The sequence below is a fragment of the Canis lupus genome, chromosome 7, assembly GCF_048164855.1.
Source record: "Canis lupus baileyi chromosome 7, mCanLup2.hap1, whole genome shotgun sequence".
NCBI lineage: Eukaryota > Metazoa > Chordata > Mammalia > Carnivora > Canidae > Canis > Canis lupus.
Genome location: NC_132844.1, coordinates 51,882,051 through 51,942,998, shown reverse-complemented (window position 1 = coordinate 51,942,998; position 60,948 = coordinate 51,882,051). Strand labels below are relative to the sequence as shown.

Here is a 60,948-nt window from a genome sequence, read left to right as displayed (position 1 = left end):
CAAAATTGTCTTGAGGAGGAGACTGGGAATCAAATTTTGTATTATGTGTATTTGTTATCCTTCAAATAGAAAGGAAAATGATGAACTTTGGAAAATATTTGTTTATCACACAGTTCTTTCCAGATTTTATGTCTAGGCTCACATTTTATTGTCAAGTACTTTAACAAAGAAGAAGTGGCATCCAAGTATGGCTGGCCAACCACGGCCAGGTTAATTACAAGGACTTTTCTGAGCTAACATTTCTCAAGCACCTATGAGGAACTTGGCACGGAGTTGGGCACGGTAAAACTGTAAAAACAAAGGTAAATGGGACAAAATCTAAGCCTTCATGGAAGAGGAAGGCAGTAAGGAAGAGTGAGAAGAAGAGCAGGAGGCCATTTGGCACCATGGGGATTTTTCTTCCTGCAGCCATTTAGTCTTGCTCTTTGTCTTAGATGGAATCAGGTCATATTCCTTGTCTTGACAAGTCTTAGAAATCAACCAGAAAACACAAAGTTCAGGAACGAATCCCACATGTTTAATATTAGACAAAGCATTAAATACCTCAGTGGTAGAATCTTCATCTTTCTACACCTCAGAAGCTCTTTTACCCTTTATCCCTGTTGCTTCAGCTTCACCTTTCCAGAAGGCAGAGGCGAGATCTAGGGAAGTGGGCCTTTCACATCTCTGCTGTTTGATAGGATTTAAGGACAATGGAACAGATAATGCAGCGGAGGTGCCAAGCACCAAATAACGTGGAGGGGAGAAAAAAGCAGAACACATTTCCCACCACAGAGCAGACAAGTTTCTGTACCTCACTAAGGATGGGAGAACCGGAATGGAGGATGACCCCAATTACTTGTATGAGGAAGGAAGTCTTGCCTTCTGCTTATCGCCATGATTCCGATTTACCTGTGGTTATGTTTTGAAAACTCTTTCCCAAAGAAATTCTTTCGGCCATTTCCTAAGACAGTTCTTTTTGAATAGTTGTAAAAAATCTGGGTCGTCTTTTTTTTTTCTTCCAGTTTTATTGATATAATTAACATATAACATTGTAGAAGTTTAAGATGTACAACATAATGACCCGATATATGTATATACTACCAAATTTTTACCACAATAAGTTAATACCCATCGCTTCACCTAGTTACAATTTTTTCCCCTTGTCATAAGAACATTTAAGACCTACTCTCTTAGCAACTTTCAAATATACAATACAATATTGTTAACCAGAGTCATCATGTTGTACATTACATCTCCAGGACTTAATTTATCTTAAAACTGGAAGTTTGTAGCTTTTGTTCGCCTTCACCAAATTCTCTCCCCACCCCCCACCCCCCCCACATCTGGCAACCACCAATCTGATCTGTTTCTATGAATTTGGGTTTCTTAAGATTCCATATGTAAGTTGAGATCACACAGTATTTGTCTTTTTCTGTCTGACTCATCTCACTTAGCATAACGCCCTCAAGGTCCATCCATGTTGTCGCAAATGGTAGGAGTTCCTCGCTTTTGTGTGGCTGAATAATAGTCCATTGTATATGTATATATGTATATACACACACACACCCCATATTTTCTTTATCCATTCATCTGTTGATGGACACTTAGGTAGTTTCCATACTTTGGCTATTGTGAATGATGCTGCAATGAACATGGGAGTGCAGGTAGTCCTATTTTTAATTTTCTAAGGAACCTCTATACTATTTTCCATAGTGTCTGCACTAAATTACATTTCTGCTAATAGTGTACAAGGATTTAGATTTGGATCATCTTAAAGGACAGAGGTTTAGAAGCATTTCATTGTTGTAGTGATCCAAACCCATGCCCCTCATTTCTTCATCAAAATCCCACTTGCTGCTCTTGCCTGTCAATGAATATTGATGGTGGGGATGGGAGGTATAGGTAAAGAGAAAGGGGTCTTCCTGAGGTGAATGGCATGTGGTGGAAGGGTAGCAGCTGCTAAAATCCACATGCACCTTCTCTTCATAAAGATCGCCCCCTGGATTTGGCCATAATGGACGATAGCTACTTTCAGCTGCAGGTGGTTCCACTGGAATCTGCTCGGTAAAGGGTTCTGAAGAGTTCTGAGAAGGGGGGAAGTCATAAGGCCAGCTGGTCAGAGGAAAAGGATAATTGGGACAACAGTTGTCATTAAGAGAATTTCTCCCCAAAGCAGTGTTTTTATTCCACGTTTGCCGATCATCGTAGTCAGAGAAGACTCCAGAAACAGGATGAAGCAGGTCCCCACTATTATAGATCCAACTACTGGACAGTTTGCATTTCTCATAGAGCTTAGTGGGGCCCAAGGTGGAAGTGGGGTCTGCCAAATCAGTAGTTCCCCCCAAACAGTAAGTCTTGGAGAAGAATAAGCAATCATTCAGTGACTTCTGCTGGGGAGGCTTAGCTATTAAACGTCCACTGTAACTACCAGGCAATTGGACGCCTTCCTGGAAAGACCAAGTTAAAGGTAAACTTCCCCAACTTTGAGTTTCACCTGAAAGAGACTAGAAAGGAAAGCGAAAAGCTCACATTAATAAGTTAAGCAAATTGACACAACTACCACAGGCACCCAGAGTTACTCTGTACAAATAAGCACGCCGTCCGATTTTCCTCATTCCTTACATACTTGAAGCACAAGTGCATGGGGCAGTTTTTACCACAAGCACTGAGAGAAGCAAAGTTTGCCTCCATTTCCACTCTAAAGCCTATTGACCAGTAAGAGCTGAATTATTCTTACTTCTTTGGCTCTGAGCAGAGTGAGTGGGCTTAAAATGTTTCATCCTCAAACACAAATCTAGTATTGTAACTGCCTTTGTGAGGAACTTGTAAGAGACTAAGAAAATCAAACTACGGCTTCATAGGTTTGTATCACACTCGGTATAACTCTCAGGGGATCTCACACACTCTTTCTCGCTAGCTCACTCAATCTCTCTCATACACACATGCATGTCATTTCCTTCCTTGACTTTCTATTTTTTAGTGCTCTTTGCAATCCGAGAGCCTAGGCTTGTTGTTTTTTTCAAGAGATTCTTCTCTGTGTTTATGGGGATTCTCCTGAATCATAGATAGGAGGACCTCTAGAATATGAAGTAGTAAGTTTGTTTCTATAAATAAAGTGTACTACTTTCCAGTTAATCATAGGAAAAGAAGCTGGTTGAAAATTAAGTTATCTGCTTACTTATGTAACTAGAGGGTGGAGGTAGAGAGATGATGACCAGGTGGAGTGAGTGGGAGAATATGCCCTTCAATTTGTCCCATGACTGGGAGAAGGGATGAGGAACCAGTCATTTGGGTTTCAGGGACTCACGTTTCCCTATAACTGACCCAAATGACAAATTTTTTTTTCTATGTAAGACACAGTTAGAACCCCTAGGGAAGGACTGGCTCCATCTCTCTTCTCATGAAAAGAAATGTGGAGCACTGAGCAGTAGTAAAATATAAGAATTAGTATCACTGTCAAGCAGGCAAACCCACAAACCTATAGTATGATGCCCATAAAGCCATAGATTTCAAATCACAGTTTGGCTTCCCAACCCCCAACCCTCCAGATGGCCAATATTTTCAGAAACGTCCTGGTTATTTCATCTTGATAGAGTGTGCTCATCTATTTAGGGGAAGAATGGAAATTTTGGGAAAAAAATTTAAAACATAAGGCTAATATTTTGTGGTTCATTTCTGAACCAAAACAAAGTGCCAAATATAGGTTAAGAACTAATCCCAGTCTCTCCTTATAATTCTAGTAGGGAAGATGATTCTAAAGTTATATGGAATTTAAGAGCATTTGAGAGCATACTACAAAGATGGTAGAAATTAAGAGGAAAACTCCAGATTCCATTTCTTTTCTCTGGTGGATGCTGCCTTGTAGCTGAGCCAGAAGGTATCATTTTGACTTCATTCGTAGGTAGGAAGGGACCAGGGATATGTATTGCCCCCACCATAGGGGCAGTGAGTTGCCGTATGTTTTGAACACACACAGGAAACAGGTTACCTTTGTCTCTGGGCTCCCCTTCAGCTTTAAGGAGACAGAGGAAGATGCTGTGTGTGCTTTCTTCATTGTCCTTCTTGCCTCGGCTTCCAATTTAGTTTCTGGTTTTGGATGATCGTGCTCTCCTTTTGACTTACAGGAGACAAGGAGGTAAAATAAATAGCAAGATTGTACTTCATAGTATGTAAAGTTTTTCCCTGGGCCCTGCCATCTGACTAGGTGTTTCTGCTGTTGGTGACTGTCACAAGACTACATAAATGTCTCGGGTCCATTATGTGCTTTCCTGCCTGCCTTTGTTCATGGCTCCCCTCGCCCACCTGGCAAAGCCATATTCACAATAACAAGGGACACTTCTGAAGTGCTTCCCATGGAATATGCAAGGGGCTGCATCAAACACATGACCTCACTGAATCTTCAGCACAGCCATCAGTAGTGCTACCATTACTGCTCCCAGCTTACAGAGCAGGAAATCGAAGCATGGAGAGACTCCGTCAGCCAGGCAACCTCCTTCCCCTGCCCCCAGAGCCCACAATTCAAAGCATATTGGAGCTGGCCAAGCTGAGAGCCAGCTCTAGGACATTCAGGAATTCTGTGAGCTGCCTGGTAACTGGAAATGAGCCATAGTGGGAACTGTCATCAACACAGATGCTGGCCCACCCTGGGAATCAGCACATTTTCTTCTTGTATGGCTGGTAGACCAGCATGCCATCGATCTAGGTAGGCCCAGGCAGGCTGACATCAGAGATCACCCTTTATCCTGTTTATACCACCACCCCCTTATGCACTTCTTAATATTCACATTTTATGTTAAACTGGGACTTAGGGGAGTAAAGTAACATGTTTAGGTTTACAGAGTTGGTGAGAGGCCAGAGCTGGTATTCAGCCTCGGGTTTGAGGAAGCTGACCACAGGCCGCAGCGCTGTGCTAGCCTGAGTGTGATCAGATTAGGGACAGCTGACTCCCACAAGGAGCCTGAGGCAGAGCCAGCCAGCTCCTCTCCTGGGACTCCAGTACCCTGTGCCTCTGTTCAAGGGTGGGTACAGACATGTGCTTGCCCAGAGTGTGCCTCAGGGTTGGTGCAGGCTCTGATTCACCTGTCCATCTCCTGGATGAAACTTCCCCTGTGCTCTGTACACATTTCTTGAATTAAAGAGAAGTGGCATCTCATAACTCTAACTCAAATCCAACCTGGAAGAATATGAAGCGTCCATCGTGCCTCCAGAAGTTGGTGACCGGGAAGCCCCCATGGCCTCGGCAAGGAATCAGCTTCAGAGGCCCATCACAATTAGGACAGCGTTTCCCTGAAAGAAAGCACAGGAAGGTGACCATGCCAGCTGACTCCTGAGTCTGTGCAGCCCTGGCACTTTGAGCTTGCCTCCAGCATGGCAGAGAATATACCTGGGCACAGCTTTATGGGCTTCCTTCCACTGGGCATTGCCTCTGACTCTGGGAGGCTTGGACATTTAAGTGTCTCAGACCAGTCTCACACAGGGGTAGAGGAAGTGGTTTCTTTCGGAGTAGGATATTTCACAGGTCAAGGGAGAGCTCTTCTGAGCAGAAAATCCCTCCCTACTTAGTCATTTATACTTGAAATTCTTTGCAGGGAAGAGGACAGAATTCTTTTCCTTCACAATAAGAATTAAGGGGCAAGGAGCAAAGTCACATGAGAAAAAGAGCGCAGATCCTAAATTTTCATTCAAGTGTAAATGACTGATACCAGATACTTTCCCAAAGAGCAAGTTTTAAAGACATATTACAAGGGAAGAACATGAAGTAACTTGAGGTCTAAAATGGGCAAGGCACAGGGAATGCTGAAGGTATTGGTTTCACAATCCAATGAACATGATAAAGAGAAACAAAATGAACGTGATCATGGCATGGACCTAAATGGTGTGGAATGGGGTCGAATCTCAAACTTTGTCCCACGTTCCCACTCCAGATCAAAGCCTTCACTGAGCTCATGGGAGGGATCCATTCCCCAAGATGTCAAGTGGCAAGTGTGATCAACAGCTTTCTCCTAGACTCTATGTGGGTACACTGATGAACTAATGTGAGTCCCCTAAGTGACACACCTGCTTTTGAACAGAAGCTTTGAGTCAGATGCCTTCACCCAAGGGAGCAGTTTTATTGGTGGGTGCCCTGGGCATGGTAGATCCACAGGGCAGATCCTGGGGGGTGAGGAGGCTTGCTGGCTCTATATAAGGTGTTCTGAATAAAAACAGCCTTGGTCTCTACCACACTCCACACCCCTCAGGATGTGCTGGGATGAAGCAACCTTTGGGGAGGAGCCTCTAAGTGCAGCCAGCTTCCTCACTGTACCAGCAACCCTACTCACTCTGCTGCTTCTGCCGGGCTTTGTCACAGATGGCAGGTCTCAGGTAAATCTTGCGGCCCTCCTCGGCGGAGCAGTCGCGGCTGCACACCACCACACCCAGGCAGGACTTCTTGAGGATGCGGGAGTTGTGGTTGTTGGTGTTGCGCATGGCCCAGCTGCTCAGATGCCGTTGTGCATTCCTGTCCTCAGAGCTGTAGATGTGCTTCTCATAAGAATCTGGCCATTCCTGGAACCAGTCGGTCTTTTTGACATTCTAAGAGAAACACAAAGAATCATGCTATATTGGAAGCGAGAAAACACAACTGTTCATAGATGTGAGGCTGTTTGGGCACCCAAGAGCCGTTGAGACCTTTGGCAAAGACCATCCAGGGTTTCATTCTGACAGCGGGATCTGAGCATGGTGCAGCAGCAGCAACGGGACTGCTATGTCTAGGAAACATTTGCTTCCCAGATCAAAATGAGTTGTAATTCAGTGCCCCTGCATCCCCTGAGTTCTACCCCATTGATGTTTCTCTAGCCCTTGATGGTAAAACTTATTGACCCTTTCTCACTAAGAATTTTTGAGGGTGAAGTAATATTATTACGCTCTTACACAATCACAGTGGAAAACATTGTGGCGGGGTAGTGAGATAATGTCTCATACCACACTGTAGTTACCTTATTGGGAATGCAAAGAGGGTTTATGCGGTCACCAGAGATAAGCAATGGGAAAACTGGAGAGCCCAGGCTTGGGAAGGTTCTGACAGCCGCCTTCTCCCCTGGGGAGATTTTCTTCCTTTTTCTCTACTTCTAGATCCATGGGCCTCCAACAAGGCAGAGGAGTAGGGAAGAGTTTACTTTGGCTATGCTGTAGCCCAGCACTGGCACTATATTCCCCATGTGTGAACATCTAAGCTCTCCTTAAAAAGATCAGGGACACAGTATATTCAATCCTTCTGGCAATCTTTGGGCTTTCTATACTTGTTTCTTCATCCGTAGAAAAGGGATTATGAGACCTGCCTACCGCAAGTGTGGTTTGGAGAATATGCTAATATATAAAAAATCCTCAACACAGCACCTAGCATAGGATAAGCTCTAAATAAATGTTAGTAACTGATGTTGAAGCACACATTCCTTAGGCCCTTTGGTGTATAGATCCTGCACTTGACAGATCCCGCCTAATTCTCAAGAATGACAATCATTAAACAGTCTCTGTGCTCAAACTTAGGTTGTGTCCATCCTCATAGCCTCCAGAGGCCGCGGCATGATAGAAGAACATTTTTCATCAAGAAGATTCTAGAAGGTCAGAGAGAAGATTCTGTAAGGTCCAGAAGGAGAGATCAGGGTGTGCCTCTCTTTTGATTCCACAACAAGAAAGCACAGCATAGAATATGAGAAAAAAATGACATTTTAGAAGGAAAAGAGAAAAAACATTAACTTCAGGATGGGGAAGTTGGTGTTTATTGAGTTAGATTTCAAGTTTAGAATGTGCCAAAGAACTTTGTAATGTGAGACTCTGGCAAATGACTATCTCTGAAGCCTCATTTTGCTCTTTTCCAAAATGGACATAGTGATAAAGTATTCTTCAAAAAAGTACCGTGAAGAGCAGATGTGTTATAAACCGTAAATCTGATATGATGATAGTTGCAATTTGAATGGAATGTCACAGGAACTCAGTGAATCTGAGGAAACAAATGGAAGTTTTCATGTACATGGAGAAGTAGTGTTCGTAAACAATTAAGAGCTGGTCTGCAATCCAGGGCCTTTGGGTCAAATCCAGCCCACTGCCTTGTTTTATACATAAATGAAGTTTTATTAGAACACGGCCACGCTCATTCATTAGTGTGGTCTATACATACTTTACACTACCATGGCTGTCTAGTAGTTGTAGCAGAGACTGCAAGGCCCACAAAACCTAAAATTTTGACTGGCCTTTACAGAAAGTTTCCTGACTCCTGGTTAAGAGCAAGGCCTGTGGGACGCCTAAGTGGCTCAGCAGTTAAGCATCTGCCTTTGGCTCAGAGTGTGATCCTGGGGTCTGGGGATTGAGTCCCGCATCACACTCCCTGCGAGGAGACTGCTTCTGTCTCTGCCTCTCTCTCTGTGTCTCTCATGAATAAATAAATAAAATCTTAAAAAAAAAGAAAAAGAACAAGGCCTGTGAGGTAAGTCCTTTTTTTTTTTTTTTTTAGATTTTATTTATTTATTCATGACAGAGAGAGAGAGAGAGAGAGAGAGAGGGAGAGACACAGGCAGAGGGAGAAGCAGGCTCCATGCAGGGAGCCCGACGTGGGACTTGATCCTGGGTCTCCAGGATCACACCCTGGGCTGAAGGCAAGGCTAAACCGCTAGGCCACCCGGGCTGCCCTGTGAGGTAAGTCTTAACAAAGTTCCTTGCCCTCTGTGTGCCTCCACTTCCTGCTCCCCTGGACATGTTAGGAAGACTGAACAAGTTGACATACACAGAGCATTTAAAACAGCGCCTGGAGCACCAGATCCAGGGCCGCAAGCAGCCAATGTGGTTGTAAGAGCCACTGGCTTTCAGGAGGGAGAAGACCCGTGGAGAGGTCACTGCATGCTTTAAGCCAAGACAAACACAAGATGGGAGTCTGAGCCCCAAATAAGCAAAAAGTTTATTATTGGTGCAACTTATTCCACGGCTTTCTTTCTCAGAGCAACGGTGCAAGCAAACCCTTCCTGTGCTGGACTGTGAGAAAGGGAAGCTGCCCCAGGGGGACAGAGGAAGGAGTGTGGCGTCTGGTGAAGTCCCCTCTGGCCCATCAGGCAGCTACAGCAGAGCTTCTGGGAAACAGGCATGACCAGGCCAAGATGCTGAAAGGACTGTCTGTTTTTTCCAGGTCTTTCCCCTCTCTGTCTCAATTCCCTGGTAATTCTGAGCTGAGGAAGATTCACCTCAGGCAGCCCCTTCCTGCTTCCTCCCCTGGCCTTCTTTTCTCTTCCTTCTGACCTCAGGCTCTAAACAATGTTCTCTTGTTTTCTGTGGTCACAGAAATGCCATAGAAAGCATAATATTTTATCTACTGAAATAAGAAGAATGCAGGCTGAAACACTAAAATATGGACGTTTGACTATAAAAATCTACGAGTGCGTTTAAATTATTCAAACACAAAGCCCAGCTGTCAGGGTAGCACAGACAAGGGCAACGCAGACTAAAGAAAAACGGAGATTTTCATTTTCAAAGGTGAGTGGCCCCTACAGGCTAGTCAGAGCCTGAAATCCCATGAACCAGGAGGAGGGGAAGGTATATGTGTCTCAGGTGTTCAGAGGAAGAAATGATCTCCACTGTCTTTGTTTCCCCGTTTTCTCTCAGTTTAATGTATATTTTGATCTTCTTTTTTTATAATGAAAAAATCTATAATTAGATTCATAGCCAGCTGGACTCAGTTTAGATGATCCCAATTTGGTTGGCAACATCCAAAGCATTATAGTCAGGAGCCAGTCAAACATATGCTTTCTTCTCTCCATCAGGCCTGATCAAGGCATTGACCTTGGCTACATCAAGTCATACAGCTTCTTCACTGCCTGTTTGATCTGCTGCTTATTGGCCTTGACATCCACAATGAACATAGGAGTGTTGTTGTCTTCTATTTTCTTCATGGCTGACTCAGTAGTCAGGGAGGACTTGATCAAACTTGTTTCTCCTGGGGGCGCTCTTTCGAGGATATTTGGGCTGCCTTCCAAGACTTGGGTCATCAGAACGTAGGTGATGTGCAGATCTTCTTTTTTTCTTTTTTTCTTTTTCTTTTTTCTTTTTTTTTTTTTTGTGACTGTGCACGTCTTTCAGCACAGCTTTCTTAGCTTTCAAAGCCTTTGCTTTGGCTTCAACTTTGGGAGGGGCAGGGGCTTCCTTCTTTGCCTCGGTGCCATCTTCGTGAAAGGGCTTGATCTTCCTCTTTGAAGCTTCCTCTTTGGCTTGTGGATTATTTACAAACATGTTTCATTTCCATGTATTTGCAGATCTAATAGCCTTTTGCTATTAATTTCTAGTTTGGTTCCACTGTAGTTGGAGAATGCTGTGTGTTTTCAATTATTTTAACATTGTTGGGGTTTGTTTTAGGGCTTACAGTATTTTCTATCCTTTTTAAAAGAATATTTTACTTATTTACTTTTAAGTAGGCTCCACACCCAATGTGGGACTTGAATTTATAACCCTGAGATTAAGAGTCACATTCTCAACCTACTAAGCCAGCCAGGTGCCCCAGGGCTTATAGTATTTTCTATATTTGACGATCTTTTAAAAGTTTTTAAAGTTTGTTTTTAGTAGCCTCTATACCCAGTGTGGGGCTTGAACCTGCAATCCCCAGATCGAGAGTCACATACTTTTCTGACTGAGCCTGCCAGGTACCAGTACATTTGTCCATCTTTTAAACTTTTTTTCTTTTTTCCCCCAGCAGCCTCTCCACTGGCAGCCTACTTTGCCAGTCCCATCAGTAACATACCGATAATTCTGACAACATATTGACTTGAGAAAATCACTAGGAGTAAATATGTTCATATCAAGCTCTTCCCTATGCTCAATTTTTAGACTTGGATGCTTAAGGGAATCTTTGACATTTTTTGACATTGAAATTAAAACATAACCAAATTCCTATAATGCAAAGGAACACAGGTTTCAAATGACTGATAGGGATTTCTGAAAGCCTTGTAAATTTGAGGCTCCAGAAAGGTAAAATTTAAAAAGAAAGAACAATCATTTCTTAATCTTGTTTAGCAGATCTCCATAAAATATTTTCTTCTTTTCTGATCTTGTGTTTAATTTCTAACTTTTCATGAGTAACTCTTTGTTTTTCCTCTCGGTTAAGACGTTTATAATTTAAAGGGAATATTCTTAAGGCCTCCAACATGTAAATCTAATGAATTTATATTTTATAATCTCTTTGGGTAACATCACTGGCAGTTTAATCAAACATTTCTCTGACTTCTGTAATTTTTTTTACTAAGAGACCCAATCTTCTAGCTCACTTAAAATCTTTGCAACTCCATGGAATCCTAGAGCACCCATCCCTCCTTATTCTGCTTTGCCTAACTACTTAGAGCTCCAATAGGGTCCTTTAAGAATTAAATATACACTATTATATAAAACTAATAAAATGAAAATGAAAATTTTGAAATAAGCTATCAAAAACAACTACCTCACCGTATTATTATATTAAAATTGATTTCACATAGACTATAATCCACTTTCATATAAAGCAATTATCTGCAGGTTTTCTTTAGTGCTATGAATAGCTTAATTCTTCATAAATAGATGTTACCAAATAAAACAGGGAAAGCAAATAGAAACACATTTAAGCAAATCAGATAGAGGGGAAAAATGTAACTTATGGAACACAGAAAAAACAATTCAACCAGAATTTTGGTTTCTATAGAAATTTTCAGGAACTTATCTCTTTTGGGCCAACTGGAAACCAAACTTCAAGTGTTATCAAAGGAAAAAATTTAACTCAACAAAATGCTTGTTAACTCAAGAATGACTCCTTAGGCTAATGCTGGAATTTCTGGCCTTTGCTGAAGGGTCAAAATTCAAAACAAAAATGTCCTTATTTGCTCAGACCACACTAAGGTGAGCTGGAGTACTCCAGTTTTCAAACTCTCCATCACTTGCCTCTCTCTGCTCTTCTTCCTTCCCTTTCTCACTCTACCCAGCTAAGCAAGGGCACTTCCAGCAGACACCCAGAAGCATTTCTCCTACTATAGAAGCAGTAAGGTCCCCATCCCCATCACATCGGGAGCTTACTTATGGAGTGGCAGAGTAATTCTGGCTCCAGTAGTGGGGATTCAATGACCAAGGGAGCCCAATATAGGTGGAGCTGTCCAGGAAAGTTGAAACGAACTTGAAATCAAGGGGAATGTCAGCAAGGAGGACATAGCCATGAGCTCACCTATCTGACTAACAGCAATATGACCTGATCATGCAGGCAAATGATAATTGACAAGAAATTGAGAATCTGGTTTACCTGTTAATTCTTTAGCACCAAGACACATCTGATTACTCTTACTGGCTCATTGTGATTACATTTAGCCACATGAACTCACTGAAAGAGCTCAGATTTCCCTTCCCTTAAAAGTTTAAGGCAAATGTAACCTTGCCGGCTAAAATCACGGTCCAGGAATTAACTAATTGGAGACATGGCTTCTTCTTTGTGGTTGACTCACCAGGTTTTAGATTGGCCTGTATTTATGTTTAGACTATGTATATTTTTAGATTTTTTCTCTATGAAGACTGTACTCAAACCTTGGGATTTTGTGAGTTAAATTCTGTTTTTTTTTTTTTGGAAGTAAGCTCTATGCCGAACATTGGGCTTGAACTTCTATGATCCTGAGATCAAGAGTTACATGCTCTACCGATTAAGCCAGCCAGCAGCCAGGCACCTCTGTACACAGGTTTAATCTGAAAACTACTCATGCTTAGGAATAAAATCAGGGTTTCTCTGCTGTTGTGCTATTGGAACACCCTGTACTTGTACTCAGAGAAAACTGGCTGGTGTCAGGAACAGAGCAGGTGCTCTCACCACACTGCTAAAGTGAGTATTAGGAAAAAAAAAGAAGTGATTCTGCTCCCAATTTTTGACCAAGAAAAACAAAGAAAACACTTTCTTAGGTATTCAAGGCTGTCAAGAGTTACAGTCAATATTCATGAGATTGTGAGCCTTTTCAGGAACTCACAATAAACATTTTTAATGTAGGTAAGGCTAAACCAACATCAGACATTTGCCGCTTGGACCAAGTGAATCCTAAAGCAATTATATTTGAACCTTTAAAATGAAAATGTAATTTGAGGGAAATAAAATGGAAAAGCAAAACTGGTGTACCACATTAGCCTGGAATAGAGATTTTTAGCAATGATGGGTTTGAGTGAATTGAGTACCTGTAGTAGTTCAGGGCAGGCTCCCTTGGGGCTGGATTATGGAGAAATGGTGTCAAAATAAACACAAGTTAGAGGAGTGACCAGAAGCAAGTGAAATGAAGATTTATAAAGATATAACAAACAGCTGAAAGGAGGACAAAGCACTCATGAAACAAATATAGGGGAGCGATGAATTAGCAAGGGCAAGTGGACTTTGAGCCCTAGATCTGATCATGATGTTGTCCAGGCCCAAAAGCCTAAGGGCTGCCCACTTCCTAGAAAAACAACTGAAAGAAAAAAAAAAAAAAAGGAAGAAGAAAAAATAAATAAAAAAAGGAAAAAAAGAAAAAGAGAGAAAAAAATAAGAAAAACAACTGAATCTTCTTATGATAGTTTGTTTCCAAACTATGTTTCCAGCCAGTAGCCTATCGAGTCTCCTTGGTGAATGCCTGTGCACAAGCTCCCTCAAATGTAGAAGCTTAATAGACTCTGGTGCTCTGCTCTGCCTTGATGGTCTTGTTTGTTTCCTTCCCCTGCCTTAATCCTTTTACATTTTACAATGCACTTCTCCAGAGAAAGCCCTTTGCAAGAATCTCTGCCCTGCTTCCCATGTCCAAGACATGCTGAATTACATACTTCCTCTTTCAAGTACTTCCAGCATTTTTCTGCATGACATAGGTTCTCTGTTCAGGCATGGATCTTGTTCCATTTGCCCAGAAGACCATGAGCCCTTCCAAGAAAGTTAACATAGCTTAATGGCCCCTGTATCCCCAGAGCCTGCTGTAGTGTCTGGCACATTCTAGTTACTCAGAAATGTTTGGTGTCCTTTAAAAAAAAAATTAATTTATTTTAGAGAGAGAGGGAGGGAGGGAGGGAGAGAGAACACACAAGGGAGAGAGAGAATCCCAAAGCATGCTCCATGCTCGGCATGGAGAGGGGCTCGAGCTCACAACCCCGAGATCATGACTGGAGCCAACATCAAGAGTTGGACATTTAGGGGGGTGGGAGTGAATGGGTGACGGGCACTGGGGGTTATTCTGTATGTTAGTAAGTTGAACACCAATAAAAAATAAATTAAAAAAAAAAGAGTTGGACATTTAACCGACTGAGCCACCCAGGTACCCCATGAAACATTTGACGAAGACATCAGCTTTCACTGTTGCCAAAAATTAGCCCATAAAGCTTGACATGTCTGAGGTGTATAAGGGGATGTGGAATTTCAGGGAATGGAACAAGTCATTAGCATTCAGGTGATCCTCTTGAAACTTGAAGCATGTGAGTGGATGAGCAGGAAAGAATTTGGTCTATAAGTTGCAGGAATGTGCCTACACATTGCAGAAATAATCATCCTGGCAAGAACTTAAAATTATGAAAAACAAACTCTTAGTTCCTTATATGAAATTTACAACAATAACAAGTGATTGCATTTGATCCTTTAAACCACATTGTTTTTGGTGCCCAAACAGGTGGTCTGAGGAACATTAATCACCTGAGGGGCTCCATCCACAAAGAAGGCTCCAGGGTCAAAAACCAGTCAGGGCCACAGTGCCTAACACAGCTTCCTCCTGGGAGCACCGCCAATACCACACTGATGGGAGTCTCTAAGTCTGCAGCAAAGAAGTCTGTTTAACTTTGTTGAACCTAGTATTTCTGTTTTTCTTCCTTACAATACCCACAAAAATACCTTGTCACTTGCACTCTACAGAACGTACTTTGGGAAACACTATTCCAAACAGCTTGTATAAGGAATTACTGTTTTTCTTTTACTGAGGTGGTATCTGAGACTTAAGATCATTTTATGTAAAGTCACACAATTCTAAGCAGTGGAGCCATTCACTAATGAATTCCACGTTTGTCAATTGCTGTTAATACACCCCAGGTATTGTGTTAGCACTGGGCTGACAGTTCTAGAAAGCAGGCTGCCTTCCTAATCTCAGGTCACAGAATCCTAGACGGGTGAGTGCAACCAACTCATTTACAGAAGAGAGTCTCAGTAAAGGTAAACACCTCCCTAAGGCTTTACAGATTAAAGAGGCAGAACTGGAATTCCAAGACAGGGCTTTGTCTCCATACCCTGGCTTCCACAGTGCAACTGCTCAGCCTCAATATACTCACAACCACATCTATTCACAAAATATACAACCTAATCTTGGAAATCTTTTCAAGACCTTTTTATTTTTCACCTCAACTGGTTCTTTTTTTTTTTTTTTTAAGATTTTATTTATTTATTCATGAGACAAAGAGAGAGGCAGAGACCTAGGCAGAGGGAGAAGCAGGCTCCCTGCAAGGGGCCCGATGTGGGACTCAATCCCGGACCCCGGGGATCACACCCTGAGATGAAATCTGAGCCACCCAGGCGTCCCTCAACTGGTTCTTGCTATGAGTCCAGAGCCAGCATAAACCCAGATCAGGATGGTGTTGTCTTTACTTAGAAAATATTAAGGGGGGCAGCCTGGCTAGCTCAGCGGTTTAGCGCCGCCTTCATTCAGCCCAGGGCATGATCCTGGAGAGCTGGGATCGAGTCCCACGTCAGGCTCCCTGCATGGAGCCTGCTTCTCCCTCTGCCTGTGTCTCTGCCTGTGTCTCTGCCTCTCTCTCTCTCTCTCTCTCTCTGAGTCTCTCATGAATAAATAAATAAAATCTTTAAAAAAAAAGAAAATATTAAGGGACACTGACTTTTTTTTTTTTTTTTTAATTTGAGAGAGAGTACGCATAAGCAGATAAGCAGGCAGAGTGGAGCAGACAGAGAATCTTAAGCAGGCTCCACACCCAGTGCAGTCCAACGCGGGGCTTGATCTCACAGCTGAGATCACGACCCCAGCCCAAACCAAGAGTTGGACACTTCACTGACGGGGCCACCCAAGAGCCCAAGGGACACTGGACTTCTAATCATTTTTTTGACATATTTACAAGGGCACTTGTTGACGAGTTATTTCCTGGGACACCTGGGTGGCTCAGTGGTTGAGCATTTGCCTTCCTCTTTGGGCACAATCCCGGAATCTGGGATTGAGTTCCATATCGGGCTCTTCGCAGGGATCCTGCTTCTTCCTCTGCTATGTCTCTCATGAATAAATATATTAAAAAATTTTTAAAAAGTTATTTCCTTGAGAAATCAAACTTTTTGATTAACTATAAATGATACATTTTCAAAATTTCATTGTGTATTTTTGTTGTAAATTTCCGAATTTAGTGTCTTGGGTAGCTGAGAATACTTTTGTTCTTGGAAATTCTCATTGGAAAATGAACTTTTATAAACTCTGAGAAGTGGTGATTCCTTTCTTTTATCTCCAGATCTGAAGAATGATACGGATCCTCTGTCCCAGGAAAAAAATGCAAGTTAGTCACAGTGTTACCCACCATTTCAAAGAGTTCTCATACCCCATTAAAACCCCTGCTCTGGGATGCAACATTGCATTGTGAATCTTCCACATACCTGCTTACTTCTACCTTTGATGTTTAGGAGACCCAGCTGCTACTTGGGAGCTGCAATCATGAAATTAGGAATAGGCAGCAATATAGGTCCCTGAGCCAGGTATAACTAAAATGTACCTTAAAGTTAGCCCTAAAACAGCTACAACAATCACAAACCAATTAAGAGCAACTATAAAGGGGTGCCTGAGTGGCTCAGGTAGATGGTTAAGTATCTGTCTTCAGCTCAGGTCACAATCTCCAGGTCCTGGGACTGAGCCCCGCATCTGGCTTCCTGCTCAGTGGGGAATCTGCTTCTCCTTCTTCTGCCACTCCCCACTGCTTGTGCTCTCTCTCTCTCTCTCTCTCAAATAAGTGAATAAAATCTTAAAAAAAAAAAGCAGCTATAAGGACAAATCCCTACAATAGATATTTTTATGATTCAGCTGTGATTTATTTAACCATCCTTAAATGAGTGAAAAGCAGTGTATTCTTTGTGTCTTCATCACAACCAAGACCTACTGAGAGGTAACATAGGGGAGAATTTAAGAGAAAACATAGAAAATCTTCATTAGACTGGAATTTGGAATGGTTATAAATTGAGGCTGTGGAATCTCTTTTCTTCTGCTCTGCTTGGGTAAATCCAAATTTTTTGTTCCCCAGAATCAGGCAGACTAGCTTGAACTTTTCATTACATGTTCCTGGTGATCTCCAGTCAGCCTTCCCAATGCCCTTTCCAACAACTTCCAATGAAAACATCCTTTGAATGCCAAAAAGGGAGTCAAGGGAGGCCAGTTTTAGACAATATTTTCCACCAAATTAAGAGTTAAAAAGTCAAATGCCAAAAATGAAGTTAAAGAAAATATGAAAGTCTCCCTGTAGCTGAAAAATAGCCCATTGTGTATATACCAGGTATCACTTACAAAAGTTCTAGAAAAGCACTGTCCCATAAGAGCACTATCATTTGGATATTCCAGGTATAGATTTAATTTAAAACCATTACTATAGCAAATAAGGCTGTATGGGAATTTGTGTACCGTGCAGAGTCCATCTATACACAAATACCTTATCATGAACTTTATTCCACTACCTAGCTAGAGTGGGTATGACATGAGCCAAACCAAACTTTGAAAGAGAAGGGAAGTAGCATTTTCTTTGTTTCAGTCTATAACTGTTGTGGGTTGGGGGCTTGTGGGGCAGTGTCTGATTCATGAAGATACATTCAAATTCTAGGTCATGGCATCTTGTCTTAAAATTCTTCAGTTGGATGCCCAGCTAAAGCTCTAAAGGAGAGAAATTTACCCAACTTGGACTCTCACCAATTTCCTTCCAGATTTTATCAAGTTAAGGCTTCATAGTCAAATGCTAAAGGCGATTCTTATAATAAGTACATACCTGTGGCAGTTTCATATCATTAATATCCCAGCTTAACATCTCTTTGTCCTCAGAATCAAAGTCTTCAGGCTCCATGACAATCAGCTTACCCACAGGTTTCCGTCTATTCAACTTCTAGCAGAAGTGGTGGAGAATTTTCCTTTCAAAGGCCTTTCATACAGTGGGATCAATCCACTCTTGAGCAGCTTAGACCTGGAGACTGTTTTCTGACACTAAAAAATAAGTGATAGTAATACTGACCGTTAAAGAGATAAAAATCAGTACTTGCCTGCCAGAAAAACCTGTTTCATTGACATTTTTTGCAAGCACCAACATACAAAATAAAAATACACTCTAGAAGTCATTAGAGATCTTGTTGCAATAAAGCTTGACCGTGGGGAATCAGAAGCACCAGGATCATTGCTTTCACCTCAGGTTTGGGCTGCCTTTCTCACTCCTAGACCCAGGTTGGGAAAGCCTGAGTAGAGACCATTGTCACCTATAGGCAGTGGTTTTCCCCTAATACTTTGGGGCAGGAAGGAGAGGTGGCTTGCAGTTCTTTTCATGGATATACCTTTGTACACTAGCTAACGTGTGGTTCAAGTTCAGTGAGAAACATCACAACCAAATGTATCTAGAAATGTTTTGTAAACCTAAATTGCCACAGAGATTAATTTTTATCTCCTTAGTAAATCCAGTGTGTACTTTATATCTTCAAATATTGTCAATGGATGTCCTCAAATCATATTCCCTCTAAAACCTTGGCATTATTGACATTTTGGACCTGGTAATATTTTGCTGTGGGAGGTTATCTTGTGCACTATAGAATGTTTAGCATCATCCTTGGTTTATGACCATTGAGTGTCAGTAGCAACACATCCCTTTGTTGTGACAACCAAAAATGTCTCCAGACATGGCCAAATGTCCCCTGGGTGGGGGTGGGGGGGCAAACTGTTTGAGAATGACTGCTTTAAATTAGTGTTTCTTGACTTTAACTCAAAGCACTTCAAAACTTCTTTCTTCAAGACTTTTTAAAAAATTTTATTTATTTATTAGAGAGAGCACAAGTAGGCAGAGTGGCGGGCAGAGGGAGAGGGAGAAGCAGACTCCCCACTGAGCAGGGAGCCCAATGTGGAGCTCAATCCCAGGACCCCCGGGATCCTGACCTGAGCCGAAGGCAGATGCTTAACCAACTGAGCTACCAGGTGCCCCCTTTAAGACTTTCTAATAGAATCTCCCTCTTCCTTGCCCCCTCCCAAAAATTCTATCTCAATCTCACTTTACTTTGATTAAATTGTATTATGTAAGTGATAGAGATTAAAAAATGTTTGTGCAAATTGCATTTCTTCCTCTGAGAGGAATACCAACTCTGGTTTCTAATTGTAATTGGTTAAAGGAGATTTAACCCCCCAAAAAAGGAAGAGAAAAAGAAGGAAGGAAGGAAGGAAGGAAGGAAGGAAGGAAGGAAGGAAGGAAGGAAAGAAAAAAGAAAGAAAGAAAGAAAGAACGAAGAAGGAAAGAAATGTTCTACACTGGGGAAAAAAACTAGTCATTTTGCAGATGAAATGTGTTTATTAATAGAACACAAAGTGAAATATGTTTACATGTGTGACATCTCCATTTGCTTATTAAAACAAGGATGTAATGATGTGACATAAAACAACTTAATAGTAAACTTGCACTATGATTACTTTAGTAGTCTCCAGCCAACGAAGTCTCATGGGCTTTCTTCCTTAGTTATTTAACTGTATATAACCCTAATACTTTTCAGTCACTGAGATATGCTGAGGGCAAGAATATGAATACAGAAATATGTGACCATTATATAACAAGCTAATAAGGGTCTCTTCACCCTCCCACCACATTCACCTACAACCTAGTGGTCAAAGAACATGAAGTCCATTACCCTTGTTTCAAACACTGCCATGCAAGGTTAAATCCCCAAGAGTTTTAAGTCAAATTCTATTTGGGAAATAAGCATTGAATTGCTGAAGAAATGCTGCCATAAACTCACTTGAAATCAGATTTCAATTACAAGTTTATGAGACACAAAGATCGAGTGTCAACATGATGGCAGCAGTTTTATGTACTTACCTCTTTGAACGTTAACAATAGTAACTCAGACGGTCTAAAACTTGTTATAGCTAATCGGAACAGATTGATCTTTTTAAAAAAATACCTCGAATAACAAGATTCACATCTCAAAAATTCAAAAGCGTTTGAAGCAACGCAGACATAATTCTTCTGTTTTTAAATTAAGGGGAGGGGAGTAAAAATTCTTGCTGCACAGAAGTTACATTGCTCTTTTGATTTTCTCAGATATGAATTGTTGCCAAATGAACAAACGTTAATTTAATATTCCCCCTGAAAGTTAAGAACACTTGATCTTAGCCAAAAGGCCAAGAAGCGATGAAAGTTAAGAACAAAACAGGAAAAAAAATGTTTGCAGCCCTTCGAAAAATAAACAACTAACTCAGTTTTCTTCCAGAATTAAAAAACTAATTTTGTAAAGACTTCCTTTTTTTTTTTTTTTAAGCAACTTGTACCAAAGTATATTCAAATTTCATCATTTCTACAGAGAACCAAGTACAACAACGAAACCCTGGAGGAATAGGGTGACAGAATATTCCTTACATTGGCCTCTCCTCAGGATTTCTGGCTTCCTTACCTTCTGACTTCTTATGGAAATGCAGACAATACAGTGTCATAAAAATCTCATCTCTGGTTCAGGTCCCAGCAGGTTCTGATCATTTTCTACGCAGAAGCTGTAGTTCCCTAATCCAGGTCAAGGTACACTATGCTAATGAGCTCTGGCAAAAGTCCAATCAAAATTTAGATGCTCTCAGCTTGGGATAGGTGAAAGAGCTTGGGATAGGCAAGAGTGATCCAGCCCAATTGGCCCCAGAATGCCAGTAATATGATGGATATTTCAAAGTTTCACCTCTGAACTTTCTCCTCCTTTAGTTTAAGAGGGGATTTTAACTGAAATGGACATTGAAAAAAGAACCTCATGAGGAAGTACAGGTGTTTTTCTGCTCATCATTTCATAGGTTGGGCTCATAACAGACTGATTTAATAGTAGATTCTAATTCTCCTACCACTTACCCCTGCCTCTGTATGAGAGAGAACAGAGAGACAGACAGAGGTAGAGAAATACCATGCTGATGGAACCTACTGGAATAGATATTGGATGGCCAACATTCCTAAACCAGAAATACTAAAATGCTATTTATTCTACACCTACCAATTATGCCCCCACTAATTCTGAGTGTTCCGATCTCAAATAATATCATTCTCCCAAGTCAGTTCAGTCCACATGCTGTGTTCCAGGCTGTCTGCTAGGCTCTGGAGATCTAAGGGAAAATTAAAACATTGAATTTCATAGTAGAAAAGACAAACAAAGACACTAAATAAGCCTAAGATAACTTAATGCATGGAACAGAGGCATTCTAGAAGGAATGTGGAAGGAGAAGTTATGAAGTTGAAGGGAAGCTAATCTGGGGAAACTTCTTCCACCACCATGATGCCCGATTAGCCTTTTGAAGGACAGATGGATATTTGTTAAGGCATCAAAGAATGGAAGGTGTTTCAGGTAACGGTGATATTATGAGCAAAGAGAAAGTCATGGGAAAAGTTAGTGTCCTCAACATTAGAAGTAGGCGACTGTCAGGAAGGCCCTGACCATGGAAGACAGGATGTGGACAAAGGGATGAGCAGGCCAGAGGGCAAAATCCTCGGGAAGACTCAAAATCCTGTATTGTGTAGTTGCTAAGAGATCATTGGCAGTGTTGAGATTTCTCACTAGTGTTTTAGTTCATGAATGAATTTCTCTTCTGCCTAGAGGTTGAGACACTGAAGAATTTTCTGGTGCTTTATCACACTAATCTTGATCTGCTCCTTGTAGTCCCTTCTTGGTCAGGGGGTTCTTTCAACATCTCCAGACACGCTGTAGCAGGACAAAGCCAAGGGCTCTGCCAACTGGCAAGAGAGAGAGCTCTACATGGTGCTGCTCCAGAAGCTCAAAGTAGAAAGCTCCAGAAGCACAAACAATGGATTTTAGACTTGAGAGGAAATAAATTGGTAACTGGCACACCCGTCATGATTATCCATTCATTTCGGTCTCCTCTATTCTTGCCAGTTACCAATTTATTCGTAATCTTTAAAAAAAAAATTGTGTTCTTATCTCCTAGAGGTTCCCATTGTTAACATTTTGGTCATGTCCTTTCAGGCATTTGTTTCCCCCTACACACATCCCCGAACAAAGATATTACTTTGCATAATTGTAAGAGTAAATGTACATACTATTACTTTAACTATTCATGAGTGCTAGTCCTGGGTCCCCAGCTAAGCTACTGGTTCCTTTACGGAGGAGTTGGTATCTCTCACCTCCCTTCTCCTCACACAATGATCAGCTGCAGGCCAGCTGTAACATCACATCCATCTTCATCCACCAACCAACCCTACTCTGACACAGGAAGAAACTGAGGAGCTCTCTCCACACTCAGATTGGGCTGTGACCTCATGTTGTAGACTGGTTAACGGCACTTGTACTTTCGCAAGGCCAGAATCCTACCTTCTTACCCAAATTCTCCTAATTGGATCTCGATCATTGTTTTTAGTGACAACAATAATCATGGCCACTTCCATTGATCGAACACTTGCTAAAGAATCCATCCTTAGAGCACTCTTATGTGGTAGATGCTATCCTTATTATACCCTCTCTTCAGCGGTGTTCATCGAGGCTTTCAGAAATAGTGACTTGCAAGCATGTAGGTGGCAGCGCTGAGGCAGAAACCAGAGCGTGCTGGCCAAGGTGCTGCATGAACTGCCCAGGGTTGTTCAGGGTCTGGAGTCTTGTCTTTCTTCCTATGTACTCAGAGCTCCACTCTGCTTTTTTGAGTCTCTGTCTCCTTTCCGAAGACAGGAATCCTGCCCTAAAAGCCAGGTGCTCAGGGGCACCCGGGTGGCTCAGTTGGTGTTCAAGTCTTCATTTTGGCTCATTTCATGATCTCAGGGCATTGGGCTCCCTGCTCAGTGGGGAGCCTGCTTCACCCTCTTCTTCTGCCCCTACCCCTGGCTTGCACATGCGTGTGGGCGCGCGCACACACACACTTTCTCTCAAATAAACAAACAAATAAATAAAATATATATAAATTTAAAAAGCTGGGTGCTAAGAGGCCCTATTGCTTGGTGACTGACCTCAACCACGGAAGCTTGGATTTCTCAGTATCTCTGCTCTTGTGTTCCCCATCCCTCTGGGGCCTACTTACTGAGATCATGATGGATTCTCACATCATTGGGGGTGCTTTAGGCATTTTAGGAAGGATAGTTCTGTGTAGGACTGTCCCATGAACATACTGTTTCCCCAGGCCCTAAAGGCCAGCAACACATCCAAGTCACAACACCAACCCTAGCTTCCTACACCTGTACTTCCAAATGTTTAGAGAGGGCCAGGAGAGTGTCATTGTATGGCCTCTGCTTCAGGACAAGTATGCCAGAGGTGCTTGCCTAGATAGGCTACCACTGTTGTCTCCAGTTTATGGCCTTCAGACTTCTTGCAATACAAGATGAATGAGCTTTTCCAGCATTTACAAGTCTTGTCTATCCTCCCGGTTCAATAGATGTGCCAGGCCCTAGCTTCACCCATTGTCTGGTCCCTCCACTGTGAACTAAGCCATTTATTTAACTCTTACCATATGTCAGGTACTGTTCTAAACACTTAATCCTCACAACTACCTTACGAAATAACATTATTATTAAGTTATATTAGTACGAGAAACTGAGGCACAGAGTGGTTAAATAACTCAATCTTTATGAGGTCACGAAGGAACCAATCTCTTGGCATCCATAATCTGATCTTGGTCAAAGGAGAAATATCAGCTAGATAACAGTGATTTCCTCTATGATAGAGGAAATCTATCTGACACATCAGCCCTTTCTGGTAACAACTTCCCCCTGCCTCCTCACCTCACCATTTTTAAGGAAACTGCTATTGCCACCCCCCTCACTCCCCCTACAAGGCTATCCATCAGAATTTTCTGTCCCTTCTAGCACCAGACTCAGTCTGATCTATACAGTCCTCTTCTGGAATTTCCCAAGTCAGAGGTGAAGAGGTTGCTCTTTCCTTTCAGCTGCCAAATTGTAAGCTGGCCTCTGAGCTACTATGGCCATAGCTCTGCTGTTGCAGGACAGAATCTGACCATGAAACCAAAGGGAGCAAAAAGCATAGGGAGAGAGATAAGCAAAGGGAGAGCAAAGAGATTTGGATTCAGGCAAGTCTGTGGCCCACTCCAGTCCTCTCATTTGGAATCATGCGACCCACAAAGACCATTTACACTTTCACTCCTTGGAATTGAGTCCTTCAACTTGCACCTGTTAAAGATCTATTAACACATCTCCAATCTAGGTAAGCCTAAATTTTGCCCAGATTTCAAAACGAACCACTCTCCTTTTTATTTATCCTTCTAATAAAGGTGGGCACCCAGAGGAACTTGTCTGACACCCCTTAAAATCAGAAAGGCTTCATAATATCTCACTTGAGTCAATGTGCAGGACACAGAATCTTCATCATCTCAGTTAAACCCTGAACCAACACAAGCAGTCCTTAAAGCAGGTAATCATTCATAAAAAGTTCATAAAACTGAACTTTGGATTTTTCCTCTAGGGTGTCTCAAATTTTAAGCCATTTGTGATTCTCACATGGAGAACTCTTCAAGGTCTGTATAGGATACTTTAGTTCTAAAGACCACCCTGCATCATCTTAAATTGGATTCTGAGCTGCATCTGTTCTGAGAAATAAGAGGCTTAGTGTACTCTATAAATATCTGGGCAGACAAGACAGACATGGTTGACTGTTGCCTAATTGGTGGTTCAGGTGGGGAAGCCTCTGGATGTCATGGTGTTCTCTGGAAAATACTATGAAATTTAGAAATACTTTCTTTAAGGGGTGCCTAGATGGCTCAGTTGGTAGAGAAGACAACTGTTGATCTCAGGGTAGTGTATTTGAGCCCCATGTTGAGCATAAAGCTTACTTTAAAACATATACATACTTTAAGACTTGAGAACAGTTTTACTTACAGAAACTATGACTGATAGATATATGTGTAATATAAAAATCACAACTATGAACCCAGGGTCAACCCCCCAAAAGGGGAAAAAAACCCGAAACAAAGAACTTCTCACATTCATAAAAGTGGATTTTTTCCAGTTTCCTATAAAAAGTTTGCTGCTCTTTTGTTTTGTACCAAAAGGCAAGAAATGGGATGTCCTGCTGGTTGATAACAATGTGAGTAAAGTCAGAACTGAGAAAACAATTTTGTTTCTTAAATAATTTTGCAAATTAGGAAATTGACACCAACTTTTTAAAATTTAGGAATCAGATTTTTAAAAAGTCACAGAACAATCAAAGCAGGAATATGATCTACATTAAAATGGAATAAGCTGTTGCTGCTATTTTAGAAGAATTAATAAATATTTCAAGCTATTTTGTTCTGATTTCCAATATGGTAAACATTGGTAGATATTACCACATAATCAAAAGCTGTTGGAGGTTCTTACTAATTTTGAATAGTGAAAATAGAAGATTTTCAGAAGATTGACAACTGCTGTCATCACGTAGTAAGTCCTGAAGTAGTGAACCCGTCATGGGGTGGGGTGGAGCTGTTGCTAGTGATAGTCACACTCAGAGTGTGAACTGCCCCATCTTCAGCTCTCCATGGGCTCCTATCTCAGGACTTGAAAGGTGGCAGGAATGGAGGGGGTAACACGATAAGGAGAAAGAGATGCTGTCAGTAAAACAGCACCACCAATGTCCACAGGATGAAATGCTGCTGGAGGAGGGAGGTCCTGCCCTCAGCCGAGGCTCTATGGCACCCAAGACTGGTTCCAGCAGACCCAGCACCCACCACTTCTGCTGCCTGTGAGCTTCTGATCACCGGCATTTGAGGTTCTAGCAGCTAGCGTCCCCATAGAGGGCAGAGCAGGAGAGGGAGAAAGTGGTGGACAAATGCAGTAACTGAAGACTCAGCGATGAACACACATGAGATATCCCTTGAAGAAAACACAGAGAGAACTGTGCAGAGCTGAGATCCTGAAGGTAGAGCCAAAGGCCAGCACCTGACAGCCTAGACTGGTGCCACCCAAACTCTGAAGCCTGGCGGAATCACAGGTTAAATATTTGTAATCAAAGGATTGCACACCTGAAGCTAATATAACATTGTGTTAATGATCCCTCAATTAAACAAATTTAAAAATAAAAGAATGCTGAGAAAAAATGCAACAAAAATGGTAACCACTGTTCTTTGTATTATGGGATTGTTGATCATACTATTTCCTTTTTTATATTTATTTGTAATTTTCTAAATTTCCCATAAGAAAGGTGCATCGTTTTTTAGCATGACATTCCTTTTTAAGTCAGCGATATAAAGTAAAAATAATTACCATTTGTACAGTGCTTTATAGCAACAGTTCTCAAACATTTTTATACTCTTAAGAAATAAGGAGACTCTTGGGGGACCTGGCTGTCTCAGTTGGAAGAGCATGTGACTCTTGATCTTAGGGTCATGAGTTTGAGCCCCATGTGGGGTGTAGAGATTACTAAAAAAATCAAAAATATGAAAATCTCAAAAAGCTTTTGTTTATGTAGTTATATCTGTCAATCTTTACCATATTAGAAATTAGAACTGAAAACTTTTTTGAATATTTATTTTTTAAAAGATTTTATTTATTTATTTGAGAGAGAATGAGAGCATAAGCAGGTGGAGGGGCAGAGAGAGAAGCAGACTCCTCACTGAGCAGGGAGCCCAATGCAGGGCTGGATCCTAGGACCCTGAAATCATGACCTGAGCCAAAGATAAATGCTTAGCCCACTACCACTAAGTGACTCAGGCACCCCTGAAATATTTATTAATTGATGTAAAATAATAGTAATAACCCATTTCATTTTAATATAAATATCACTTAAAAAAAACTATGTTCAAAACAAAAATTCATGGGATGAGTCACAGTAACATTTTTTGCAAATCTAATATCTAACGCAATAGAAAGCAGCAGGACATCTCATATCTGCTTCTGGATTCAATCTGTTATAGTACATGCGGATGTCATGTAGGCTCTGGGAACTACACTGCATGTGTGAGAGATTTATAGTGAGATTATTTTGAAGTGAAGAATATATCTTAATATATTCATGAAAATAGTTTTAATTTTGTAAACCTCCTGTAAGGGTCTAGGGTACCTGCAAGATTCATTGGACCATACTTTAAAAACCATTTTCTTTTCTTTCTTTTTCTTTTTCTTTTTTTTTTAAGATTTATTTATTTGAAAGAGAAAGGGAGCTAGGCAGGGGTAGGGGGAAGGAGAAGGGCAGAGGAAGAGAAAGAGTCTCAAGCCGACTCCCCACTGAGCACAGAGCCTTGGTGGGGCTCCATCTCATGAACCTGAGATCATGAACTGAGCCAAAATCAAGGGTCGGACACTCAACCGACTGAGCCACCCAGGTGCCCCTAAAAACCATTTTCTTTATACTATACAAAATATCTTTACAAACAAATCTCATCTGACTCACAAAAACACCTTGAATCAGGCATGTTTTTAAACATATGAGGAATTTGGGAGTCAAAGAGGTCAACCAATTCATCAACCATCACATGAATTCCTGTCTTTTAGAGTCTGAATCTGAGACTCAATTCCAGATATCTATCATATCAACCCTGAAAAGCTTTTTAACTGCCCGCCTTTTCCCAGGGCAATAGCTGGGACACTTAAAGATTTTATACACAATAATTAGGATTAATACATTAATTCTAGAATGTGATAAATAAAAACAGATCTAGAGGAGTTAGAGAAGACAAAGCATGACATAGCAGAAATAAGCACAGGTCCTGGCAGGCAGGAGCCCTGAGTTCTGGACGCCATTCCTTCACTTATTGTGTGACTTGAGCTGAGTTTCTCTACCTCTCTGGTCACCAGGATTGCCTCATCTGTAAAATGGGATGATGATATCTTACCTGCCTGAAGGCATGGTCTGGACCAGATGATTGCTCAACATCCCTGCTAGTGGAAGACTGGTCATCTACCAAAAATTCCAGTCACTTGAAAAGTAGGAATACAACTCAGCTGAAATGGACTCTCGTTTGATAATTCCTATAATTCTTCCTTTTTCTTTAGAGTAATATTTGGGACTTGGTATTTATTGAAATTTATTTCAGTCATCTTTCTTGTAATTTCTTCAAACTTTATCCAGAAAACCTAACCTTGAGAAAATTCATTAAAATCACCTGGGTGACTCAGTCAGTTGAATGTCCAACTCTTAATTTTGGCTCAAGTCGTGATCTCAGGGTCCTGAGATTGAGCCCCCATGTCTCTCTCTCTCTCTCAAATAAATAAAATCTTAAAAAAAAAAGAGAGAAAGAAATCACTTAAAAACTTTGGTGAGTAGAAACCCAATGCAATTCAACAAGCCCCACAAGTGTACTGAACACCCACTATTGTGCTGGAGACATGTTATGATTCTAGAGAAGCAGGCACACCTGATTTTATTTCTGGGCATGCTACTGGATTTACACATCTATCATGCACTTAAGCTGGTTTGTTTTTCCAATTTTTTATTGTGGCTAAATATACATAACATAAAATGTACTATTTTAACCATTTTTAAGTATAGTTCAGTGGCAGTAAATATATTCATTGTTGTTCAACTATCACCACCATCCATCTTCAAAACTCTTTATATCTTGCAAACCTGAAAATACAGCCATTTTAAAAAAAGATTTTACATATTTATTCATGAGAGACACAGAAAGAGAGAGGCAGAGACACAGGCAGAAGGAGAAGCAGGCTCCCTGCGGGTACCCCTATGCGGGACTCGATCCCAGAACTCCAGGATCAGGCCCTGAGCCAAAGGCAGATGTTTAACCACTGAGCCACCCAGGTGTCCTGAAAATACATCCATTAAGTAATAACTCCCTTTCCCTTCCTGCTCTGGCAACCACTATTCTACTTTCTACCTCTATGAATTTAACTACTCTTAGTACCTTATATAAGTGGAATCATGCAGCATTTGTCTTTTTGTGACTGGCTTATTTCACTTGGCATCGTGTCCTCTGGGTTTGTGTTGTAGCAGGTGTCAGAATTTCCTTCCTCTGTAAGGCTGAATCCTATTCTATTGTGTGCATATACCATATCGTGTTCATACGTTTATCTACCAATGGACATTTGGGTCATTTCTACCACATTGAAGCTTTCTAAACCTTTGTTTAAAGGTTAGAGGAACAAAAAAAAGGTTGGAGAAACTTAGGACGCCTGGGTGGCTCAGCGGTTGAGCATCTGCCTTTGGCTCAAGGCATGATCCTGGAGTCCCAGGATCGAGTCCCACATCGGGCTCCCTGCATGGAGCCTGCTTCTCCCTCTGCCTGTGTCTCTGCCCCTCTCTGTGTGTGTCTCTCTCATGAATAAATAAATAAAATCTTTAAATAAATGGATGAATGAATGAATGAATGAATGTTGGAGAAACTCAACCCAAAGAAGAAAGTAGAATACAGCTAATGATAGCAGACATGGGTCAGAAAAATATGCACGGAGTTCTTTCAGATTCGAGACATAAATTCTGGTACTAAAAGAAAAAAAAAGCTAGATTTTTGTCTTTGTTACTTTCCTCCCTTCCCTAAAGAGCTGTTACTAAATTCTAAGTGTCATAAGATCATGGAATGTACTGCATTTAATTTCACATTCCACAGAAAATGTAACAAAGTTCCGGGCAAATTCCATTAACGTATCTCTGAATATATCAGTGTAGTGGCACAATTAGGGAAACATTTTGATCTGAATGACCACACTTGATTTTCCAACAATCTTACAAGATAGTCAAGGCAAGTATTTGTGTCATTTCATACATGAAGAAGCTGAGAATCTCAGCCATTTGGTCATCACCAGGCAACATGGAACAGGACAACCGCTAGAGGTCTTACAGCAACCCCAGCACTGTCCCTCTGCCCCTGCCATCTGTCCGTAGTTGTGAATGAGCATTTAGAGTCATTTCCTACGTACAATATCACTTTGCCCTGAAGCACAGTAGTATCAGCTAGACAACATCACACTTAAGATCCTTCTAATCTTATGATTTAATGTGACAGTTTTCCATTATGGTGAGTTCTTTTTTTATTTTTTTTACTATGATGTGTCTGTGTGACAGCAGGCCTACTAACATATATATTTACTTAGAAATAAAATGATGGGATCCCTGGGTGGCGCAGCGGTTTGGCGCCTGCCTTTGGCCCAGGGCGCGATCCTGGAGACCTGGGATCGAATCCCACGTCGGGCTCCCGGTGCATGGAGCCTGCTTCTCCCTCTGCCTATGTCTCTGCCTCTCTCTCTCTCTCTCTCTGTGTGACTATCATAAATAAATAAAAATAAAAAAAAAAGAAATAAAATGATCTGAGGTTCTGTTAAAGACCCTGCAGTAGTGAGAGGAAATCTGCAAAAAGTGGCAGGGGAGGGTTAGCTTGTACATGTTGGGTAGGAAGAACATTGCTCTTTGATCCTCATGCTTAGCTTAGAAAAAGTAGGTATAAAGTTGATTATATGTATCATATTTGTTTAAAAACCAGAACATATGATGGTTGACAAAGAGTACCTAGAACAAAATTATGAAGTAGACTAACTGCCCCTTGAGTATTCCAGTCTCCTTGCAAACTCTTGGATTGAACCTTTCTTGGCTCTACCCAGGGACTCAGTACCTTCAAAAGGCCTGTATATATCCAGCCCTACATGAACGTCTTTTCTGGACCTGCCCCAACCTCTGCACTTTTTCCTGTCTCTTCATCAAAACGTCTAGCCAACAAATTGTCCATAGGTATTTATTTCCTCTTCATCCCCAATCCCTCTGCTAGACTAACTGTAAAGAAATTTTAAATGTAGGGATCCCTGGGTGGCGCAGCGGTTTGGCCGCCTGCCTTTGGCCCAGGGCGCGATCCTGGAGACCCGGGATCGAATCCCACGTCAGGCTCCCGGTGCATGGAGTCTGCTTCTCCCTTTGCCTATGTCTCTGCCTCTCTCTCTCTCTCTCTGTGTGTGACTATCATACATAAATACATTTAAAAAAATTTTTAAAAAAAGAAATGTTAAATGTTATTAAGGAAAAAGTTCACCACCATCACCATAACAAAAAGAGGCAAGGAGGACACAGGAGAAAAGGGATTTCAATGATTTTTTGAAAGACAAAGTAGACATGAGGGGAAGCGACTTAGGAAGGGGAGAGAATGTTCCAACTTAAATGGAGGTAAAAAAAGGAAAGCCAATGGCTCACAGGCTTAGTGGCTGGAGACCCCAGGGACTAAGAAAGGCCAGGCTTGAGTGAGGCAAAAGCATTGGTGGAATGTACTAAGTAGTCGAGTTGTTTTCCTTAATCCACTCGAGATAATGCCTCCCCAGTCAACAGGAGAGCTGAGATCTGTTCTCTTGGGGAACTGAATGACCATGGCTTTGGATTTGGAGACAGTTGCCATTTGGGGACATAAAGAATAAGGGAAGATTGAAGTGAGCACCAGGCTGAAATTAGCTCAACTAAATAAAAGTCTAAAAATTAACTGTGGGGACCTCAGCCTTTTTTCCCACTCTGCCCTCAGCCTTTTTTCCCACTCCTCTTAGGCCTTGTTGGACATTACTCTGGCTGTAGGAAATGGATGACCCTTCTTTTCTGCAGAAATTGAACAGGCTTAGAAAAATAAAGTTTAGCGTTCCATGATAAAAAGGACAGTTCAAGGACCAATCCCCTAAAAGAGAATTCACTAGTCCACAGGCTTAACCTACAGATGTAGAGCTACAAATTAGCTTTTAAGAAAGTGATCTCGGGATCCCTGGGTGGCGCAGCGGTTTGGCGCCTGCCTTTGGCCCAGGGCGCGATCCTGGAGACCCGGGATCGAATCCCACATCGGGCTCTCGGTGCATGGAGCCTGCTTCTCCCTCTGCCTATGTCTCTGCCTCTCCCTCTTTCTCTCTCTGTGACTATCATAAATAAATTTAAGAAAGTGATCTCACTCTTAAATATTAACAGTCAAGGATGACTACACATTTGGGAAAAGCCTCCAACATGAAAGAGATTTAAAACTAACCAGCTAACCACGCCTTGGAGGAAGGAGAGTACCAGAAGATGTTGCTACTATGTCATTGAAGTCCCTGGAGGATGAAACAGCCAAGATGCTACAGGAAAAAAAAAAAAAGAAAAAAATATCAAAAAGTAAGAAAGGGCTCTAGGGAATTGTAAATATAACAGTCAAAATGAAAAAATCATAAAAATTTAGGGAACTAAAATCAAGGAAACCTACCAACCAGACTAAATCAAAACTGAATGAAAACAAAAATAGGAAATAAGCTTCAAGGGTTAGATTAGAAAGACCACCCACTAAAGTTAGAAGCTAGCAGAAAAAGAAATAATTGAAAGTAGAAAAGATGGGCAGCCTGGGTGGCTCAGCGGTTTAGTGGCGCCTTCAGCCCAAGGTGTTACCCTGGAGGCTTGGGATAGAGTCCCACATTGGGCTCCCTGCATGGAGCCTGCTTCTCCCTCTGCCTTTGTCTCTGCCTCTCTCTCTCTCTCTCTGTGTGTGTGTCTCTTGTGAATAAATGAATAAAATCTTAAAAAAAATAAAGTAGAAAAGAGGAAAAAACCAAAGTGATATAAGAAATTTTTCTGGCCAGAATTGGAGGGCATGAGATTCCAGACAGCAAGTTATACTGAATCCTCAGCAGGTGAGTAAAAAAGCCCAACCTTGACACATCACTGGAAAAGCTCAGGACATTGGGAGTCAGGAGAAAGAATTGTTACACTTCCGGAGAGAAAAAGCAGGTAAATCAGAATTTTACTGGACTATTCAAAAGTACTAACTCTGAAAAATCAGCAGATGATGGAGTAATACCTCCAAAATTCCAAGGGAAAAGCATCTCCAACCCAGAATTTTAGAGTGAGCCACATCAGTCAAATGTGAGGGAAAAATAAAAATGTTTTAAACATTGAAAGGCTAAAAATTTTGCTTCTTGTGCACCGGAAACTACTGAAGGCAGCTATGCTCCCCCAAAATAGGGGTAATTGGATGAGAAAGGTTTCCAGGAGCACAATGAAGAGAAGTCCATCAGGGCAGGTATGTAGAAGACCATAATTATGAGCAGAAACTATATGCATGAACAGAGTATTCTGGGAAAGAAAGTGTGAGGGTTAAATTTTATTTATGTGTTTGGGTTTTGCTTTTTTGTTTTGTTTTGTTTTGTTTTTTTGGTGCTGGTTAATTTAATTTTTAAAAGATTTTGGGCAGCCCCGGTGGCTCAGCGGTTTAGTGCCGCCTTCAGCCCAGGGTGTGGTGCTGGAGACCCAGGATCCAGTCCCAGGTCAGGCTCCCTGCATGGAGTGGAGCCTGCTTCTCCCTCTGCCTGTGTCTGTGCCTCTCTGCCTCTCTCTCTCTCTCTCTCTCTCATGAATAAATAAAATCTTTTTTAAAAAAGATTTTATTGGGATCCCTGGGTGGCGCAGCGGTTTGGCGCCTGCCTTTAGCCCAGGGCGCGATCCTGGAGACCCAGGATCGAATCCCACATCAGGCTCCCGGTGCATGGAGCCTGCTTCTCCCTCTGCCTATGTCTCTGCCTCTCTCTCTCTCTCTCTCTCTCTGTGACTATCATAAATAAATAAAAATTAAAAAAATAAATAAATAAATAAAAAAGATTTTATTTATTTATTTGACAGAGAGAGAGCACTAGGGAGGGAGAATCAGCCTCCCCACTGAGCAGGGAACCCAATGAGGAACTCGATCCCAGGACCCTGAGATCATGACCTGAGCCTAAGGCAGACGTTTAACCAACTGACCCATCCAGGTGCCTTGGTGCTGGTTAATTTTAATGTGTCAATTTAGCTAATCCAAGATCCTGGATATGTGGTTAAAAACCAGTCTGGATGTTGCTGAAGGTGGATTCTTTTAGTTGAGATTAAGGTTTAAGTCAACAGACTAAGTCAAGCAGATTACCCTATATAATATAGATGGGTCTCATCCAATTAGTTTTAGGCCTTAAAAGAAAAAAGAATAACATCCTATGAGCAAGAGGAAATTTTTAAAATTTAAATTCAATTAATTAACATATACCGTATTATTAGTTTCAGAGGTAGCATTCAGTGATTCATCAGTTGCGTACAACTCCCAGTGTTCATTACATCATGTGCCCTCCTTAATGTCCATCACCCATTCACCCCATCCTCCTCCCCTCCAGTGACCCTCAGTTTGTTTCCTATGATTAAAGGTCTCTTATGGTTTATCTCCCTCTCTGATACCATCTTGTTTTATTTTTTCCTCTCTTCCCCTGTGATCCTGTTTTGTTTCTTAAATTCCATGAGTGAGATCATGATGATTGTATTTCTGATTGACTTCTTTTGTTAAGCAAAATATCCTCTGGTTCCATCCATGTCATTGCAAATGGCAAGATTTCATTTTTTTTAATGACTGAGTAGTATTCCATTGTGTATATATACCACATCTACTTTATCCATTCATCTGTCAATGGATATCTGGGCTCTTTCCATAGTTTGGCTGTTTTGGACATTGCTGCTATAAACATTGGGGTGTAGGTGCCCCTTTAGATCACATCTGTATCTTTGGGGTAAATACCTAGTACTGCAATTGCTGGGTCGTAGGGTAGCTCTATTTTCAACTTTTTAAGGAATCTCCACACTGCTCTCCAGAGTGGCCGCACCAGTTTTCATTCCCATGAACAGTGTACAAGGGTTCCCCTTTTCTGCATCCTTGCCAACATCTGTCATTTCCTAACTCGTTAATTTTTCCATTCTTACTGGTGTGAGGTGGTATCTTGTTGTGGTTTTGATTTGTATTTCCCAGATGCCAACTGATGTGGAGCATTTTTTCACATGTCTGTTGGCCATTTGTACGTTTTCTTTGGAGAAATATCTGTTCATATCTTCTGCCCATTTTTTGATTGGATTATTTGTTCTTTGGATATTGAGTTTCATGTTCTTTATAGGTTTTGGATATTAGCCCTTTATCTGATATATCATTTGCAAATATCTTCTCCCATTCTGTCAATTGTCTTAGTTTTGTTGACTGTTTTCTCTACTGTGCAAATAGCTTTTTATCTTGATGAAGTCCCAATAGTTCATTTTTGCCTTTGTTTCCCTTGTCTTTGGAGATGTGTCTAGTAAGAAGTTCCTGTGGTCAAAGTCATTAAGATTGCTGCCTGTGTTCTCCTCTGGGATTTTGATGGATTCCTGTCTCACATTTAGGTCTTTCATCCATTTTGAGTCTATTTTTGTGTAGGGTGTGAGGAAATGGTCTACTTTCATTCTGTGCATGTGGCTGTCAAATTTTCCAAATACCATTTGTTGAAGAGACTTTTTTTCCATTGGATATTCTTTCCTGCTTTGTTGAAGGTTAGTTGACCATAGAGTTGAGGGTTCATTTCTGGTTTCTCTATTCTGATTCCATTGATTATCCATCTGTCTCTTTTTGCGCCAGTACCATACTGTCATGATGATTATAGTTTTATAATAGAACTTGAAGTCTGGAATTGTGATGCCTCCAGCTTTGGTTTCCTTTTTTGTTCCACATAAATTTTAAGATAATTTGTTCCAATACTGTGAAGTAAGTTGATGGTATTTTGATAGGGATTGCATTGAATGTATAGATTGCTCTAGGTAGCATAAACATTTTAATAATATTTGTTCTTCCAATCCATGAGTGTTGAACATTTCCATTTCTTTCTGTCTTCCTCAATTTCTTTCATGAGTGTTCTATAGTTTTCTGAGTACAGATCCCTTGCCTCTTTGGTTAGGTTTATTCCTAGACGCCTTATGGTTTAGGGTGCAGTTGTAAATGGGATCAACTCCTAATTTCTTTCTCCTGTCTCATTGTTAGTGTATAGAAATCAAACTGATTTCTGCGCATTGATTTTTGTATCTTGCCACTTTGCTGAATTCCTGTATGAGTTCTAGAAATTTTGGGGTGGAGTCTTTTGAGTTTTCCATATGGAGTATCATGTCGTCTGCAGAGTGAGAGTTTGACTTCTTTCCCAGTGCAAGAAGGAATTCTATATCCAGACTGCTTTCAGACTTGTGCCAGCCTACCCTACAGATTTTGGTTTGCCAATCTCCACAATGTGAGCCAATTCCTAAAAATGAAATGCACTCTCTCTTTATCTCTTTCTCTCCCACCATACACACACACACACACACACACACACACACACACACACACACTCTATTCTGTTTCTCGGAGAATGCTGATACAGAGGTCTACAGGAAAAAATGAGAAGCAGTGCCTTTGCAATATTATCAATTAGTGTGTGGCAAAGATTCAGTAAAGTAAATTAATTAGGGATACACTGAAAAATAGGCAAATACAAAAAATAAGGCAATTATTAATTCCAGGAAAACCAAAAGTTTGTACCTCAGCAATGAACAATGTTTTGTCGAAGAAATGTAAATGCCTATGACTGACTAGCCAAAAATCTTTATATAATTATCCGAGGAGAGAGAAATTGAGAAACACAGTATAAACATATTATTCAGAAACATGGAGATAATTTATAAGAAAAATTGCCAAGAAAAAAAAAAGACATGGGTAATTTCCCTGAGTACAAGGGTAGGAAGTAAAAAAAAGCAGATCAGGAGAAACCCCTGCCGCCACCAACATGGAGACCTTGTACCGCGTCCCGTTCTTAGTGCTCGAATGCCCCAACCTGCAGCTGAAGAAGCCGCCCTGGGTGCACATGTCGTCGGCCATGACGGTGAATAATTTATGATGTTATTGTTGAACCTCCAAGTGTTGGTTCTATGACTGATGAACATGGACATCAGAGACCAGTAGCTTTCTTGGCCTACAGAGTAAATGGACAATATATTATGGAAGGACTTGCATCCAGCTTCCTGTTTACAATGGGAGGTTTAGGTTTCATAATCCTGGACTGATCGAATGCACCAAACATTCCAAAACTCAATAGATTTCTTCTATTCATTGGATTCGTCTGTGTCCTATTGAGTTTTTTCATGGCTAGAGTATTCATGAGAATGAAACTGCCGGGCTACCTGATGGGTTAAAAAATGCCTTTTGACAAGAAATCCGTGGATATTGGATTTGCTCCTGTTAATGAAGTTTTAAAGGCTGTACCAATCCTCTGATGTGAAATATGGAAAAAAAGTGAAGCAGCAGAAAAGAAGCATCTCGTGAGAAATAGGAATCATATTAAAGCTTGAACTAGAATGTCTTCTTGGTATCAAAGAGACAAATTTCTCACAGTATGTCTCCTGCTGGCCTGTACTGACACACCAATGATGTTTAGTGGCATTTTCTTCTTAGTTTTTCATAAGAAAATATACTCCCATTTCCACAACTATAATATTGAATAAAGTGATTATTTCTTACAGCCCCCTTAACATTTTGTGGAGATGACATTTCTGACTTTCAAAAATTAATGTAAAATCAGGAAGCAAGATCCCATAAGCTGAGAACTCTGATCAGCTTTACCTATGGTGCTTTGCCTTTAAACAGTGTGACAGTACATTATTCAGATATGTGTGAGACTGTTTCTGCACAATAAGATGTATGAAAGGAGCAGAAATAAATAATTTTTCTAATAAAAAAAAGGCAGATCAGCTATTTGCAGTTTTTCACCATAAGCCTTTTTAACTATTTGAACTTATAGTCAGGTATTATTTTGATAAAAATTAAAATTAACTGATAAATGCTTGCCCACTTGAAGCTTCATTCCTTTTGGGTCCTGTTGCCAGGTAACTGATATAGTAATAAAGCTTGACATGTTGTTTAATCCCATCAGATAATTTATTTAATTTTTAAAGGGTTTCAGCACTATTATACTAAAAGGGGTAATTGCAAAAATTCTAACCAAGGGACCCCTGGGTGGCTCAGCAGTTGATCGCCTGCCTTCAGCCCAGGGCGTGATCCTGGAGACCCAGGATGGAGTTCCACATCAGGCTCCCTGCATGGAGCCTGCTTCTTCCTCTGACTATGTCTCTGCGTCTCTCTCTCTCTGTGTCTCTCATGAATAAATAAATAAAATCTTTTTTAAAAATGCAGAACCTGCTTCAGTAGTCCTTAGATGGACCTGACTGCTTTAAAAAAAAAAAAAATTCTAACCAAGAGGGATGCCTGGGTGGCTCAGTGGTTGAGTATCTGCCTTTGGCTCAGGGCATGATCCTGGGATCTGGGATCAAGTCCCACATAGGACTCCCTGCATGGAGTCTGCTTCTCCCTCTGCCTGTGTCTCTGCCTCTCTCTCTCTCTCATGAATAAATAAATAAAATCTTAAAAACAACAACAACAACAAAGCTTTTTAAACCAAACCACTGGGTGATGAATACATTATGTAGGACCTATGGCAGTCTGTGTCTCAGTAAACATCTAATATGAATTCTGATCGAAAAACATAAAGTTCACATTCAGTGAACTTACTCCGAGTGTAATGCCCTGTCTTCATGGTAGCATATGTGTGTTTGTAGGGGGCAAAGATGGTCGCAGTGTAGACCCTTGAATCTAAAATATTTCCTGGGATCCCTGGGTGGCGCAGCGGTTTGGCGCCTGCCTTTGGCCCAGGGCGTGATCCCGGAGACCCGGGATCGAATCCCACGTCGGGCTCCCGGTGCATGGAGCCTGCTTCTCCCTCTGCCTGTGTCTCTGCCTCCCTCTCTCTCTCTCTGTAACTATCATAAAATAAATAAAAAAATAAAAAAATAAAATAAAATATTTCCTGCATTGGTTTTCCCCAGACACTTGAAAATAAATGACTATTTCACTTCCTTGGTTCTTGTGAGCTTTTGATATTCAAAGTTGTCCACTAAAATGGAAACGTTCCCAAGAAAGAAATGTCCTTTAGTAGGAATTACTTTGCTTGCTCCTGAGAATGAGAATGGAAAATTGAGGGCTGGGGAAAGGCAGAGGTGGTGGCCTCCTGGGCCAGCCAGGCCATTGGTTTTACCAGATGGCGAGAAGCTGGTTGTAGAGCTGGGCCTGGTGTGTCTGCAGTTGCGGCAACTGGCCAGGAGGTAGCAGCCCTGTCTTATCTGGTGCCTCAGCCGACGTTCCCGCCTAGGCCAAGGCGGAGCAGCGTGAGAGCAAACGGTCCCAGAGGCAGCGCTGAGCCCGGAGCAGGTCTGCTACACTGCGGCCACAGGACGTGAGCATTCAGCAAGCAGTTGTTTGAACGCGGGAACTCTGCAGCAATCATTAAGAGGCATCCTTAAGACCGCTCCCTTGAATCCACCCTCAAGGCGTTTGCAGGTAGCACAGCCCTGGATCATTCCACTCTTCGCTTACCCTGGTCAGTCCCGGCCCATTGCAGCAAGAAGTGGCCAAAGAAAACAGAACATTGTGCTCACCACTCTGGCTTTAAACCCACGTCCATAAATCCCACGAAGACCCTTAATCATCCTATATGTCCCCCGTGTATTCACTCTCACATCGTGTCCGAGACAGCTAGTTAACACTTTTCAACTCACTCCACACACCTCCACCACCTCACTCTGCTGATGGGCAGGCTTCCCACTTCACTGCAGAAATGAAGCAGCTGGAAATGAGCTTCGATCCCCAACAGCCACACCCTGAGAGCTGGCTTTCCTGCTTGCCACGGTAGATGAACTGTCCAGGCTCTTAAGGGCAACCCTGTCCATGCCCTCAAGAGAATCCCCTCTCATGTCTATGGGAACAGAACTCTAGCATTTTCCACTTTTTTTTTTTTTTAACATATCATCAACTTTCCTTTCTCTCCTGTGCTATTCTCATTAACACATGAAACTGCTCTTATGTGTCCCATCATTATTTATCTCTCTCTTTAGCCCCAGTTACCTAGTAGCTTCTGGCCTCATCTCTCTCCTTGCTTTTCCAGTAAAATTTTTGGAGTTATCCATGCTTGCTGATGCTGTCTCCAAAGCCCTTCCCACCATTCTCCACTAAACCCACTGCTATCAAGCTTTTGTTCAGATCATTTCAAAGAAACTCCTCCTGACCTGCACATCACTTACATCCAACAGTCAATTCTTCATCCTCATCTTTCCCTATAGAGAGCACTTGACACAGTCTATTACTTGCTTCTCCTGGAAACACGTCCTTCATTGGCTCCTGCGGTCACCATAACCTGGCTCTTCCTCTTCCTTTCTTAGTTTTTTGCTGATTTCCACCTTTTCTCCCCAGTCTTATTCTTAAACTCAGTCCTTGGACTTCTTTTTCTTTAAGAGAGAGTGCACACGCATGAGCAGGGGCTTGGGTGGACGGCAGGGGAGCAGTACAGGGAGAGAGGGAGAGAGACAGAGAGAGAGAGAGAGAGAGAGAGAATATCAAGCAGACTCCATGCTCATCACAGAGCTAGACACTGGGCTCCATCTAACAACCCTGAGATCATGACCTGAAATGAAATCAAGAGTCCACCACTTAACAAACTGAGCCACCCAAGCACCTCATCTTCTCTTCTAAACATAATCTCACTCCCTTGGTGAGCTCCTGTAGTATCCTGACTTGAAATACCACTTAGATGTTACAGTTCCCAAATATATACCTCTAGCTCAGGCTTCTCCCCTGAGTGCCTACTTTACACGGTCAATGGTCTACTAAATATCCACATAGCAACCATTTAATTGCCATCCCAATTGATATCCTGATATTCCACAGCTCTGTCTGTGGTCTTCCTAACCCAGTTAATGGCAGCCCCATTCTTCCAGTTTCTCCAACCAAAATATTCACAGACATCTTTGACTCCTTCTTTTCTCTCATCTCTCATGTCTATTCCTGTAGGAAATCCTCCAGTGTCTACCTTCAAAATATATCCAGACTCCAACCACATCTCATGACTTCCATCACTATCACTCTGCTAAGCTACCATCATCACTCCCCTGACTTACTGCCAGTACCTCCTGACTGGTCTGCCTGCTTCCACAAGTGAGTTTCTACAATTTAATCTCAATATAGCAGCCAGAATGATCCTTTGGCAAAAAGCTAGACCATGTCATTCCCCTGCTCTAAACTCTCCAAAAGCCCCCCATTTTAATCAAAATAAAAGCAAAGTCCTTAGAAAGGTATAGAAGAACAGCACTAACAGAAGTAGGAGCCATGTGTGGCATTTAAAATTTCCCAGTCGCCATAATAAAAAGGTAAAAAGAAACAGGTGAGATGAATTTTAAAATATTATTATTTCAACACAGGCTCCATATAAACATTGAGAAATCTTACCTTCTTGTTTTCATTGAAAGTCTTTGACCTGCAGCATGTCATTTAGTCATCCAGCATGTCTCAGTTTGGATTAGGCACATTTCAAGAGCTTGAGACCCACGTGTGGCTGGAGGCCATGGCAGTGGACAATGCAGCTCCAGCCCACGCCTCTCGAGGGGCCTTCAGCTCCCCTTCACCTGGTTCACTCAGCTCCTTGCCCACTGGACAGGCTCCTACCTCTGGACCTTTGCACAGCCAATTCCTTCTGCCCACCCCCAAAACCCATGCAGCCCCCCACTGCTCTTTCCCAATAACCTCACAGATACCTTTTTCACCTCCTCCTCATCCTCACTTACATGGCCATCCCACTTAAACTGAAACCAGCACACTTCCCATTCTGACACTCCCAATTCCTCTTACCTGCTTCAATTTTTCCCCCTAGCAATGATCACCTTCTCTATTTTCTCACACAAGAAAAGCTCCCCCCAGGGCAGGTGGCTATTTTGTCAAGTGACATATTCCCAGTACCTGGTACATAATAAATGCTTCTTGACTGAATGAATTAAGGGGAGCATTAACTTGATCTTCCCACAAGCTTCTCAGGTCAGGGCTTGGAGCTAGCATCTCACATTTCGCACCAGGCAGGCACTAGTCTTGGGAGTGACTGACAAGAGAGCTATTTCATCTGTTAGCAATCACTGCGAGAAAAGGAGTGGTAGCACCATGGTCACAAGGACGTGGCCCCATGTCCTCAGGCAGGCCTGGATTTCTGGGCGCAGCTCCGGAGGCCAGAGCCAGTGCCACAGCCAGAGCCAGTGCCGAAGTGGGGCAAATAGAGATCAATTTCAATTTGTTGGAAAGAACCTTTGAATCAGTACCTGTTCAGAATGAACCTGTCTGTCTTAACAGATCCCCTCAGGGCAGCCTGGGTGGCTCAGCGGTTTAGCGCCACCTTCGGCCCAGGATGTGATCCTGGAGACCTGGGATCGAGTCCCACGAGTCCCACGTCGGGCTCCCTGCATGGAGCCTGCTTATCCCTCTGCCTCTCTAACTCTCATAAATAAATAAAATCTTAAAAAAAAAAAAAAAAGAGAGAGAGATCTCCTCATGGCACAAATATAGAAGTCACCCTTTGCCAAGAGGTGGGCTCTGTACTCGGGGTTGGACTAAACCTCTCCAGTCACCTTTACCATTGTAAGATACTTGAGCCTAAATTGTTGGTGTAGTAGAAATATCAGGGGTTTGTTTTTAGATTTTAAGTAAACTCTACACCCAACATGGGGCTTGGACTCACAACCCTGAGATCAAGGGTCGCACGCTCTACTGACTTGAGCCAGTCAGGTGCCCCAGTATTACGGGTTTTGATATCTGACAGTTTGGGTTAAAGTTTTATTTCACGGTTTACCTGCTGCTACTTGCATACTTGTATTTGCTCAGGATGTTATCTATCTCCAGGGCTTTGCTTCCATATAATATATATACAACTGTCTCCCATACGAGTTGACATGTAATGGAAAGCAAATACTTTTTTTTCTTTACCTTACCTTGGAAAATTTTCTCCTAGGTTACAGAATTTCCAAAAATTTTAAAGGTCCCACCCCACCCCCTTTAAATTGTCAAGTAATTTCTAAAAACCTGCTCCTACCTCAAAATGACTCCTCCCTATCTCTTTTCCTATCGGCAACAGCAACAATCACTACTTCTTACTGTTAAGTGTTACCTCATTTCATCTTTGCAAAAGGTGTGGAGGTGTTGACTGGAATCACTCATTATTCAGATGAGGAAATTGAGGCTCAGGGATGTTAATTAACTTGCCCAAGGACACATATCGGTTAATAGGTCAAATATAACCTAGGAAATTCCAAAGAATCTCTTTTCCTGTTCCATACCCCTTCATTCACTCAACAAATATTTATTGATGTGTCTGTGCCTGGAGCTCTATTAGGAACGGGGGACAGGGCAGCCCGGGTGGCTCAGCGGTTTGGCATCTGCCTTCGGCCCAGGGTGTGATCCTGGAGTCCTGGGATTGAGTCCCACGTCAGGCTCCCTGCGTGGAGCCTGCTTCTCCCTCTGCCTGTGTCTCTGCCTGTCTCTCTCTCATGAATAAATAAAGAAAATCTTTAAAAAATAAAAATAAAAATAATAATAATAAAAATACCCCTTCTCTGCTGTCTCGACTTGGCCTCTGAAATTAGGGTAGAGGGCTTTTTAGCCATCTCCTGACCTGTTCCCTTTCATTTAAGGCTCTGGCATCCCCTCCCGGCCCCAAGAAGGGTCTCTATGTGCTGTTGGTTTGTGGCTTCTCTACTGAATTGCAGTCTTCTCTTGAATTTATTACAATTGTACAAATGAGCAGTCATTTTCCATTTCTGATTGGATAACAAAGGGAGTTCACTTTTCCCTAAGCAGTGGCTGCACATCTTGGCCAACATCTCACAGAATGTGGACTGTAGTTTGAGAACCTGGCACCTCTGAAGGCCCCTTGATGTCTCCTCTGACTTCCAGTTAGTTTCCAAATCCTAGTCACAACCTGTACATTCGACTGGGGGGCCGAGGGGGTGGGGAGGGAGAAGCATGTGTGTCCTGAAGCAGTACAGAGACAGGAGTGAGCAAAATTATGTTTGCTTACTCCTTCCCTTTTCTCAAAGGTCTGACCCAATGCCCAGCCCATGCTGGCTCCTTCCTAACCCCTCCTGAGGCCAACCCCAAGGCACCACCCACAGATCCAATGCATATTTCAAGGACCCAACCTTCCTCTTTCTATTGTCTGATTTTACTCACTTGTTGCAGGGTGGGTGGGTGGGAGTTCTTCAAGTATTTTCTAAATTACTTTCATTTTAGGGACGCTTGGGTGGCTCAGTGGTTCAGAATGCCTTTGGCTCAAGGCGTGATCCTGGGGTCCTGGGATTGAGTCCCACATCAGGTTCCCCGGCATGGAGCCTGCTTCTCCCTCGGCCTTCTTTCTGTGTCTCTCATGAATAAATAAATAAAATCTTTAAAATAAAAATAAGTAAATTACTTTCATTTTAGAAGTAACCAGGAGATTATGAAAGCTTAAAAAGAACCAACTGCAGTTTCCCCAACCCCAGGTTATATACTATTGTAACATGGTAGGTTTCAAATCCATTTTTAAAAGCTCTCATATTCAGGTATGTCAAATAGTTGAGCTGCATTGATTTCACTATTTCTCATCACAGGGAAGGGGAGGGATATTAAACCAACGTTCCTAGATTTCTTAGCATAACATTCAAGGGCATCCCTGATCCAGTTTTTTTTTTTTTTTTAAAGAATTTATTTATTTATTCATGAGAGACACACAGAGGCAGAGACATAGGCAGAGAGGGAAGCAGGTTCCATGTGGGGATCCTGATGCGGGACTCAATCCTGGGACCCCAGGATCACGACCTGATCCAAAGGGAGACGTTTAATCACTGAGTGAGTCACCCAGGTGCCCCATTGATCCAGTTCTAAATGAACTTTCTATGTCACTCTATAGACTGGAACACTGATTAATCTTCATTTCATGCCCCAACACGGTGCTGGATACATGGGAAGAATGCAATTATTTCAGCCTTCTTAGGGCATTATCAATATGCAACCAGTGTATCTGCTCCCTCTGAATGGTGAGTTCCTTGAATTCCTTAGCTTCAATGGTTTTGTTGTCCACCCAGTGCTACTCGCATATCCCAGTGGCTGAACCCTGAACCTTGTCATGACCAGTGGCTGAACCCTGAACCTTGTCATGATCAGTAGCTGCAATTGCTCATAATTTCAAGGTCAAGCAATAGATTCTACTTCGGCCTTCCTGGTAGCATCTCCAATATTCTTCCCCAAACTAGAACTTCTAATCCACTGACACCCCACCCCATAACACTCCCTCAACCACTTCATGTTCTCTCTCCCTCCCACCTAATCACCTGATTTGCTTATACTAAAACATTATTTTTTGTTTATCTGAAATTCAAATGCAACTCAGCATCCTGTTATATTTACTAGCCTCACAACCCAACAACCATAATAATCACTCTCCTATACAAACGCAACTTCTTGGACCTCCTCCTACTCAGAACCTCCCCCTTAGCAAAACCACAGCTTGGGAAGACCCAACTTTCTGAGAACTCTGCATCCCCATCCAAGCAGCCGATTGTGGCTGGTGAAAAACACAACCCCACCGAACAGATCTCACTTCAGATTCATGACCGCAAACTTCAAAGGGGGCCTTCATGCTTCATGGAGAATCATTTTACTTAATAGGCTCTTCCTGGTCAAGTCACCCTCTGTATTTTTGGCCTTTGTTTCTCTCCTCAAACCTACTGTACTTTCTCTCTCCTCATTCTCAGGGTCTTACTGGACAGAAAATTGAAGCACTTGGGAGAATTCCTGGATTCCCCTCACCACTTATATCCAATTTATTTATATCCATCCAGGTTAACCTCCCGTCTGTCACCTAGATTGGGGGTTGGCAAACTATGGCCCATGAGCCATCCAGCCCACTACCCATTTCTGTACAGCATGCTAGCTAAGGATGGTTTTTAGTTTTTAAATAATTAGGGAGGGGGTGGGGTGCACAGATCACAAGAATATATTTTGTAACAGGTGAAAATTATATGAAATTAACATTTCAGTGAACCTAAATGAAGTTTTATTGGAACACAGCCACACCCATTCATTTATGTATTGTGTGTGTCGGCTCTAGAGACACAGCAGAATAGTTGCAACAGAAACTGTATATCCGCAAATACTAAAATATTTACTGTCTGGTCCTTTGTAGAAAAGTTTGCTGACCCCTCATCTATCTGCACTCCAATCCAAAACCACTTAATCCCATCCATCTTCCCTACCCAGGAATATTGCCTTTCTAATTCCACCGAACTCTGCCTCATCAATTTTTCCATCTGCTAAATCACTCCTCCTATAAACCTACCGAAAAGCTGTTGTTTCTCCAGTCTTAAAAAACAAAAACAAAACACCAAAAAAAAAAAAAAAAAACCTCTTCTTGGCTTCTTCTGCCCCTACTATTTACTGCTCTCATTTATAGCAAAAATCCCAAAGAATTATCTGCACATGAGGACCACACTCCTCCTTCCCCAAATCGCACTTAAATCTTTGCCCTTCACTCTCCACCGAGGCTGCTCTATGAGTACCTTGTGAAGCTGCACCATCGGCTGGTCCTCAGCTCCTCTTACCTGGTGGGTGGGCAGCAGGACACAGTGAACGCTCTTGGCCCCAAAGCTCCTTTTCACTTGACTACTGAGACACTATACCTTCTAGATTTTTCTCTCACCTCCTGGGCACTTCCTCATAATCTCTTTTCCTTGTTCCTCTTCTCTTATTACTGGAGGCCCCAGGACCTTTCTCCCTACCCCTGCTCTCTCCTGCACAAGCTCCTGCAGGCTCTTATGCTAATGTTCCCAAAGGTATACCCCCAACCCAGAACCCCGTCCTGAAGACTGAGCTTCATTATCCAACTGCCCACTTACATAGCCAGGCCAGCATCTAACAGACAGAGTGGCATCAACATGCCAGTCCACAGGTCAGACAGACTGAGACCCAGGTTCCCCTCCATCCCCAGCCTGTCCTCCCACCCCTGGTGATTGGCAACACTGCCCTTCCATTAAGGCCTAAATCCTTGCAATCACTTTGACCACTCTTCTCTCACACTCCACCTAGAATCTGTCAGGAAAGATTGTTGGTTCCATCTCCACAATTTGCCTGGCAATGGACCATTTCTCACCTGACCTCACCTTATCTCATCATCTCTCACCTAGATTAAGGCCAACTCTCCCGGCAGTTCTCCCTGCTTCCACCCTTATCTGATACTTTCCCTCTCCATTCAGTGGCCTGGAAACATTTTAAGGCTGATCAAACCCTCCAGTGGCTTCCCATTTCACTCAGAGCAAAAGCCAAAGTCCCTTAATGGCCTATAAAGCTCTACGTGATCTAGCTTGCTGTCTCCCCACTCACACTCTCTGATCCCATCTCCTGTCATCTCTTCCTGACTCAGTACAACACACCAGCCTGCTTGCAGCTCCTGGACTAAATGGGGCTGCTCCTGCTTGGGGGATTTTGTGTTGGCTGATCCCTCTCTCTGCAACACTTCTCCCTACTTAAAGTACAATAAATCTCAAATGTGGGCCACCCGGGTGACTCAGTGGTTGAGCATCTGCCTTTGGCTCAGGTTGTGATCCTGGGGTCCTGGGATTGAGTCCCCAACTGGGCTCCTCACAGAGAGCCTTCTTCCTCCGCCTATGTCTCTGCCTCTCTCTGTGTGTCTCTCATAAAAAAAAAATAGTTTCTAAAAAATCTGCTCAAATGTCACCTCTTCAGTGTGACCTACCTTGACCTCCTGATCCCTCATCCCCTGCTCTACTGTAGGACATCACTCTGTTAACTTCTGACATATTGGGATGCCTGGGTGGCTCAGCCGTTGAGCATCTGCCTTTGGCTCGGGGCGTGATCCCAGGGTCCCAGGTTCAAGTCCTGTACTGGGCTCCTTGCATGGAACCTGCTTCTCCCTCTGCCTGTGTCTCTACCTCTCTTTCTGTGTCTCTCATGAATAAATAAATAAAATCTTAAAAAAAAACAAAACTTCTCATATACTTTCCTAGGTACTTACTTATGCAATTTACTAGAATGTTGACTGCACAAGGCAATATATTTTTGTCTGCTTTGTTCAATTATTTAGTTCCAAGTGCTTGAAACTGACACACACTCAATAAATATTTGTTGAATGAATTGAATGTCTACTTACTAGATGATTTCATCCTCATTTTTTAAACTTAATTTTTCAACAACCTTGACAGTCATGTGTTATCTCCATTTTACCCTGTTAAATTAATGGGACAGGGAGGCCATTGGTCCAAAATGGTTCTAATGGTTTAGTGGCCTGCATAAGCAAACCAAAACCTAAGCCTGGAATGCCTGGAGCTTAAGAAATCAAAACCTAAAGATAATCAATCACAGCCAACTAGGCTTTAAGCAATAGCCAATCAAATAACTTCCTTTCTATGCTTCACCCTCATTTCCTCCATCTACCTATCCTCTGGCTCAGGTCAACAGAGCACTTCTAAATACTTCCAGTGTGGGGCAGCCCAGGTGGCTCAGCAGTTTAGTGCTGCCTTCAGCCCAGGGTGTGATCCTGGAGACCTGGGATCGAGTCCCACATCAGGCTCCCTGCATGGAGCCTGCTTCTCCCTCTGCCTCTCTCTCTCTCTCTGTCTCTCATGAATAAATAAATAAAATTTTAAAAATATATTAAAAAATGAATAAATATTAAAATAAATCAATAAATACTTCCCAGTGTATTAATTCCCTGAATCCAATTAATTTTCGTTCAAATAAAAGACTTCAAGGGCACTTAGGTGGCTCAGTGGTTGAATGTCTGTCTTCGGTTCAAGTTGTGATCCTGGGGTTCTGGGATCGAGTCCTGTATTAGGCTTCTCCCTTTGCCTAAGTCTCTGCCTTTCTCTGTGTCTCTCATGAATAAATAAATAAAATCTTTAAAAAAATGAAATTGAGAACCTTGATTTTTTTTTCACCCCACAATGTTGTTTCCAGCTTTCTGGGTGGCTGGCTTCCACGTTCCTATTCATGAGGGTCCAAAGAATGACCAGGTCACTCACTCTCTGTAAACCAAAGTAAGGCTTCCCAAAATAAGAGCAAAGGAAAAGTTAGGAGTGGACTCTTGCTCAGAATTATAATTCCATTTGTTCCTAAAATAATTCACATCTTTACCTGACATTAAATTAAAATTATTTTTTAAATGCAATTATTTTAACAGGTAGGGATCTTTTTAAAATTCACATGTTAGTAAACATAGAACAAATCACTTACTTTTGTCAGGTTTCAAGGTTTCCTTGATGAAGTTGTCATTGAAGAGACTCGAGGTGAACTTGATGAGGCTTGCTTGGAGATTTGGGGCAAAGCAAAGTGCTGGAGAATAAAAAAAAAATAGGGAGGAAGGGAGATGGAAAAAATAGAGAAAAAAGTGTTACTTAAATAATTTGGTCAGCTCACATTGCCTAGACCACAAGAGGCTGATTATCTCAGCGAACCTTTCTTTGTTTTAGAAAAATTATTTAGAGCATGTGCTGTCTCTTGCCTTCAGGAGAACCGAAGGCTGTAGTCTAGATCAAGTTATCTTACCTGGAAGGCCTGTTTAGGACAAAACCAGTAGAAAAGCTACTACCAACCCCAAACTCAAGCTCCTCCCACTTCCACCCTGGATCCCTCAAATTTGCATCTGGAGCTCTGGAGGAGGGAGCCTGGGGAGCCTGATAAACTGACAGCCATCCTGCGCGCCTAAAGGTATACTCACCCCTCCAATAGGTGGGTATGGCTGGAATTGGCCCTACGATTTGTAGGGAGAGAGGAGGAGGACGGTTTCCTATGTTACCATTAGTTCTCATTAAAACTGCAGATTCTCTACTAGTTAATAATTAAATACAAGAACCATCAATCCAGCAATATTAGTATTATGCATTTTTAAAAATCATATGCTGCAGATAACTAAGTAAGCATTGTTACTGTATTAATAATGCAATGTGGAAAAGGATAGATAGGACACTCTGCTGGGCCTGGAGAGCCCCTAGTTATCTTTGTTCCTCATTCATCTCAAGCTTGCTTGTTGCAGACAGCAAAACCTACAGGCAGCCACAGAACCAAATGGAATAGGAGGGTGTGGGGGTCACGGCCATTTAGACAGAACTGCTCCTCCTGACCAAGGTAATTGCATCTAAAGGGCCCCTTAAGATTGGTAAAGACAGACCTTTTGAAAAAGAATTGAAGTGATTCCCAAGGGAATGAGCCTGAGTCTATTACTGACAAGACGGAACCCTTAAAACCAGTCCCTGTTCAAGAGCTGGCTGGGGTGAGATGCCTACACAGCTCCTTAAACCAAGCTGATGCTCCACTAAAGCCCCAGGACCCAGGATCCTGGTGTGTCCACTCTGGCCCTTTAAATTAAAGTCAACAGAAGCTAAAGCCACTCTACCTCACAAATACAGTTAAGTAAAATATTCACTAGGCACAATTAAGTATTTATTTAACAAAATAAATGGGTAGTAATCTAAGAACTAAGTTTTTGGCTCACTCTATACTTGATGTGGAAAATACTGAGTCAGAACCTTAGCACATGTCTTTGTTTTGACCCTTGGGGGAATCAAGAGGATATTTTTGCTTGAAATTTGTTCAGAGTTTGCTAGCCTAATCTAAGGTAGGAAGACCGTTGCATCTAAAGTATAACTTTCCTGGGACTCCCGAGTGGCTCAGCGGTTTAGCGCTGCCTTTGGCCCAGGGTGTGATCCTGCAGTCCCCGGATAGTCCCACCTCGGGGCCCCTGAGTGGAGCCTGCTTCTCCCTCTGCCTATATCTCTGCCTTTCTCTCTCTGTCTCTCTCATGAATAAATCAATAACTAATTTTTTTTGGAAAAAAAAGGACAGTACAAATCTTAAAAAAAAAAAAAAAAAGGAATCCGTGGGTGGCTCAGCGGTTTAGTGCCTGCCTTTCACCCATGGCTTGATCTTGGAGTCCCAGGATGGAGTCCCACATGGGGCTCCCTGCATGGAGGCAGCTTCTCCCTCTACCTATGTCTCTGCCTCCTTCTCTCTGTGTCTCTCATGAATAAATAAATAAATAAATAAATAAATAAATAAATAAATAAATATTTTTTAAAAAGGAAAGTACAAATCTTTATTTTTTTTCAAATCTTTAAAATAAATACATAAATAAAATAAAATAAAATATAACTTTCCTGAGAGTCATGATTATATTTAGTAAATTAAGTCATTGGAATTGGAAAGCTTGGCTTTAGTTTTGAGCTGTTAATCTAAAATATTATGTCATGGAGCTTGCAGTATGCAGTGAGTTCTAGTGCATTGTATACCTAAATAATATAATTGCTTGGTTACCTTCACACTAGACATCAAGTCAGGCAACTGGAAGTCAAATCCTGGCTACCCCATCTCACTTACTACTTACTGATCTTGGGCAAGTCACTCAACCTTTTTGCATGTCATGAAATTGATAATCGAAATTGATAATAAATAAAATTGAAAATACATACATCCCTGCCTCATTGGTAAGGCTAATGTAGGTGGAATGACCGTTAAATAACTCGATGACCCTAAAGCTCTGTACAGATATTTGTTATGATGTGGGAAACAAAAGCAAAAGAGAAAACTTAGATGTCCTTGATGCTTACAACCCATTGACAAGTCCTTCTAATAAGTAAAATGACCTTCCTCTAGAAACTCAACTGCCTTGAAGTTGACACTTTCCTAAGGACAAAAGGCAATCTTAGCCTGACCCCCCAGGATCCTGTAAGCCTTCTGAAATAAATGAAAATTCCTTTGGAAATTTCCTTTCTCTCTACCCGCCAAGCCTATGGCCCACTGATGTACATCTGAAGGGTCTCCTGACTAGGGTTTTACTAGATAATAATAAATGACTTTTTCCTAATAGTACTCAAGGTCCTGGAAAACTTGCTTCCAAAACCTTAGAGACTTACACTATCTCTAACCCCCACCCGACTTGAAAGTATATCATCAGCCATTCTTCATGACCCCAATGCAGCTCTTCCTGTCCATGGGTCCTGTCTCTGTGCTTTAATAAAACTATCTTTTTGCACTGAAGATGTCTTAAGAATTCTTCTTGGCCATTGGCTCCAAACCCCCACATATTTCCTATGTTAAATTTTTTTTTTTTTTAAAGAGATGTGGGGAAGAGGGAAACAGAATCTTAAGGAGGCTCCACACCTCCTTAAGGGTCCGACGGAGGGCCCCATCTCAAGACCCCTGAATCATGACCTGAAGTCAAGAGTCAAATGCTTAACCAACTGAGTCACCCAGGCTTCCCTACATCAAGTTATTTTTATTTTTAAAATTTTTATTATTTTTTAAAGATTTTATTTATTCATTCATGAGAGACGCAGAGAGCGACAGAGGCAGAGACACAAGCAGAGGGAAAAGCAGGCTCCATGCAAGAGCCTGATGTGGGACTCGATTCCGGGTCTCCAGGATCATGCCCTGGGCCGAAGGCAGCTGCTCAACCACTGAGCCACCCAGGCATCCCTCAAGTTATTTATTTTTATTTATTTTTTATTTATATTTATATTTACTTTTATTTTTTATTTATGATAGTCACTCACAGAGAGAGAAAGAGAGGCAGAGACATAGGCAGAGGGAGAAGCAGGCTCCATGCACCGGGAGCCCGACGTGGGATTGGATCCCGGGTCCCCAGGATCGCGCCCTGGGCCAAAGGCAGGTGCTAAACCGCTGCACCACCCAGGGATCCCCCTTATTTTTAACATCAACTACTATAATTGTCAAGATGGCAAATATTGGCAAAAAGCCACATAGGATTCTTACTAGTGCCTAGAAAAGACTTCCTAATCATATTATGTATTGTTGTATTTTATTATTCCCAGTAGGCGGACAGTAAGAAAGATTTACTGGTATTTATCTTTATTTTTTTAAGATTTTTATTTATTTATGATAGTCACACAGAGAGAGATAGAGAGGCAGAGACATAGGCAGAGGGAGAAGCAGGCTCCATGCACCGGGAGCCCGACGTGGGATTTGATCCGGGGTCTCCAGGATTGCGCCCTGGGCCAAAGGCAGGCACTAAACCGCTGCGCCACCCAGGGATCCCTGGCATTTAACTTTAAACTTACTTTTATGACCACCAAATAAAACAATTTACATAAAGTCTAAATGTCTTCACTGGAGGTAGGAATGAAAGCAAAAAATTGGAATCAACCTAATTGTCCCTCAACAGGGGTTGATAAAACAAATTATGTCTTATCCATCCTAAGGAATACTATTCAGCTTTCAAAAAATAAAATAGGGAAGCTCTTTAGGTAGTTATATAAAAACCTCAGACATAAGTGGAAAAAAAAATCAAGATGAGCATCTGTATCTTCATTCAGCAAAATATGTAGGTTAAAAAGGGGTGGGGGAGCGGGACAAACCACTTTGAAAATTTATAGAAAAAAAAAAAAGAAAATTTATAGAAAAATGCAAAAGTCGACATAGAGGCAAAGCAACCCTGAAGCAGAACAAAAGGGACCCCTAGATGGCTCAGGGGTTGAGCAGCTGCCTTTGGCTCAGGGTGTGGTCCTGGGATCTGGGATGGAGTCCCTCATTGCGCTCCCTGCAGGGAGCCTGCTTCTCCCTCTGCCTGTGTCTCTGCCTCTCTATGTGTGTCTCTCATGAATAAAAAAATAAAATCTTGGGATCCCTGGGTGGCGCAGCGGTTTGGCGCCTGCCTTTGGCCCAGGGCGTGATCCTGGAGATCCGGGATCGAATCCCACATCGGGCTCCCGGTGCATGGAGCCTGCTTCTCCCTCTGCCTATGTCTCTGCCCCTCTCTCTCTCTCTGTGACTATCATAAATGAATAAAAAAAAATAATAAAAAATAAAAAAAAATAAATAAAATCTTAAAAAAAAGGAAAGAAGGGGACATTTACTAAGGGGACATTTACTAGAGGGGACATTTACTAAGAGAGTAGAACTTAAATGTGCTCAATAAATAAATAAATAAATACATAAATGTGAATAAGTGAGGTGATGGATGTGCTAATTGATACAATATATGTCAAATCATCACATTGCACACTTTAAATATCTTACAATTTTATTTATCAGTTATATCTCAGTAAAGCTGGGGAAAAGAGACTTACTGTGGATCCCTGGGTGGCTCAGTGGTTTACCTCCTGCCTTTGGCCCAAGGCGTGATCCTGGAGTCCCGCGATTGAGTCCCACGTCAGGCTCCCTGCATGGAGCCTGTTTCTGTCTCTGCCTCTCTGTGTTTCTCATGAATGAATGAATGAATGAATGAATGAATGAATAAATAAATAAATAAATAAATAAATAAATAATATATATATATAAAGAGACTTACTGTGAAGCTCTAGTAGTTAAGTCAGTTAAGTCCTTGGGTTACTGGTGCAACAAAAGGCAAATAGACCAATAACACAGAGTTCAGAAATGCACACATACAGACAACTGATTTATAACAAAGGTGTTACTGTAGTGTGGTAGAAAAAAAACCATTCAAAAAATGGTGCGAAGTTAACTGGATATTCATATGAAAAAAAAAAAAGAACCTTGACTCCTACCTCACAACATATGCAAAAGTCAACTTGGAAAAAAAAAACAATAAAGCTCAACTCTGAAGAATTAGAGATCTGAAAACAAGACAACTGAGCTAATAGAAGAAACATAAATATCTTCATGAGCTTAGGGAAGGCAAAGATTTTTATTTATTTAATTTATTTATTTATTTTAAAGATTTTATTTATTTATTTGAGAGAGAGAAAGAATGAGAGAGAGTGAGAGAGAGAGCACAAATGGGGGACGAGGTGGAGGAAGAGGAAGAATTAGACTCTCCGCTGAGCAGGGAGCCCAATGCAGGGCAGCTGGATCCCAGGACTCCGGGATCATGACCTGGGCTGAAGGCAGACGCTTAACTGAATGAGCTACCAGGTGCCCCAGGCAAAGATTTTTAAAAGCAGGGAACAAAAACGTGCTAACTACAAAAAAATAAAATTTACACTTGGACTACATTAAAACCAAGGACATTTCTTTATCAGAGGACACTGCTATGTGGGTAAAATGGGAGTCATGGAGAGGAAAAGCTGTTTGTAATATACATAATAAATGAAGGATTCATAGCCAGAAATGTAAAAAACTACTGATCAGTAAAAAAAAAAAAAAAAAGCCTGTTTTTTTTTAAACGGACAAAAGTCCTAAATAAATACCTATTTACTAAGAGGCTATCCACATGACCAGCAAACATATGAAAAGTTGTTATTCTTCAAGTTTGGAAAGTACTCAGAAGAATGACTAAGGTGGAAAAAATAGTCAACCGCGAGTATTGTTGAAGTTATAGAGAGACTAGAACTCATACAGCCCCGAAGGGATTTTAAACTGCAGATCGGTTTGCCAGTATATATGAAAGCCGAATACACACATCCTGTGCTCCAGTGAGTCTATTCCTAGGTATGCAACAGAAATGCTTGCATGGTGTTCACCAAAAGCCAAAACATGGGGTACCTGGATGGTTCAGTTTGTGGAGCATGCAACACTTGATCTCATGGGTTCAAATCCCATGTTGAGTAGAGAGATTACTTAAAAAATAAAATCTTGGAGTGCCTGGGTGGCTCAGTCAGTTAAGCTTCTGCCTTTGGTTCAGGTCATGATCTTGGGGTCTTGGGATGGAGCTCCGTATCAGGCTCCTTACTATGTGGGGAGTCTGCTTCTCCCCCTACTGGTGTGCTCTCTCTCTCTCTCTCTCTCTCTCTCTCAATTAAATGAATAAAATCTTAAAATAAATTTTAAAATAAAAATAAGGGATCCCTGGGTGGCGCAGCGGTTTGGCGCCTGCCTTTGGCCCGGGGCGCGATCCTGGAGACCCGGGATCGAATCCCACGTCAGGCTCCCAGCATGGAGCCTGCTTCTCCCTCTGCCTGTGTCTCTGCCTCTCTGTCTCTCTCTGTGTGACTATCATGAATAAATAAATAAAATCTTTTAAAAAAAATAAAAAAATAAAAATAAAAATTTAAGATATGAAATGAAAATAACACTTCCAAAATCCAAATAGTTTGATTACTTGTTCCCAAAATTCTTATTTCAAGAAATAAGCAACTATGGAAATTGAAGGTGTACATGGGAAGACAAAACAGTTTATTATTTTATTAATCAATCAACCTTCAGTCTTTAACAAACATACTTTCTCATGAAAAAGACAGCTCTGCAAAGGATTTAATACTGTTATTTAGGATGAAATAAGCAGGTTGTGATTAGGTAACTCTCCCTGAGAAGTGTCCTGAGGGGATCCAGGGCTCCCCATTTGCTAAGATGGAAATCAAAAAGAATTCTCCACCAGCTGGGAAGGATGCTGGCAAGGGGACCCCGCTGTCTTCCACTTAACTCTTCCTGAATGTTTTCTCATCAATCCTTAGCCAGACGGCTGGCAGCAAAAATACTTATCCATTCTTTCATTTACTTGGATCAATACAGTCAGATTCTTTAACAAAAACTCTGGATCACTGCTAGTTTGTTCCACCTCTGTACAGGCTGATCTGGTTAGATCAAGGTGATATCAAATACTTCAGCCCCTGCTTTCAGCAGCCAGCACTGAGAGTAGGAAAAGAGATGAGACTGTCTTGGCAAGAGTGTGAAAAGGCCAAGAAGAAGGGTAGAGAGTACAACTATTGAGAGTACAACAGTAGAGAGACAACTATTGCACTCAGAAGCCTCACAGAGCAAACACTGGAGAAAAGGGAAGCAGAATTTATCTTTTTCGTTTTTCTCCCTAAGGCTGTGGAAACAGACACAGGGAGGTGGTGGTTCTTAAGAGGACTTAAGACCTTGCACTGCTCAGTGTTTGCAAGGAATTTTTCTTAGGTCTCTAGGTTCTAAGTCTGCTCTGCAGAGTATCTTCCTCTCTTCCTCTCTATTTCCCCTCTCCCTCACCCTCCGTCTCTCCCTCTCTTCTTTTGCTCTGGGTCTCATTCTGTTTTGTTTGTTTTTATTTTTTTATTTTTATTTTTTTAATATTTTATTTATTTATTCATAGAGATGCAGAGAGAGAGAGGCAGAGACACAGGCAGAGGGAGAAGCAGGCTCCATGCAGAGAACCTGACGTGGAACTGGATCCTGGGACTCCAGGATCATGCCCTGGGCTGAAGGGGGCGCTAAACCGCTGCGTCACCGGGGCTGCCCCTGTTTTGTTTGTTTTTAAAAACATGTTTATTCAGGTATAATTTACCTGGAATAAAATTCACCTTTTTTTTCCTGCATAGATCTATGAATTTTGACAAATGTAAACAGTTACATAATCACCAAGATATAGAATATTTTTTAAATTATTTTTTCATTTCTTTTTTCTTAAATGTCTTATTTATTTATTAATGAGACACACAGATAGAGGCAGAGAAGCAGGCTCCATGCAGGGAGCCTGACGTGGGACTTAATTCTGGGACTCCGGGATCACGCCCTGAGCCAAAGGCAGATGCTCAACCGCTGAGCCACCCAGGGATCCCTCGTTTCTTTTTTTTAATAAAGATTTTATTTATTGGGGCACCTGGGTGTGTGCCCCTCTGGCAGTGTCTCTGCCTCTCTCTCTGTCTCTCATGAATAAATAAATCAATAAATCGACAAATAAATCTTTTTTTTTTTAAAGGAACTGGGGATTTTATTTTATTTTTTTAATTTATGATAGTCAGAGAGAGAGAGGCAGAGACACAGGCAGAGGGAGAAGCAGGCTCCATGCACTGGGAGCCTGATGTGGGATTCGATCCCGGGTCTCCAGGATCGCGCCCTGGGCCAAAGGCAGGCGCCAAACCGCTGCGCCACCCAGGGATCCCGACAAATAAATCTTTAAAAAATATTTTATTTATTTATTTGAGAGACAGAACAAGGGGTGGGTAGAGGGAAAGGGAAAAGTAGATTCCCCGCTGAGCAGAAAGCCCAATATGGGGCTGGATCCCAGGACCCTAAGATCACAGCCTGAACTGAAAGTAGATGCTTAACCAACTGATCCATTCAGGTGCCTCTGACATAGAACATTTCCCCCCAAATTCCCCTGACCTCTGTAGTCACCCTCCTCCCAGGTCTGTCAACCACTGATTAAGTTCCTGTCCCTTTAGTCTTTTTCAGAATGTTATATAAATATTTAGCCTTTTGGCCTGGCTCCTTCCACTCAGAATGCTTTTGTAATTCTTCTATGTGGTTGCATATATATCGGTACCTGATTCCTTTTTATTGCTGATTAGTATTCCACTGTGTGGCTGTTAGTTTATCCATTCACCTGCTGATAAACGTTTGGGTTGTTTCCAGTTTGGGGCAATTATGAATATGGCTGTCATAAACATTTGCAAATAGGTTTCTGTGTATTCCTGTTTGTTTTGTTTTAAAGATTTTACTGGGACACCTGGGTGGCTCAGTGGTTAAGCATCTGCCTTTGGCTCAGGATGTGATCCCAGTTTGGGGATCGAATCCTACATCAGGCTCCCTGTAAGGAGCCTACTTCTCCTCTGCCTGTGTCTCTGCCTCTCTGTCTCTCTGTGTGTCTCTCATGAATAAATAAATAAGGATTTTATTTATTTATTCGAGAGAGAGAGAGAGAGAGAGGGAGAAGCAGGCTCCATGCAGGGAGCCCAATGTGGGACTTGATCCCAGGACTCCAGGATCGCGCTCTGGGCTGAAGGCGGGCTAAACCGCTGAGCCACCCGGGCTGCCCTCCTGTTTTGTTTTTTTGTTTTTGTTTTTGTTTTTAAGATTTTATTTATTCATGAGAGACATAGAGAGAGAGGCAGAGACATAGGCAAAGGGAGAAGCAGGCTCCCCTTGAGGAGCAGAATACAGGACTCAATCCCAGGACCCTGGGATCATGTCCTGAGTGGAAGGCAGCTGGTCAACCACTGAGCCATCCAGGCATCCCTCTGTGTATTCCTGTTTGTTATGAAATTTTTAAAAGATTTTATTTATTGGGATCCCTGGGTGGCGCAGCGGTTTGGCGCCTGCCTTTGGCCCAGGGCGCGATCCTGGAGACCCGGGATCGAATCCCACGTCGGGCTCCCGGTGCATGAAGCCTGCTTCTCCCTCTGCCTATGTCTCTGCCTCTCTCTCTCTCTCTCTCTGTGACTATCATAAATAAATAAAAATTTATAAAAAAAAGATTTTATTTATTTATCCATGAGAGACAGAGAGAGAGAGAGAGAGAGGCAGAGACATAGGCAGAGGGAGAAGCAGGCTCCACACAGGGAGCCTGATGTGGGACTGAATCGGGAACTCCTGGATCATGCTCTGGCTGAAGGCAGGCGCCAAACTGCTGAGCACCCCGGGATTCCCTGTTATGACTATTCAAACATATATAATGGTAGAAAGAGAATAGTAGAGTAACCCTGCACATACTCATTGCCAAAATTAAACAGTATCAAAATTGTGCCATATCTTCCATATCTTTTTTCCTTTTTTTCCTTTTTTGTTCAAGTATTGTAAAGAAGATGCTTGAAGTTGTATCAAGTCTCTAAAAGCATGATAGATACCTAAAGCATGATATTTTTTCATATAACCACAGTGCCATCACTCATGACTAAATGACTTTTTCTTGGCGTTATCTACTACATTACCCATAATCAGACTTCCCTGATTCTCTCAACAGTGTCTTTCTATAGTTGGTTTCTTTGAACTAGGGTCTACCATACACGAGGTTATGACTCTATAGTGTTTGCATCTAGAGTAGTCTTCTCTCCTTTGACCTGCATGTCATTGACTCACAGAAAACAGGTCTGTTTTCCTATAGAGCATTTCTGTATTTTGGTTTTATCTCTTTATCTCCTTTGTGAGGGTCATTTAACTTTCTCCTCTATTTCTTGCATTTCATGTAAGTTAGTTCTGAGGATATGATTAGGAGTATTAGAAGATAAAGGGATGCTTTAAACTTTTTAAGAGTTTATTCATTTCCAAAACAGGCAGCGCCAAACCAAAATTGGCTTGGAGTGCTCCACCAATACGAATGGAGAGAGACTTGTATAGAGAAAATGCAAAAGTAAAGCAAGGAAATTATTGATTGGCTGCTTAAAGCCTAGTTGACTGCTTGTGATTGGTTGTCCTTAAGTTTCAATTTCGTAACCTGGAAGCACTTTTAGGCTTGGATTTTGGTTTGCTAATGGAGATCCCTTCGTGTTGGAGCTGCCAATGTCTAATGACCTTCCTGTTTAATTAATTGACAGGGGCAAGACTCCTCCATAGGTGGGGCAGTGGGCTTCCTGTTCCATCACATTAGGAGCTCCAAGTCTACCGTCCCCTATTAGGGATGCTAAATTTGATCAATGTCAGAGCACACATGGCAGGTCAGGCATAAAAGGGACCATCAAGCTATCTTTGGGAGCTATGGTGCTCTATTTGCTTGACCCTCTCTGTTCCCTCCCAGGGAGTCGTCACTGGTACAGATGTGGAAGGCTGGGCCTTCCAGTCCTAGCTCTTACCCACACATCCCCATCCAGAAGGGACCCTTTCTTCTACTAGCCTTATTTGGCTCTGGCTGCATTCTACCTGGCTTATTATTTGTGTTTGTGGCTCCTTCTCCCCACACCACCCCCACCCCCTGCTTTAGGGTGCAAGGTTTCAAGGGCAAGGCAATGGTTTGTGTATCTTCTTATTCCTATTTTCCTAAGTGGCATGTTAGTGCAAAGAGCACAGCTCCTGAGTCAGACCGCCTCTGTTCAAAATCTTCCCCGCCCCTTTTTTTTTAAATTTTTTTTTTAAATTTATTTATGACAGTCACACAGAGAGAGAGAGGCAGAGACACAGGCAGAGGGAGAGCGAGAAGCAGGCTCCATGCACCGGGAGCCCGACGTGGGATTCGATCCCGGGTCTCCAGGATCGTGCCCTGGGCCAAAGGCAGGCGCCAAACCGCTGCGCCACCCAGGGATCCCAAAAAATCTTCCCCGCCCCTTATTGACGGCAAGTTAGGAACAAATGACTTAGATTGTCTGTGCCTTGGTTTCTTTTTTTGTATGTGTATGAGTCTTGGTTTCTATGCTGTTAAAGTGGGGGTGGTAATGGACACGAATTCATGGCACAGTTGTGAGGAATAAATACAGGCATAACTCTTAGTATGTTTCACTTGCTTGCATTTGGCAGACAATTGCATTTTTTACAAATTGAAAGCAATTCTCCTAGTATTTAAAATTTTTTTGTTTATTTATTTATTTATTTATTTATTTATTTATTTATTTATTTATTTATTTTTAGTAAGCTCTATAGCAAAACTGGGGCTCATGACCCTAAGATCAAGTCATATGCTTTT

At 41.9% G+C, this 60,948-nt stretch overlaps 1 protein-coding gene and 1 pseudogene across 1 annotated transcript; one reads left to right on the top strand and one right to left on the bottom strand.

Annotated features, from left to right (window-relative positions):
- Positions 1-1,002: 1,002 nt before the first annotated feature.
- Positions 1,003-46,369, bottom strand: GCM1 (glial cells missing transcription factor 1). The gene is made up of 6 exons (XM_072831585.1): positions 46,316-46,369; positions 17,953-18,164; positions 6,303-6,555; positions 5,156-5,268; positions 3,971-4,099; positions 1,003-2,486 (listed from the first exon to the last, which is right to left on the bottom strand). The coding sequence occupies exons 2-6, from the start codon at positions 18,025-18,027 to the stop codon at positions 1,749-1,751; spliced, it is 1,308 nt and encodes a 435-aa protein (XP_072687686.1). The 5' UTR covers positions 18,028-18,164; positions 46,316-46,369; the 3' UTR covers positions 1,003-1,748.
- LOC140636309 (oligosaccharyltransferase complex subunit OSTC-like) lies at positions 36,590-37,252 on the top strand (annotated as a pseudogene).
- Positions 46,370-60,948: the final 14,579 nt, after the last annotated feature.

Coding starts and splice junctions, on each gene's coding strand:
- GCM1 (XM_072831585.1), bottom strand. CDS start 18,027: ATGGAGCCTGAAGACTTTGATTCTGAGGACAAAGAGATGTTAAGCTGG. Junction 4,100..5,155: donor GACGCTTCATATTCTTCCAG/GTTGGATTTGAG, acceptor GTCTCCTGTAAG/TCAAAAGGAGAGCACGATCA. Junction 2,487..3,970: donor AGGGGAGCCCAGAGACAAAG/GTAACCTGTTTC, acceptor TTTCCTTTCTAG/TCTCTTTCAGGTGAAACTCA.